The sequence below is a fragment of the Bos indicus x Bos taurus genome, unplaced genomic scaffold, assembly GCF_003369695.1.
Source record: "Bos indicus x Bos taurus breed Angus x Brahman F1 hybrid unplaced genomic scaffold, Bos_hybrid_MaternalHap_v2.0 tig00002862_arrow_arrow_obj, whole genome shotgun sequence".
NCBI classification, from domain to species: Eukaryota; Metazoa; Chordata; class Mammalia; order Artiodactyla; family Bovidae; genus Bos; species Bos indicus x Bos taurus.
The window spans coordinates 36,388-105,349 of record NW_020867579.1 but is presented as its reverse complement, the minus strand read 5'-3'; the positions used below and the strand labels follow the sequence as shown (position 1 = coordinate 105,349).

General features: G+C 53.3%; 4 protein-coding genes, 1 long non-coding RNA gene and 1 pseudogene across 9 annotated transcripts; all 6 read left to right on the top strand.

Moving 5' to 3' along the window:
• Positions 1 to 12,020: 12,020 nt before the first annotated feature.
• Positions 12,021 to 33,954, top strand: LOC113888885 (leukocyte immunoglobulin-like receptor subfamily B member 3). 4 transcript variants are annotated; one of them, XM_027535852.1, is made up of 11 exons: positions 12,021 to 12,190; positions 12,344 to 12,379; positions 12,556 to 12,840; positions 12,981 to 13,283; positions 13,501 to 13,812; positions 14,022 to 14,324; positions 15,598 to 15,714; positions 31,204 to 31,246; positions 31,326 to 31,363; positions 31,642 to 31,694; positions 32,585 to 33,954. In XM_027535852.1, the coding sequence occupies exons 1-11, from the start codon at positions 12,157 to 12,159 to the stop codon at positions 32,729 to 32,731; spliced, it is 1,671 nt and encodes a 556-aa protein (XP_027391653.1). In that variant the 5' UTR covers positions 12,021 to 12,156; the 3' UTR covers positions 32,732 to 33,954. The 4 variants fall into 4 exon arrangements, with proteins under 4 accessions (XP_027391653.1, XP_027391652.1, XP_027391651.1 ...); XM_027535851.1 differs by lacking the exon at positions 15,598 to 15,714 and adding an exon at positions 28,782 to 28,898 and having other exon boundaries at positions 12,023 to 12,190; XM_027535850.1 differs by lacking the exons at positions 31,204 to 31,246; positions 31,326 to 31,363; positions 31,642 to 31,694; positions 32,585 to 33,954 and adding exons at positions 16,707 to 16,749; positions 16,831 to 16,868; positions 17,148 to 17,200; positions 18,090 to 18,699 and having other exon boundaries at positions 12,040 to 12,190.
• LOC113888892 (leukocyte immunoglobulin-like receptor subfamily A member 5) lies at positions 25,301 to 26,486 on the top strand. Its single transcript, XM_027535859.1, is given in 5 exon segments — positions 25,301 to 25,388; positions 25,540 to 25,575; positions 25,749 to 26,033; positions 26,165 to 26,431; positions 26,434 to 26,486. Coding segments are annotated over 5 exon segments (675 nt in total). The 5' UTR covers positions 25,301 to 25,354.
• Positions 33,955 to 38,744: 4,790 nt separating the features above from the next.
• On the top strand, positions 38,745 to 43,151 carry LOC113888888 (leukocyte immunoglobulin-like receptor subfamily A member 6). The gene is given in 9 exon segments (XM_027535856.1): positions 38,745 to 38,932; positions 39,083 to 39,118; positions 39,291 to 39,575; positions 39,720 to 40,022; positions 40,239 to 40,535; positions 40,763 to 40,813; positions 40,816 to 40,890; positions 40,893 to 41,063; positions 42,154 to 43,151. Coding segments are annotated over 9 exon segments (1,374 nt in total). The 5' UTR covers positions 38,745 to 38,898; the 3' UTR covers positions 42,276 to 43,151.
• Positions 43,152 to 54,548: 11,397 nt separating this feature from the next.
• LOC113888887 (leukocyte immunoglobulin-like receptor subfamily B member 3) lies at positions 54,549 to 58,755 on the top strand. Of its 2 annotated transcripts, none has more exons than XM_027535854.1 (7): positions 54,549 to 54,658; positions 54,808 to 54,843; positions 55,016 to 55,300; positions 55,440 to 55,742; positions 55,959 to 56,255; positions 56,480 to 56,782; positions 58,054 to 58,755. In XM_027535854.1, the coding sequence occupies exons 1-7, from the start codon at positions 54,625 to 54,627 to the stop codon at positions 58,176 to 58,178; spliced, it is 1,383 nt and encodes a 460-aa protein (XP_027391655.1). In that variant the 5' UTR covers positions 54,549 to 54,624; the 3' UTR covers positions 58,179 to 58,755. The 2 variants fall into 2 exon arrangements, with proteins under 2 accessions (XP_027391655.1, XP_027391654.1); XM_027535853.1 differs by having other exon boundaries at positions 55,959 to 56,270.
• Positions 58,756 to 58,787: 32 nt separating this feature from the next.
• Positions 58,788 to 61,179, top strand: LOC113888891. Its single transcript, XR_003510085.1, has 4 exons — positions 58,788 to 59,209; positions 59,289 to 59,326; positions 59,605 to 59,657; positions 60,586 to 61,179. It is a non-coding gene; the product is annotated as an uncharacterized LOC113888891 (long non-coding RNA).
• Positions 61,180 to 66,794: 5,615 nt separating this feature from the next.
• The window catches only part of LOC113888886, a 4,284-nt pseudogene continuing 2,116 nt past the window's right edge, over positions 66,795 to 68,962 (top strand).

Genomic DNA, 68,962 nt, shown 5'->3' with positions numbered 1-68,962 from the left:
GGATACTGTTTTATGGCCTAGTCCAGTAACAGCACATTGAGTGGCCTGTCAACAAAATCTTTGCCAAACCTGAGAATGGACATTCTCAGCACCATGGGATAAAATGGTCATGAAATGCCCCCCTGAAAATCATGGTCAAGTTTATGAGTAAAAGGGGGCTCTGCCAACTGAAAACTGACACTTGCCATCTACATCTACAAAGATTAAATCATGGCCGCTGCAACTGCTGACTTTCAACGCCCCTGAAAGGAGTTCAGGGTGAAAACCAGGAATGAGGCACTCTGTGCTCTGGGAAAAACTGGCAGAACAGGCCTTCAGATAGTTAGGTCTTTTCAGGATGAGATTTTATGAGTTCCAATTCTTGCATCTTCTCATACCTAGAGAAACACTGACATCATTAACTGTGAAATCTGCTCTGGCTATTAGGAAAAGTTTACAATTAAAAGTCAAAATAGAGTAGCTATGGCTCAGATATCCTGGGAAATACCTAGGTGATGCTATGGGTGTGCTTTCAGATTAGACCTTGTATTGCTAAACACTTGAGTTTTCTGAGTCGTGTCAGGCTTGGATGCCACCATTCTCAAAACAGTGTCTGCTGGAAGCTAGTAACTGCGTCCTTACTTTTTATAAAACTAGGCAACTGGCTACCTGTCTCCCTGAAGTGCCAGGTCCAGACTGGGTTTTAGGCCTATTCTTCTAAAAAGAAATGAGATTTATTTTGTCTTCTAAATTCCAGTTATCACTCCTCCAACTACTTCTAACTGCGTCTGTTACACCAAAATGGCAGACCAAGGGATTGAGATTTTAATCATACAAGACTCAGATCTAGAACTTGGAACTCAGAAATACTTCCAATTCAGTGTCTATACTCCAAGCTGAGGCAGTCCTATGCTCCATTTGGACAGGAAATTATCCCAGTCATAGCTGCCTAGTTCCCTAAATTAAAACTGAGTAGAACTCAGTAGGGCTCTGGAGTAGAGATCTGTTCTGTGTTCTCCATTTCTTGTCTGTAGGATATAGGCTTCATTCAGCCTCCTTGACCTTCCCTGAGTTCCAAAGGGTGGATCCAAACAACTGCTAATTAGGGAAGGAAGGGGATACAGAAACAGGAGAAACAATCAAAGGTTGGTACAGCCTGCAGACAGGGTCCTGGTTCCTACTCAAAGAAATATGCATAACAGTGTCTTTGAGCCCCCACCCAGGTGGAGGGTGGTAACTTCAGACTGAACACAAGATTCCTGGAACACAGTTCTGTTGCCCCACCACCAACCAATCAAAAAGGATCACACACCCTTCAACCCTCACCCCAAATGTTGCCTTCTGTTTCCAGGACCAGAGATGACCATCCTGTTAGGTCTCCTGTTTGGCCCTGTCTATTTCATCTCTGAGAGGAGCCAACAGTTTCACACTAAATTGCTGTTACTAAAAGGGTGGAAGCTGGTTTCAGATGTGGAACACCCCAACTTAGATCAGGGACAGAGAGACAGACTTCTGCTCTGCTAGGCAGGCCTATGCCCATGCACAGCAGGAAGAAGTTACAGAAGAAAGAGACCTCCGCCCCAATTCCCAACAAGTATCTTGAGTATGAAGTCTCTCAGCGGGGAGTTGTTAGGGGAAGCACACTGATTGAAACCGCCCACCCTGACCAGGCACCACAGTAACCATTTGCATGAGTTGTTTTATGACAGGAGATCCTGATAAGGAACACGGAACTAATAAGCCACCACCAACTGGAAGAGTTCAGGAAAGGTCTAAAGGAAACACCGCGTGTCCCTCCACTTCCCATAATCCCTCTCGCTAGCATCCATCTTGGCTGAGCGATGCGTGTGCCACCAGGAAAGACTCTGAATTAGAGTGATTGGCCAAAGACCACCTGGAAACTAATCCCATCACCATAAAACCCCACACTGTGAGCCACGTGGCAGAGCAGTTCTCCTGGGTTCCCTTACCCTACTGCTCTCCACCCGGGTGCCCTTTCCCAATAAAATCTCTTGCTTTTTCAGCACATGTGTCTCCTTGGACAATTCATTTCTGAATGTTAGACAAGAGCCCAGTTCTGGGCCCTGGAAGGGGTCCGCCTTCCTGCAACACATTCATCATAAAAAGTCTAGCCAAAGTGAGACATCCTATTTATGACAAGCACACAGTCAACACAGTACTCAAAGGTAAAAAGCTGAAAGCCTTTTTAGAGCTCTGGGACAAGGTAAGGATGCCCACTCTCACCATTTGTGTTCAACATACCACTGGAAGTCCTAGTCAGAGCAATCAGGCAAAAAACAAAAAACGATTCAACTTGGCGGCAGGGAGGAGGCAAAACTGTCCGTGTATGCAGATGACGTGATACTGCATTTACAAAACCCTGAAGACTACACACACAAACTGCAGAACCGAGAGAGGGGGCACCCTGGTCTGGGGAGTGGGCAGGCGGTGTTGTCTGGGTCTGTAGTCTCTTCGTGTGTGTGTGTGTGTGTGTGTGTGTGTGTGTGCGTGCGCGCTCAGTCGTATCCAACTCTTTGTGATTCCACAGACAGTAGCCTGCCAGGCTCCTCTGTCCATGGATTCTCTAGGCAAGAATATGTAGGTGGGCTGCCATGTCCTTCTCCAGGGAATCTTCCCCACCCAGGGATCGAACGTGAGTCTCTGCACCTCCTGCGCTGGCAGGCAGGTTCTTTACCCCTGAGCCGCCTGGGGAGCCCAAGAGCAGCCTACCATCACTCCGTTTCTCTCATTCCAAAACGGCGCCCGATACCTGCTTACTCTTCTCGGTTTTCCGTGTATGTGGACTATCAGGGCTTCCCAGGGGGCACTAGTGGTGAAGAGCCCCCTGCCAGTGCAGGAGACATAAGAGACTTGGGTTCAGTCCCTGGTTGGGGAAGATCCCCTGGAGGAGGGCATGGCCACCCCCTCCAGTATTCCTGCCTAGAGAATCCCATGCACAGAGGAGCATGGCAGGCTACAGGCCGTGGGGTCGCAAAGAGTCAGACACGGCTGTAGTGACTGAGCACGCACACTAGTTACCTATCATTTCTATTTCCCATTTCTGGCCTCACTGTGACACATTTCAGAAATTTTAATCAGCACTTTATGCAAGATGGCCGATTGGGAACTCCCAGCCCTCATCTCACTCAGAAACACTGATAAACCGGGATTATCTGGGCCTCATGACATTTATGCAAACTGCAGAATCCAGCTAGTGAGCTGCAACACCTCAGATGAGCAGAAAACCGACAAGAACTGTTGCAAGGAGGACCCCTTTCAGGGCCCGGAACTGGGCTCTTGTCTAACATTCAGAAATGAATTGTCCGAGGAGACACATGTGCTGAAAAAGCAAGAGATTTTATTGGGAAAGGGCACCCGGGTGGAGAGCAGTAGGGTAAGGGAACCCAGGAGAACTGCTCTGCCACGTGGCTCACAGTGTGGGGTTTTATGGTGATGGGATTAGTTTCCAGGTGGTCTTTGACCAATCACTCTAATTCAGAGTCTTTCCTGGTGGCACACGCATCGCTCAGCCAAGCTGGATGCTAGCGAGAGGGATTATGGGAAGTGGAGGGACACGCGGTGTCTCCTTTAGACCTTTCCCGAGCTCTTCAGGTTGGTGGCGGCTTATTAGTTCCGTGTTCCTTATCAGGATCTCCTGTCATAATACAACTCATGGAAATGGTTACTGTGGTGCCTGGCCAGGGTGGGCGGTTTCAATCAGTGTGCTTCCCCTAACAACTCCCCGCTGAGAGACTTCATACTCAAGATACTTGTTGGGAATTGGGGCGGAGGTCTCTTTCTTCTGTAACTTCTTCCTGCTGTGCATGGGCATAGGCCTGCCTAGCAGAGCAGAAGTCTGTCTCTCTGTCCCTGATCTAAGTTGGGGTGTTCCACATCTGAAACCAGCTTCCACCCTTTTAGTAACAGCAATTTAGTGTGAAACTGTTGGCTCCTCTCAGAGATGAAATAGACAGGGCCAAACAGGAGACCTAACAGGATGGTCATCTCTGGTCCTGGAAACAGAAGGCAACATTTGGGGTGAGGGTTGAAGGGTGTGTGATCCTTTTTGATTGGTTGGTGGTGAGGCAACAGAGCTGTGTTCCAGGAATCTTGTGTTCAGTCTGAAGTTAACATCCTCCACCTGGGTGGGGGCTCCAGTTCTGTAGAAGAACTAAAAAAGACATTGTTATGCATATTTCTTTGAGTAGGAACCAGGACCCTGTCTGCAGGCTGTACCAACCTTTGATTGTTTCTCCTGTTTCTGTATCCCCTTCCTTCCCTAATTAGCAGTTGTTTGGATCCACCCTTTGGAACTCAGGGAAGGTCAAGGAGGCTGAATGAAGCCTATATCCTACAGACAAGAAATGGAGAACACAGAACAGATCTCTACTCCAGAGCCCTACTGAGTTCTACTCAGTTTTAATTTAGGGAACTAGGCAGCTATGACTGGGATAATTTCCTGTCCAAATGGAGCATAGGACTGCCTCAGCTTGGAGTATAGACACTGAATTGGAAGTATTTCTGAGTTCCAAGTTCTAGATCTGAGTCTTGTATGATTAAAATCTCAATCCCTTGGTCTGCCATTTTGGTGTAACAGACGCAGTTAGAAGTAGTTGGAGGAGTGATAACTGGAATTTAGAAGACAAAATAAATCTCATTTCTTTTTAGAAGAATAGGCCTAAAACCCAGTCTGGACCTGGCACTTCAGGGAGACAGGTAGCCAGTTGCCTAGTTTTATAAAAAGTAAGGTCGCAGTTACTAGCTTCCAGCAGACACTGTTTTGAGAATGGTGGCATCCAAGCCTGACACGACTCAGAAAACTCAAGTGTTTAGCAATACAAGGTCTAATCTGAAAGTACACCCATAGCATCACCTAGGTATTTCCCAGGATATCTGAACCATAGCTACTCTATTTTGACTTTTAATTGTAAACTTTTCCTAATAGCCAGAGCAGATTTCACAGTTAATGATGTCAGTGTTTCTCTAGGTATGAGAAGATGCAAGAATTGGAACTCATAAAATCTTCTCCTGAAAAGATTTAACTATCTGAAGTCCTGTTCTCCTAGTTTGTCCCAGAGCACAGAGTGCCTCATTCCTGGTTTTCACCCTGAACTCCTTTCAGGGGCGTTGAGAGTTGGCAGTTGCAGCGGCCATGATTTAGTCTTTGTAGATGGCAAGTGTCAGTCTTCAGTTGGCAGAGCCTCTTTTTGCTCATAAACTTGACCATGATTTTCAGGGGGGGCATTTCATGACCATTTTGACCCATGGTGCTGAGAGTGTCCGTTCTCAGGTTTGGCAAAGATTTTGTTGACAGGCCACTCAATGTGCTGTTACTGGACTAGGCCATAAAACAGTATCCAAAATGCTCTGGACCACCTGTCTGGCTAGCCTCTTGGTCCAGGAAAATATTCCCTCTTGTTGCTTCTTCCCATATCTAGAGTTACACTGTTACCATCATCGATCTCATATGGCACTATATATTATTCTATTAGAGGCCTCACACACCCATTTGACAGTGCAAGAAACAGCAATTTTATAAAACAGGTGAAATACAAATAACATAGCCAGCACTATTAGTAAAGTCACAAGTAAGACTTAAGAGCTTCCATTAGATGTAGCCCAGTATATCTCAGGTCACCTGACTTAGTCTGCTCTGTAGAATCTTTATCTTCCAGGGAAATTATATATTGGCACCATCTATAAGGCACATAGCCCCACTTTCTAGTGTTACTAGACTGATTGTCCGTAGTATGATTTAATTGTTTCCAACACAGAGGAGACTTTAAACCTAAATTACCATAGCCTGGTGTTATCTATATAAATCCATCCCATAATTATGGGTGATTTTTCCTCCTTTGCTGGAACTTTTCTTGATGCTCTGATTGAGCTTGAGTAATAGAAAAAAGCTCAAATTTATGGCCAGAATCAGAGCAGACATTATTAATTGGCCCGGTGAGGTGCCGGGAGCCAGCAAGGGAGTTCCCATCCATGACAAGTTCATGCGGGAGAGCCCTGACAGGCAAAGCGAGTCAGGGCTCGAGGGGTCCCCTAGACCTGCCTGAGCGTCTACCCCAAAACCAGAATCTGTCTGTTTTACTATTTTATGACTTTTACCAACTCCTCTGACATTCACAGGGGGCTATCCCCGACCACCATACTCTGTAAGGAAATCAACCCGACTACCTCTCTATGAAGAAAATCCACTTACAGCTCTAGTTTATAAGTCTCCTGGGCATAATAGGAGTGTTTCAATTCAAACCCCTCTGATGACTTTCTAGCTTGCCTGACAGGTTTGTTCAGACTCCTGTGCTACGCATGTGATTGTTCATAGCCTCCCAACCAGGAGAGGCAGGTGAAGCTTCAGTTCAGTTCAGTTCAGTTGCTCAGTCGTTTCCAACTCTTTGTGACCCCATGAATCCCAGCATGCCAGGCCTCCCTGTCCATCACCTACTCCCGGAGTTCACCCAGACTCACGTCCATCGAGTCAGTGATGCCATCTAGCCATCTCATCCTCTGTCGTCCCCTTCTTCTCCTGCTCCCAATCTCTCCCAGCATCAGAGTCTTTTTCAATGAGTCAACTCTTCACATGAGGTGGACAAAGTACTGGAGTTTCAGCTTTAGCATCAGTCCTTCCAAAAAATTCCAGGGCTGATCTCCTTCAGAATGGACTGGTTGGGTCTCCTTGCAGCCCAAGGGACTCTCAAGAGTCTTCTCCAACACCACAGTTCAAAAGCATCAATTCTTCGGCGCTCAGCCTTCTTCACAGTCCAACTCTCACATCCATACATGACCACTGGAAAAACCATAGCCTTGACTAGACGAACCTTTGTTGGCAAAGTAATGTCTCTGCTTTTGAATATGCTATCTAGGTTGGTCATAACTTTCCTTCCAAGGAGTAAGCGTCTTTTAATTTCGTGGCTGCAATCACCATCTGCAGTGATTTTGGAGCCCCAAAAAATAAAGCCTGACACTGTTTCCCCTGTTTCCCCATCTATTTCCCATGAAGTGATGGGACCAGATACCATGATCTTCGTTTTATGAATGTTGAGCTTCAAGCCAACTTTTCACTCTCCTCTTTCACTTTCATCAAGAGGCTTTTTAGTTCCTCTTCACTTTCTGCCATAAAGGTGGTGTCATCTGCATATCTGAGGTTATTGATATTTCTCCCAGCGATCTTGATTCCAGCTTGTGCTTCTTCCAGTCCAGGGTTTCTCATGATGTACTCTGCATATAAGTTAAATAAGCACGGTGACAATATACAGCCTTGACCTACTCTTTTGCTATTTGGAACCAGTCTGTTGTTCCATGTCCAGTTCGAACTGTTGCTTCCTGACCTGCATACAAATTTCTCAAGAGGCTGAGCAGGTGGTCTGGTATTCCCATCTCTTTCAGAATTTTCCACAGTTTACTGTGATCCACACAGTCAAAGGCTTTGGCATAGTCAATAAAGCAGAAATAGATGTTTTTCTCGAAATCTCGCTTTTTCCATGATCCAGCGGATGTTGGTAATTTGATCTCTGGTTCCTCTGCCTTTTCTAAAACCAGCTTGAACATCAGGAAGCTCACGGTTCACATATTGCTGAAGCCTGGCTTGGAGAATTTTGAGCATTACTTTACTAGCGTGTGAGATGAGGGCACTTGTGCGGTAGTCTGAGCATTCTTTGGCATTGCCTTTCTTTGGGATTGGAATGAAAACTGACCTTTTCCAGTCCTGTGGCCACTGCTGAGTTTTCCAACTTTGCTGGCATATTGAGTGCAGCACTTTCACAGCATCATCTTTCAGGATTTGAAATAGCTCAACTGGAGTTCCATCACCTCCACTAGCTTTGTTCATAGTGATGCTTCCTAAGGCCCACTTGACTTCACATTCCAGGATATGGGGGTCTAGGTGAGTGATGAGACCATTATGATTATCTGGGTCATGAAGATCTGTTTTGTACAATTCTTCTATATATTCTTGCCACCTCTTCTTAATATCTTCTGCTTCTGTTACGTCCATACCATTTCTGTCCTTTATTGTGCCCATCTTTGCATGAAATGTTCCCTTGGTATCTCTAATTTTCTTGAAGAGATCTCTAGTCTTTCCCATTCTGTTGTTTTCCTCTATTTGTTTGCATTGATTGCTGATGGAGGCTTTTTTTAGCTCTCCTTGCTATTTTTTCGAACTTTGCATTCAGATGGGAATATCTTTCCTTTTGTCCTTTGCTTTTCACTTCTCTTTTTTCACAACTATTTGTAAGGCCTTCTCAGACAGCCATTTTTTGCATTTCTTTTCCATGGGGATGGTCTTAATCCCTGCTCCCGTACAAAGTCACAAACCTCCATCCAGAGTTCATCAGGCACTCTGTCAGATCTAGTCCCTTGAATCTATTTCTCACTTCCACTGTATAGTCATAAGGGATTTGATTTAGGTCATACCTGAATGGTCTAGTGGTTTTCCCTACTTTCTTCAATATCAGTCTGAATTTGGCAATAAGCAGTTCATCATCTGAGCCACAGTCAGCTCCTGGTCTTGTTTTTGCTGACTGTATAGAGCTTCTCCATCTTTGGCTGCAAAGAATATAATCCATCTGATTTCGGTGTTGACCATCTGGTGATGTCCATGTGTAGAGTCTTCTCTTGCGTTGTTGGAGGAGGGTGTTTGCTATGATCAGTGCGTTCTCTCGGCAAAACTCTATTAACCTTTGCCCTGCTTCACTCTGGACTCCAAGGCCAAATTTGCCTGTGACTGCAGGTGTTTCTTGACTTCCTACTTTTGCATTCCAGTCCCCTATAATGAAAGGACATATTTTGGGGGGTGTTAGTTCTAAAAGGTCTTATAGATCTTCATAGCATCGTTCAGCTTCTTCAGCATTACTGGTTGGGGCATAGGCTTCAATTACCATGCTATTGAATGGTTTGCCTTGGAAATGAACAGCGATCATTCTGTCATTTTTGAGATTGCATCCGAGTACTGCATTTCGGACTCTCTTGTTGACCATGATGGCTACTTTATTTCTTCTAAGGGATTCCTGCCCATAGTAGTAGATATAATGATCATCTGAGTTAAATTCACCCACTCCAGTCCCTTTTAGTTCGCTGATTCCTAGAATGTTAACGTTCACTCTTGCCATCTCCTGTTTGACCACTTCCAATTTGCCTTGATTCATGGACCTGACATTCCAGGTTCCTAGGCAATATTGCTCTTTACAGCATCAATTTTGTCAATTATACCTCACTAAAACTGAAAAGGTTTTCTTTCATTTAATTACAGCAGGCACATTTGGAGTTATTCCACTTCTCATTTTAGGCACTTGCTCTCGTGCTTAAAATACATATTTACATTTTTATTTCTGAAAATGTATGCATTCTCCCCCTTCTTTAGAAAAGACAAAGTTCTAACCGTGCTTTACTGAACTCTGGGTACTCATATACACATGTGTGGGCATGCGCACGTCTCTCTCCATGCACACGTGTGGGTGTGTTTATGCGTGCAAGTGTTTGTCTGTGTACTTTTCCAAAGCTCATTTTCAGCCACACGTTCCTCTCTGTTGCATCTCACTGTCTCTCTGTCATCTCTTAGTATTCCTTTCTGTGTGAAAACCGTCAATATCCAAGAACTTGCACCTCTGGAAATGCCTTCTTTCATGTTCATTCTCTTTTTATCAAGTTGCTTGAGAACACTTCCTATTTGGAATCCAGTGTGTGACTCAAGTACTAGCAGAGGAAAACGCTTGTCAAGGTTAAGGGCCCCATGCCCCCAGAGCCCACCTCCTCTCTCAGGACCTGGTGGGTTGTGGCTGAGGCACAGCCCACAGCAGGAGGCGGTGCCGAACCTCCTGGAAGCTGGGGATGTGCTCTGCATGAAGCTCTCACTTCTGCCCCTTGCAAGTATTCTGACTCAGGGGGAACTCTTCCCGGTTAATTCCCTGACGGCATGGCTCCAGTATCCTTTAGCACCCCCTTTTGGTAGGGGCAGTCTGCTCCCAGTGGGCTGGTCATTCTCTTGGTAATCTGCGTTTTCCACAAGAAGTATTTCAAGACATTTTTAGGGCCTCAGTCCAGTCCACCTTGATTTTTTTTTTTTTTCAGTTGAAATCTACTTAGAATTAACTGTTTCAAATTCTGTAATTCAGTGCAATATACTTTTTAAAATTAACCTTCAGTTTCTCAGTTTACTATGAAAGGTCAAAATACGGATGTTACTTTTTTTACCATGTAGTTAATTAACCTATTTGTTGACGTTGCTGCCCCACACAGGCTCTCCGTTGCAGGGTGTGGGGTCTTTAGCTCAAGTGTGCCGTGTCTGGATCCCTGGCTGGTGATCCCACCCGGGCCCCTAAGTAAGGAGCGCCGAGTCTCAGTCAGGGGCCAGCAGGGCGGCCCTCGGGTGTCACGTGCAGAGGCATGAGTCCCAGCCCTTCGCAGGTCGGTCTCATCAGTAAAGGAGGCTCCGTTATTTGCTTCCTCAGCCGTTGCTGTCTGTCATGAGCGTCTTCCCGTCTGACACTTACAACAGATACCACACTGGCCCTCAGCACAGGCCCGCCTCTCCTGAATCTCCCTGTCTGCTCTCTATGCTGCACTCTGGACCATTTCCTCAATGCTGTGCTCCGACTTCATACGGGGCCACTCGGCTGCCTTCTTGGCTGCATGACTTTTTAACGTGTTGAATCTACTGGATTGTTCACGTTGAAAATTTTCACCTCTTTTCAGTAACCACCTGTTCTACAAAATTATCCACATACTTGCCTCCCTTTATTTTTCTGTGACCATGGTTCCCTCTGTGTGTCCACATGGGTGGAACCTTCCTCTGACCTCCAGATGATCCCCAAGCCAGGGCCACACCGCCTACCTCCCCTGCTTTGCTGTGGTTCCCCTCCATTTGGGGAACTTTCTTTCTGCCCTTGTCTGTGGTGTTTCAGAAACACTCTCCAAGCACATCTCAGAGTTAGGAGCAGAGGAGGCTCTGGGTGGGCACCACACTCACCCCCTTCGGTGCAGTCTCATTCCGCAGCCCTTCACGTCCACCCTCTCCTGCCGTCACCTCGTCTGTAAATTGACCATGATGACGGCAGCAAGAGCCCGCAGCCCCTCTGAGGGCTGGGGTCTGGACAACAGGCAAGGGAGGAACCTCAGGCACTGAGAAACGGCACCGCCACCCCAGGTTACATGAGCAGCGGGCACACGTTTACAGGAGTATCTGTTCTCCATCAGAGTGAGAGCTCTGACCACAATCAATACCCTCTAAAGCTTTCAGGTGATGACAAGACTGGGAGGAGACTGAGCCCCAGGACCCCGGGGCCCCAAGGAGGCAGGAAGCACCCAGGGGCTTGTTCCCAGGAAGGCAGGCTGGACGGTGATGCGATAAAGAGAGACACCCCGAAGGGGGCTGTGACAGGGAAAACCCACACTCCGGGGCAGGGGAGGAGTCAGTTTCCTTCCTTATTCCCTGAGCATCTCCTCTGGGCTCTCGGCCACATGGACTCCACTGAGCCCAGGGTGACGCTGACCGTGTGTCCCTCATAAAGAGCAGACTTGTGGACACAGAGGGGAGGGAGAGTGTGGGACGAATGGAGAGAGTAGCATGGAAACGTGCACACCAGCACGTGTAAAATACACCATGGAGGAATGTGCCGTGAGACTCAGGGAGCTCACAGAGGGGCTCTGTGACAACCTAGAGGGGAGGGAGGTTCTACAGGGAGGGCATGTGACACACACAGCCGATCCATGCTGCTGTATGGCAGAAACCAGCACCTTATTGTAAAGTAACGATCCTCCAATTTAAAAAAAAAAAAAAGTTTCTCTGGGAATCTGAGTCCTGTGGGCCGCAGGGGCTGGCATCCTCCCCGAAGCATCTCCAGGGCCTGGTGACCCCATTCAGGGTGAAGACCCCTCAGGGACCTGCTGACAGGCGGGCAGAGGAGGAAGCAGACCCCGAGGCGAGGCTGACAAAGAGAAGGCCGCGTCCTGGATGACTTCAACTGGAAAGGGCGTCTCAGGAACACACTGGGACTGTCACGGGGACGAAGCCAGGCTTTCAAGAAGAGGCTGTTCCCCTTCCTGCGGGGACGCTGATGTGACAGCCGTGTGACAGGAAGCCCAAGCCCCAGAGAGGACACACCCTGTGGTCTGTCTGTCCGGAGGGCACCCAGTTTTCCTCCATCCTCACAGCCTGGACCGCAGGGAGGAGACGCCATGGCCCCTGCGCTCTCTGCCCTGCTCTGCCTCGGTGAGATGAGGAGGGGCAGGGGGACCCTGGTCTGGAGGGACCCCCCCCAGCCAGCCTGCTCCATCAGGGGACCCCAGGGCCCAGGAGGCTCCCGGGGTGGAGAGGCGCTGCTCAGGGCTGAGGGCACACCTCTCACAGGGCGCTCTCTTCCAGGGCTGAGTGTGGGCCTGAGGACCCAGGTGCAGGCCGGTGAGTCTGTCCCAGGGCCCAGCTCCCTCCTCTCGTGGGGACAAGGTCACCCCCAGGCTGTGGGCAGGGGGAGGGCAGCTCAGGGCTCACGGACGGACGGGGAGTCTGGGAGGTCTGGGCTGAGAGCCGGGGCATGGGGGGGACTCCTGGTGAGCCCGCCTCTGATTTCCTTCCAGGGACCCTCCCCAAACCCACCATCTGGGCTGAGCCCGGCTCTGTGGTCCCCTGGGGGAGCCCCGTGACCATCTGGTGTCGGGGGACCCTGGGGGCCCAGGAGTTCCATCTGGATAAAGAGGGAAGCCTGGTTCTCTGGGACAGACAGAAACCCCTGGAGCCCCGGGACAAGGCCAGGTTCTCCATCCAACACATGGGACAGGACCACGCAGGGAGCTATCGGTGCTACCACAGCACCCGCACTGGCTGGTCAGAGCCCAGTGACCCCCTGGAGCTGGTGGTGACAGGTGAGGGACTCTCGGGGGCTACGGGCTCTGCCCTCAGGAGGGGGTCTGCTCTCAGGGGGTGTCCCTCTCACAGCCCAGCCCTGGGCGGGGGGGGGGGGAAGGGGGAGCCCCACAGATCCAGCTGCCTCCTTCTCTCCTAGGATCCTACAGCAAACCCAGCCTCTCAGCCCTACCGAGCCCTGTGGTGATGTCGGGAGGGAACGTGACCCTCCAGTGTGGCCCCAGTCAGGGATTTAACAGATTCCTTCTGACTAAGGAAGGAGAAGACAAGTCCTCTTGGACCCTGGATGGAGAGCAACGAACTGACGGGCAGACCCAGGCCCTGCTCCCCGTGGGCCCTGTGACCCCCGGGCACAGGTGGATGTTCAAATGCTACAGCTTTTACAGGCACAACCCCCGGGTGTGGTCAGCCCCCAGCGACCCCCTGGAGCTCCTGGTCTCAGGTGAGGAATCCCATCCTCACCCCATACATTTGTGCAGACAAGACAACGTACTGGGGTCTCTGCTCCCAGGGGAGCCCCTGTGAGAGGGTGGGGAGAGGAGCGTGGGGCTCACAGGACAGACACACAGACTGAGACACGGTGAGGCCTGGGGCCAGGCTGGGAGAGGGGCATTCATGGGGGAAGCAGTCCCTACAACCCAGTGCGTGTCTTTCCCCAGGGCAGTCTGGGAAGCCCTCCCTCCTGACCCCACAGGGCCCTGTCATCACCTCTGGACAGAACCTGACCCTCCAGTGTCGCTCTGATGTCAGCTACACCAGATTCGCTCTGTCCAAGGAGGGGGGACAGGACCTCCCCCAGCGCCCTGCCCAGAGGTCCCAGGGGAGGCTTGCTCAGGCCGACTTCCCCCTGGGCCCGGTGGGCACAGTCCACGGGGGCCGGTACATTTGCTACGGTGGACACGGCCTCTCCTCCGAGTGGTCGGCCCCCAGTGAGCCCCTGGAGCTGCTGGTGGCAGGAGAAGAGCCAGCAGGTCAGTCGGGGGCCAGACTCTGCACAGGCCCCACCAGGGAGCCCCAGGGGTGATGCTGGGACCAGGGGGAGGGGTCCCAGGGAGGGACACAGACGGGGTAGGGGGAGGGGAGAGACTCGGAGAAACAGAGACAGCGCTGATGGGCCAGAGAGGCCCGCGAAGTCTCGCCAGAACCAGGCCCAGCGCCCGCACCCCCTTCCTCTCTGCAGGACGGCTCAGAGACAGACCCTCCCTCTCTGTGCGGCCGGGCCCCTCGGTGGCCCTGGGGGAGACCGTGACCCTGCTGTGTCAGTCAGGAGAGAGGACGGACACTTTCCTTCTGTTCAAGGAGGGGGCAGCCCATCGCCCCCTGCGTCTGCGCTCCCAGGACCAAGACGGGCGGTACCAGGCCGAGTTCTCCTTGAGCCCTGTGACCTCAGCCCACGGGGGCACCTACAGGTGCTACCGCTCACTCAGCACAGACCCCTACCTGCTGTCACAGCCCAGTGAGCCCCTGGCGCTCGTGGTCTCAGGTGAGGCCCAGTCTGTCCGTCAACTCAGCAGCTCCAGGCTCTGCCCTGAGAGCGCAGGACGGTGGTGGAGGAGGGGGCGCTGAGGGAGGGCCTCCTGGGGGAGGAGCCTCAGAGCCCGCGCCCCGCCCCTTCCTCCCGCACTGGGGTCCCGGAGGGGCAGGTGGGCAGTGCGAGGGTCTCGGGGAGGCCACAGGGCCGTGCAGGGCAGAGGGGAGTGAGGTGGGGACCCCGGGTCAGCCCAGGGCACCCCTTCCTGGGCTCAACCTCCCAAGATCCCATTCTCCCTGCCACAGACCCAGATCCGAACCTATGGCGTCTCGGGGCTCTGTGCTCAGGGGAGACAGCCCAGCCCAGGGCGGTGTGGGAGCCGGAAGATCTAATACCCCCTCAGGTCATCAACGGGAAACACAGGCTGCAGGGGCTCTGGGCTGCCGGGTGAAGGGCCAGGGGTCGGGGGGCCCAGGCTGGGGGAGCAGGGCTGCAGAGAGGGAAAGCGGCTCCGCCCCCGCCCCCTTCCTGACCCCCAGGGGCCTCTTGGCATCAGTTCCATCAGCTCCACCCCTCAGTGGAGTCAGACACTGCAGAGAGGGGAGCAGGCTCGTGGGGAGGTGATGGCGGGTCCGGGGCCGAGCAGGGCTGAATATGCCGCCGGTTCAGGCGCCTCTGGAGACACTGATGTGGACTCCCTCACTGTCACCACCCCCCGTGCGGGCCTCAGCTTCTCCCGGTGTAAAAGGAGAGACCCGTGCCCCAGATCTTAGATTTCCTCAGTTCTGACCTGGGTGTGACCCCACATCGGGCGAGGAGCACAGGGAGCCCCCGAGGAGGTGACTGTGGGGATCTGTGCCCTCCACTGCAGCGTGTGGGGAGGGAGGGGAGGACCCAGAGGCCCCTCCACGCAGCCCGCCCCTCCCCCCGCCCCCGCTGCGGTGGGGGAGGGGAGGGGACAAGGGAGGACCCTCAGCTCCAGGTGAGACCCTCGGACAGCCCCCTGCAGGTGAGGGCCCCAGAGCAGAAAGCTGGTTTCCTCCTGGGGGCCAGCTCAGGAGGAGCTCAGGGTGCCCACGGCCCTGGTTCCAGTCCCGGCTCTGCCACCTCCAGGCTGGGTCACCAGGGCCCCTGAGTGATCTCCCTCTCTGGGCCTCAGTCTCCTCGTCTATAAATGGGTCGGGTGGGCTGGAGATGGATGCACAGACCCCAGCACGAGTCTGCACACAGCAGGTGCCCAGTTAAATGGCACCCCTGGCTCACTCAGGCGTCTCTGGTGCCCCAGGCCTCACGTGGTACCTGAGTGCCCTCATCGGGGTCTCGGTGACCTTCGTCCTGCTGCTCCTCGTCCTCCTCTTCCTCTTCCTCCACCACCGGGGTCAGGACAGACGCAGGAAGTCACGTGAGTAGGGAACGGGGTGACTCGGACCCCTGGAGGCCTTAGGGCATCAGACAGAGGGAAACCAAGGACATGGGAACAGTCAGTTTAAAAAATGTTTTCCCACCATATGGAGGTTCCTTAAAAAGTAAAAGCAGAATTACCATATGATCCAGCAAATCCACTGCTGCCTATATGTTTCAATAAAATGAAAACTAATTTGAAAAGACACAAACATTCCAATATTCATGTAGGCAATTTACAATAGCCAAGATATGTCAGCAACCCAACTGTCCAGCAAGAAATGAACAGAGAAAATGTGGTGTGTGTGTGTGTGTGTGTATCCACAGATACATACAATGGAATATTACTCAGCCATAAAAAAGAAGGAAACTCTGCCATTTGCAACAGCACACATGAACCTAGAGAGTATTACGCTTACTGAAATAACTCAGAGGAACATAAACACTTTATGATAGCATTGGTACATACTGAATCTGGAAAATAATACAAAGGAACATATATGAAAAACAGAAACAGAGTCCTTGATACGGAAAAATAACTAATGGTTACTGGGGGCTCGGGCAGATGAGGGGTGTGGACTGAGAGACACAGACTACTGTGTATGAAATAAACAAGAAGGATATACTGGATAGCACAGGGAATGTAGCAATTATTTCATAATAACTTTAAATGGAGTATAACCTATAAAAACATTGATTCATATGTTGTATGCCTGAAACTAATATGTTACAAGTCAACGGTATTTCATTTAAAAATTTTTCCATAATCTCAAATCTGAAAATCTAGTGGAAAAAAACACCCACTGTCACCCACGTGCACTCATTTAAGCCATTCCCCTCCTTTTCAATGTCACGAACTGACACGCACCACGAGCCCAGGCTGCCTTCTCTCCTCCTGAATCCCACGTGGAGGGCGTGGGCACCACGTCCCCGGGGCCGAGCCTCTGTCCCGGGTCCCAGCCCAGGCCGAGGCTGATTTCCGACCTCCCACAGGGGCCGCAGACCCAGGGCCCGAGGACAGGGGCCCGCAGAGCAGGTAACCCCCGCCCGTACACCCCCAGAGCCCCCCACCCACAGCACCCCACCTTCTCCCCCTGACACAGTGTCTCCTCCTCAGCTCCAGCCCAGCCACAGACTCCCAGGACCAGGCCATCTGTGAGCAGGAGAGGCGGCGGCCCACGGGAGGGCACAGAGACTTCTGGAGGCAGTGGGGGGGGTGCTCAGAAGGATGGGGGACCGGGGCTGGGGACTGAAACCCCACACAGCACTTTCGGGTGCAGGGTCGGGGGGGCACAGAGACCTCTGGAGGCCGTGGGGGGGATGCTCAGAAGGGTGGGAGACTACACAGCAGCCCCCCACCCAGGCTGCAGGGCGGGGGCTCCAGCCCTGAGGCTCTCTGAACCCTACCTAGCGGTGCCCTCTGCTCTGCTGCAGATGCTGCCGTGAGCGACACACACTCTGAGGTGGGGCTACAGCTGGACCATCGGGTGAGACCCTTGCTCCCGTCTGGCCACCACAGACCTCCTGTTGCCAAACTCAGCCCAGCGCACGTGTTGCTGTGCTCACACCCCAGCTCCAGCCACGCCCACCCCACCCCTCCTTCCCGGCTCCCTGGGTCCTGATGTGACCCCACCCTCCCCTTGCCCTGTGACCTCACGGCCCCTCCTTCAGGGCGCCATGTCCTCTGGCTGACCTTATGGTGTAGGGGTGCAGCCCCAGGTCTCATGAGGATGCGTGCATCAGTGGATGGCCCACATGGCCCAGGCTCCTCTCCTTCACCCCCAGCAAAGGGTGCGGGAGAGCGGGCGCCACCCCCCAGGCCCTGCAGGTACGGCAGGCGCTCAGCTCGTGGTGAGAGGGGCCCCACGCCAACAAGCTGGCGGAGTCCCAGAATGCAAGGTGCTGATGAGGAAAGTAAATCAAGAGACGGCACTGGGCGCTTGGGGCAGGCAGACTCGGGAGGAAGGTCCTGAGGCAGGAGGGACGCGCTTTAGCAGGAAGACAGCTGTGTGCCAGGCCAGATGAGCAAGAGGTCCGGGCTCAGACAGAAACCAGGGCTGCACAAAGCTCCCAGAGGCTCCTGGGCATCAGGAGGCCCCTGGAGTTTCCACCAGGAGAGAGAGCTGACCTGACCCGAGGGCGGCGGACCCAGGAGGCACCTGTCCTGCCTCACTGCCTCCCTCCAGCACAACAGGCGGGAGGCAGGCCCCCAGGAGGGGACGGGCGCCCTGTGAGCCCCCGAGATCACTAAGGCGGGAGGCACCCCCTGTCCTCCCGGTCGGGGGGATTCCGGGAAGGATGGACAGATGCACAGCAGATGGGTGCCTCCTCTCCAGGCCCCCAGGCACCCCATCTCACACAACTTCCCCCCCGCAGTCTGCCACATCTGAAGCCCCCCAGGACGTGACCTACGCCCAGCTGAACCACTCGATCGTCAGAAGGGGGATGGCCGCACCCCCGGCTCCCCCGTCAGGGGAGCCCCCAGCAGAGCCCAGTGAGTACGCTGCTCTCGCCGTCCGCTAGCCCAGGAAGGACCCAACCCCAGGCTCCCGGGACCAGATCTCAGACCCCAGGAGGCACGGGAGCTGCCAGCAATGGACACCACCTAACCACCAGCAGCCAGTACCTGGGCTCCTAACAGACCACCAGGAGCCCCGGGGACCCTTTCGGGTCAACTGGTTCTACCCTCAGAAACAGCATCCTGGACCCCCGGTGGCCCAGTGGTTAAGAGTCTGCCAGCCAATGCACAGGACATGGGTCTGATCCACTTGCTGCCGGACAGCTGAGCCTAGGGGCGCTGTAGCTGCCGAAGCCCTGGTGCCCAGAGCTTCCTCTGAAGCTCTAGTCTTCCTCGAGAGAAGCCCGAGTGTGAGCAGTCCGTGCACAGCCAGGCAGCAGCCTCCACTCGCTGCAATCAGAGAGGGCCCACACGAAGCAGGGAAGACCCAGCACAGCCACAAATAAACAGATTACTAAAAAACTGAAAGGCATGTTTCAGTTTCCTTAAAAAAGATAATTAATATCCTCATTTTATAAAGAAGACAACAGACTCTCAATTATCAGTGATTTTGAAAAATATCAGCACATTACTCCAAACGAAGGGAGGGACAGGGAAACAACAATGACAGGGGTAGCTACCACTGAGGACAAACAAGGAGAGGAAAATCAGAAAAGCCAGAAAGCTTCGTCCCTGAGGGCGTGGATCACACTCACACATGCTAGGCACAAGGACCAAGTCAGAAAGAGAGAAGGTGTTGCTTTACCGCCATCAGGACATGACGGCAGGTCCTTCAGACTTTAGAATGGTAAAAGCTTCATCGAAGGGCACTTTTATGCTATTATAGTAGAAAATGTAGATGACACAGACCAAAAGCCTCAAAAATAAAATTTATCAAAATTATGGACATAAGGATAAACAGAAAATCTGAATTGTCCTATATGTTAAAGTGAACTCTGAGTCCAGAGAGTTTCACAGGTGAATGCATCTGAACATGCGGGCACTCATGAAACACACACACTCGTACACACACCTACCGAGCTTACACAGCTTATGCAGAGAGGGGAGAAGGAAGGAAGGGCACACTCCACAAAACATTTCACTGCACCAGAAAAACCTGAGACCAAACGGTGACATGGAAACTACAAAACGGGAAAATCTCAGGAAGCTCTTTTTCCCTGGTTTGTTTTCCTAAACAAACATTCACAAAGAGGATTCATCAGTAAATAAATGGACCACATATCACGCATATGCACCTATTTTTGTCACAATGTGTGGTTGGTTTCATCCACAAAAATCCATCAATACAATTCAAATATTAAAAGAAGAAATTTTAAAACATCATGATAACAGATCAAAAGTTTTCTGATAAAATACACCACCAATTTATAATGAAAAAGTCGTAAGTAGAAGGGAATTTCCTATCATTTATCAAAGCATCTTTTAAAACCTGCACTAGAAATCTATTTTTTATGTTTGTTTATTTATTCATTGTTGCTGTGTGGGCTTTTCTCCAGTTGCAGCGATTTGATCTCTGGTTTCTCTGCCTTTTCTAAAACCAGCTTGAACATCTGGAAGTTCACAGTTCATGTACTTTGAAGCCTGGCTTGGAGAATTTGGAGGACTACTTTACTAGCGTGTGAGATGAGTGCAACCGTGTGGTAGTTTGAGCATTCTTTGGCATTGCCTTTCTTTGGGATTGGAATGAAACTGACCTTTTCCAGTCCTGTGGCCACTGCTGAGTTTTCCAACTTTGCTGGCATATTGAGTGCAGCACTTTCACAGCATCATCTTTCATCTTTCAGAATTTGAAATAGCTCAACTGGAATTCCATCATCTCCACTAGCTTTATTCAAAGTGATGCTTCCTAAGGCCCACTTGACTTCACATTCCAGGATGTGTGGCTCTAGGTGAGTGATCACACCATTGTGATTATCTGGGTCATGAAGATCTGTTTTTGTACAGTTCTTCTGTGTATTCTTGCCACCTCTTAATATCTTCTGCTTCTGTTAGATCCATACCATTTCTGTCCTTTATTGTGCCCATCTTTGCATGAAGTGTTCCCTTGGTATCTCTCATTTTCTTGAAGAGATCTCTAGTCTTTCCCATTCTGTTGTTTTCCTCTATTTGTTTGCATTGATTGCTGAGGGAAGCTTTTTACGATTCCAGCTTGTGTTTCATCCAGTCCAGGGTTTCTCATGATGTACTCTGCATATCAGTTAATTAAGCAGGGTGACAATATACAGCCTTGACATACTCCTTTTCCTATTTGGAACCAGTCTGTTGTTCCATGTCCCAGTTCTAACTGTTGCTTCCTGACCTGCATACAGGTTCTCAAGAGACAGGTCAGATGATATGGTATTCTCATCTCTTTCAGAATTTTCCACATTTTATTGTGATCCACACAGTCAAAGGCTTTGCATAGTCAATAAAGCAGAAATAGATGGTTTTTCTGGAACTCTCTTGCTTTTCAATGATCCAGCAAAATGCTGGCAACTTGATCTCTGGTTCTCTGCCTTTTCTAAAATCAGCTTGAACATCTGGAAGTTCATGTTCACGTACTTTGAAGCCTGCTTGGAGAATTTGGAGCACTTCTTTACTAGTGTGTGAGATGACTGCAATTGTGCGGAGTTTGAGCATTCTTTGGCATTGCCTTTCTTTGGGATTGGAATGAAAACTGACCTTTTCCAGTCCTGTGGCCACTGCTGAGTTTTCCAACTTTGCTGGCATATTGAGTGCAGCACTTTCACAGCATCACTCTTTCAGGATTTGAAATAGCTGAACTGGAATTCTCATCACCTCCACTAGCTTTGTTCAAAGTGATGCTTCCTAAGGCCCACTTGACTTCACATTCCAGGATGTGTGGCTCTAGGTGAGTGATCACACCATTATGATATCTGGGTCATGAAGATCTGTTTTGTACAGTTCTTCTGTATATTCTTGCCACCTCTTAATATCTTTCTGCTTCTGTTAGGTCCATACCATTTCTGTCCTTTATTGTGCCCATCTTGCATGAATGTCCCTTGGTATCTCTAATTTTCTTAAGAGATCTCTAGTCTTTCCCATTATGTTGTTTTCCTCTATTGTTTGCATGATTGCTGAGGAAGGCTTTTTTAGCTCTCCTTGCTATTTTTGGAACTTTGCATTCAGATGGGAATATCTTTCCTTTTCTCCTTTGCTTTTCACTTCTCTTCTTTTCACAGCTATATGTAAGGCCTCCTCAGACAGCCATTTTTTGCATTTCTTTTCCATGGGGATAGTCTTGATCCCTGTTCCTGTACAAAGTCACAAACCTCAGTCCAGAATTCATCAGGCACTCTATCAGATCTAGTCCCTTAAATCTATTTCTCACTTCCACTGTATAATCATAAGGGATTTGATTTAGGTCATACCTGAATGGTCTAGTGGTTTTCCCTACTTTCTTCAATTTAAGTCTGAATTTGGTAATAAGGAGTTCATGATCTGAGCCACAGTCAGCTCCTGGTCATGTTTTTACTGACTGTATAGAGCTTCTCCATCTTTGGCTGTGAAGAATATCATCAATCTGATTTTGGTGTTGACCATCTGGTGATGTCCATGTGTAGAGTCTTCTCTTGTGTTGTTGGAAGAGGGTGTTTGCTAGACCAGTGCGTTCTCTTGGCAACACTCTATTAGCTGTTGCCCTGCTTCATTCTGTACTCCAAGGCCAAATTTGCCTGTTACTCCAGGAGTTTCTTGACTTCCTACTATTGCATTCCAGTCCCCTATAATGAAAAGGACATATTTGGGGGGTGTTAGTTCTAAAAGGTCTTGTAGGGCTTCATACAATCATTCAGCTTCTTCAGCATTACTGGTTTGGACATAGACTTGGATTACCTGTGATACTGAATGGTTTGCCTTGGAAATGAACAGAGATCATTCTGTCATTTTTGAGATTGCATCCAAGTACTGCATTTCGGACTCTCTTGTTGACCATGATGGCTACTCCATTTCTTCTAGGGATTCCTGCCCATAGTAGTAGGATATAATGGTCATCTGAGTTAAATTCACCCATTCAGTCCCTTTTAGTTCGCTGATTCCTAGAATGTCGACGTTCACTCTTGCCATCTCCTGTTTGACCACTTCCAATTTGCCTTGATTCATGGACCTAACATTCCAGGTTCCTATGCAATATTGCTCTTTACAGCATCAGTTTTGTCAATTATACCTCAGTAAAGCTGAAAAGCTTTTCTTTCATTTAATTACACCAGGCACATTGGGAGTTATTCCATTTCTCATTTTAGCACTTGCTCTCATGCTTAAAATACGTATTTACATTTTTATTTCTGAACACGTACACGTTCTCCTCCTCCTTTAGAAAAGACAAAGTTCTAACGGTACTTCACCTGAACTCTGGGTACTCATATACACGTGTGTGGGCATGCGCACGTCTCTCTCCATGCACACGTGTGGGTGTGTTTATGCGTGCAAGTGTGTGTCTGTGTACTTTTCCAAAGCTCATTTTCAGACATGCGTTCCTCTCTGTTGTATCTCACTGTCTCTCTGCCATCTCTTAGCATTCCTTTCTGTGTGAAAACCGTCAATATCCAAGAACTTGCACCTCTGGAAATGCCTTCTTTCACGCTCATTCTCTTTTTATCAAGTTGCTTGAGAACACTTCCTATTTGGAATCCAGCGTGTGACTCAAGTACTAGGAGAGGAAAACGCTTGTGAAGGTTAAGGGCCCCATGCCCCCAGAGCCCACCTCCTCTCTCAGACCTGGCGGGTTGAGGCTGAGGCACGGCCCACACCGGGAGGCTGAACCTCCTGGAAGCTGGGGATGTGCTCTGCATGAAGCTCTCACTTCTGCCCCTTGCAAGTGCTCCGACTCAGGGGAACTCCTCCTGGTTAATTCCCTGACGGCATGACTCCAGTATCCCTTAGCGCCCCCTTTTGGTAGGGGGCAGTCTGCTCCCTGTGGGCTGGTCATTCTCTTGATAATCTGCGTTTTCCACAGGAAGTAGTTTCAGGACATTCTTAGGGCCTCGGTCCAGTCGGCCTTGATTTTTTTTTTTCCAGTTGAAATTTACTTAGAATTAACTGTTTCAAATTGTATAATTCAGTGCGAAATACTTTTTAAATTTAACCTGCAGTCTCTCAGTTTACTATGAAAGGTCAAGATACAGATGTTACTTCCATTTATTTTTAAAAATATGACGTTAAGTAACCTATTTGTTGAGGTCACTGTGGCACACAGGCTCTCCGTTGCAGGGTGTGGGGTCTTTAGCTCAAGTGTGCCGTGTCTGGATCCGTGGCCGCTGATCCCGCCCAGGCCCCTAAGTATGAGCACCGAGTCTCAGTCAGGAGCCCAGCAGGGCGGCCCTCAGGTGTCACGTGCACACACATGAGTCCCAGCCCTTCGCAGGTCGGTTCTCCTCAGTAAAGGAGGTTCTGTTACTTGCTTCCTCAGCCGTTGCTCTCTGTCGTGAGCGTCTTCCCGTCTGACACTTAGGACAGATACCACACTGGCCCTCAGCACAGGCCCGCCTCTCCTGAATCTCCCTGTCTGCACTCTGTGCTGCACTCTGGACCATTTCCTCAATGCTATACTCCAACTTCATACGTGGCCGCTCAGCTGTCTTCTTGGCTGCATCACTTTTTAATGTGTTGAATCTACTGTATTGTTCATGTTGAAAATTTTCACCTCTTTTCAGTGGTGAAAATTTTGTAGTTCTTCTACAAAATAATCCATGTGCTTGCCTCCCTTTATTTTTCTGTGACCATGGTTCCCTCTATATGTCCACATGAGTGGAAACCTTCCTCTGACCTCGAGATGATCCCCACCCCCTACACAGCCTACCTCCTGTACTTTGCTGTGGTTCCCCTCCATTTGGGGAACTTTCTTTTTGCTCTTGTCTGTGGCTATGTGTTTCAGAAACACTCTCCAAGCACGTCTCAGCGTTAGGAGCAGAGGAGGCTCCGGGTGGGCACCACACTCACCCTCTTCGTGCAGTCTCAGCCTGCCTGCCCTTCACGTCCACCCTCTCCTGTGATCACCTTGTCTGCAAATTGACCATGATGACGGTAGCAAGAGCCCACAGCCCCTCTGAGGGCTGGGGTCGGGACAAAAGGCAGAGGAGGAACCTCAGGCACCGAGAAAGGGCACCGCCGCCCCAGGTCACATGAGCAGCGGGCACACGTTTACAGGAGCATCTGTTCTCCAACAGAGTAAAATCTCTGACCACGATCAATACTCCCTAAAGCTTGCAGGCAATGACAAGCCCGGGAGGAGACTGTGCCCAAGGACCCCGGGGCCCCGAGGAGGCAGGAAGCACCCAGGGGCTTGTTCCCAGGAAGGCGGGCTGGACAGTGATGCGATACAGAGAGACGCCCTGAAGGGGGCTGTGACGGGGGAGCCCACACTCCGGGGCAGGGGAGGAGTCAATTTTCTTCCTTATTCCCTGAGCATCTCCTCTGGGCTCTCGGCCACATGGACTCCACTGAGCCCAGGGAGATAAAGAGCAGACTTGTGGACACAGAGGGGAGGGAGAGGGTGAGACGAGTGGAGAGAGTAGCATGGAAACGCGCACACCAGCACGTGTTAAACAGACCACGGGGGAATGTGCTGTGTGACTCAGGGAGCTCACACAGGGGCTCTGTGACAACCTAGAGGGGAGGGAGGTTCTAGAGGGAGGGCATGTGACACACACGGCCGATCCATGTTGATGTATGAATGAAACCAGCACCATATTGTAAAGTAACGATCCTCCAATTAAAAAAAAAAAAATGTGTCTCTGGGGATCAGAGTCTCGTGAGCATCAGGGGCTGGCATTCTCTCCAAAGCATCTCCAGGGCCTGGTGACCCCATTCACGGTGAGGACCCCACAGGGACCTGCTGACAGGCGGGCAGAGGATCAAGCAGACCCCGAGGCGAGGCTCGCAAAGAGAAGGCCACGTCCTGGATGATTTCAATTGGAAGGGGCGTCTCAGGAACACACTGGGACTGTCATGGAGATGATGCCAGGCTTTTAAGAAGATGCTGTTCACCTTCCTGTAGGGACGCTGATGTGACAGCAGCGTGACAGGAAGCACCAGCCTCTGAGAGGACACACGCTGTGGTCCATCTGTCCGGAGGACACCCAGGCCTCCTCCACGCTCACAGCCTGGACCGCAGGGAGGAGACGCCATGGCCCCCGCACTCCCCGCCCTGCTCTGCCTTGGTGAGATGGGAGGGGCAGGGGGAGCCCAGGTCTGGAGGGAACCCCCAGCCAACCTGCTCCATCAGGGGACCCCAGGGCCCAGGAGACTCGCGGAGTGGAGAGGCGCTGCTCAGAGCTGAGGGCACACCTCTCACAGGGCGCTCTCTTCCAGGGCTGAGTGTGGGCCTGAGGACCCAGGTGCAGGCCGGTGAGTCTGTCCCAGGGCCCAGCTCCCTCCTCTTGTGGGGACAAGGGTCACTCCCAGGCTGCGGGGAGGGGAAGGGAAGTTCAGGGTTCACAGACAGATGGGAAGTCTGGAGGTCTGGGCTGAGAATTGGGCCTGGGGGGCGCCTGGTGAGCCTGCCTCTGATTTCCTTCCAGGGACCCTCCCCAAACCTACCATCTGGGCTGAGCCGGGCTCTGTGGTCCTCTGGGGGAGCCCCATGACCATCTGGTGCTGGGGGACTCTGGGGGCCCAGGAGTTCCATCTGGATAAAGAGGGAAGCCCGGTTCTCTGGGACAGACAGAAACCCCTGGAGCCCCTGGACAAGGCCAAGTTCTCCATCCAACACATGGGAGAGGACCACGCAGGGAGCTATCGGTGCTACCACAGCACCCCCACTGGCTGGTCAGAGCCCAGTGACCCCCTGGAGCTGGTGGTGACAGGTGAGGGACACTCGGGGGCCTCGGGCTCTGCCCTCGGGAGGGGGTCTGCTCTCAGGGGCTGTCCCTCTCACAGTTCAGCCCTGGGCGGGAGGGGGGAGCCCCACAGAACCAGCTGCCTCCTTCTCTCCTAGGATCCTACAGCAAACCCAGCCTCTCAGCCCTGCCGAGCCCTGTGGTGACCTCAGGAGGGAACGTGATCCTCCAATGTGGCTCCCGTCAGGGATTTAACAGATTCCTTCTGACGAAGGAAGGAGAAGACAAGTCCTCTTGGACCCTTGATGGAGAGCAACGGCCTGACGGGCAGACTCAGGCCCTGTTCCCCATTGGCCCTGTGACTCCCGGGCACAGGTGGACGTTCAGATGCTACGGCTTTTACAGGGACACCCCCAGGGTGTGGTCGGCCCCAGCGACCCCCTGGAGTTCCTGGTCTCAGGTGAGGAAGTCCTGTCCTGACCCCATACAATTGTGCAGGCAAGACAACGTACTGGGGTCTCTGCTCCCAGGGGAGCCCCTGTGAGAGGGTGGGGAGACGAGCAGGGGGCTCACAGGACAGACACACAGACTGAGACACGACGAGGCTTGAGTCCGGTTTGGGAAAGGGCAGTCCACGGGGGAAGCGGTCGCAACAGCCCAGCGCGTGTCTCTCCCCAGGGCAGTCTGGGAAGCCCTCCCTCCTGACCCCGCAGGGCCCTGTCATCACCTCTGGACAGAACCTGACCCTCCAGTGTCACTCTGATGTCAGCTACACCAGATTCGCTCTGTCCGAGGAGGGGGGACAGGACCTCCCCCAGCGCCCTGCCCAGAGGCCCCAGGGGGGGCTCTCTCAGGCCGACTTCCCCCTGGGCCCGGTGGGCACCATCCACAGGGGCCAGTACAGATGCTACGGTGGACACGGCCTCTCCTCCGAGTGGTCGGCCCCCAGTGAGACCCTGGAGCTGCTGGTGGCAGGTGAGGAGCCAGCGGGTCAGTCGGGGACCAGACTCTGCACAGGCCCCACTGGGGAGCCCCAGGGGAGATGCTGGGACCAGGGGGAGTGGTCTCAGGGAGGAGACAGACAGGGTCAGGGTGGAGCGAGACTCAGAGAAACAGAGACAGTGCTGAGGGGCCAGAGAGGCCCGCGGAGTCTCGCTCAGAACCAGGCCCGGCACCCGCACCCCCTTCCTCTCTGCAGGACGGCTCAGAGACAGATCCTCCCTCTCTGTGAGACCAGGGCCCTCGGTGGCCCCGGGGGAGACCGTGACCCTGCTGTGTCAGTCAGGAGAGAGGACGGACACTTTCCTTCTGTCCAAGGAGGGGGAAGCCGATCGCCCCCTGCGTCTGCGCTCCCAGGACCAAGACGGTCGGTACCAGGCCGAGTTCTCCTTGAGCCCTGTGACCTCAGCCCACGGGGGCACCTACAGGTGCTACGGCTCACTCAGCACAGACCCCTACCTGCTGTCACAGCCCAGTGAGCCCCTGGTGCTCGTGGTCTCAGGTGAGGCAAGGTCTGTCCGTCTCACTCAGCAGCTCGGGGCTCTGCCCTGGGAGCCCAGTGCGGTGGTGGAGGAGGGGGCGTTGAGGGAGGGGCCCCCTGAGGGATGGGCCTCGGAGCCTGCGCCCCGCCCCTTCCTCCCGCACTGGGGTCCCGGAAGGGCAGGTGGGCAGTGCGAGGGTCTCGCGGAGGCCACAGGGCCATGCAGGGCAGAGGGGAGTGAGGTGGGGACCCCAGGTCGGCCCGGTGCACTCCTTCCTGGGCTCAACCTCCCAAGGTCCCATTCTCCCAGCCACACCCCAGATTCGAACCTATGGAGTCTCGGGGCTCTATGCTCAGGGGAGACAGCCCAGCCCAGGGCAGTGTGGGAGCCGGAAGATCTAATACCCCCTCAGGTCATCAACGGGAAACACAGGCTTCAGGGGCTCTGAGCTGCTGGGTGAAGGGGCAGGGGTCCGGGGGCCCAGGCAGGGGGAGCACGGCTGCGGAGGGGGAAAGCGGCCCCGCCCCTACCCTCTTCCTGACCCCCAGGGGCCTCCAGGCATCAGTTCCATCAGCTCCACCCCTCAGTGGAGTCAGAAACTGCAGAAAGGGGAGCAGGCTCTTGGGGACGTGGTGGCGGTTCTGGGGAGGAGCAGGGCTGAGTTATGCCCCCGGTTCAGGCGCCTCTGGAGACACTGATGTGGACTCCCTCACCGTCACGACACCCCCGTGCGGGCCTCAGCTTCTCCCAGTGTAAAAGGAGAGACCCGTGCCCCAGATCTTAGATTTCCTCAGTTCTGACCTGGGTGTAACTCCGCATCGGACGAGGAGCACAGGGAGCCCCCGAGGAGCTGACTGTGGGGATCTGTGCACTCCACTGCAGCGTGTGGGGAGGGAGGGGAGGACACAGAGGCCACTCCTTGCAGCCTGCCCCTCCCCCCGCCCCCGCTGCGGTGGGGGAGGGGAGGGGACAAGGGAGGACCCTCAGCTCCAGGTGAGACCCTTGGACAGCCCCCTGCAGGTGAGGGGCCCCCAGAGTAGAAAGCTGGTGTCCTCCTGGGGGCCAGCTCAGGAGGAGCTCAGGGTGCCCACGGCCCTGGTTCCAGTCCCGGCTCTGCCACCTCCAGGCTGGGTCACCAGGGCCCGTGATCTCCCTCTCTGGGCCTCAGTCTCCTCGTCTATAAATGGGTGGGATGGGCTGGAGATGGACGCACAGACCCCAGCACGAGTCTGCACACAGCAGGTGCCCAGTTAAACGGCACCCCTGGCTCACTCAGGCATCTCTGATGCCCCAGGCCTCACGTGGTACCTGAGTGTCCTCATCGGGGTCTCGGTGACCTTCGTCCTGCTGCTCCTCGTCCTCCTCTTCCTCTTCCTCCGACACCGGGGTCAGGACAGACGCAGGAAGTTGCGTGAGTAGGGAACGGGGTGACTCGGACCCCTGGAGGCCTTAGGGCATCAGAAAGAGGGAAAACAAGGACATGGGAACAGTCAGCTTAAAAATTTTTTTCCCACCATGTGGAGGTTCCTTAAAAACGAAAAGCAGAATTATCATATGATCCAGCAAATCCACTGCTGGGTATATGTTTCAATAAAATGAAAACACTAATTTGAAAAGATACAAACATTCCAATATTCATGTAGCCAATTTACAATAGCCAAGATATGTGACCAACCCAACTGTCCAGCAACAGATGAATGAACAGAGAAAATGTGGTGTGTGTTGCCGAGGACCAGCCCCGGCTGATCCAGGGTATTCGAAGGGGAGACGGCGTCAGCGACTATTTATATGCTAATTAGAGATATAGAGAACAATAGAATGAGGATAGCTCAGTAGGAAAATTCAGTGGAGAAAAGAAGCTGAGTAGCTTGGTTTACGCGGGAGACCAATAAAACTTCAAGACAAGAAGTTTGCACCACTTACGTAGGCCGCAGGCGCCCTCTCGAATAGCGGAAGGTGCCTCACCCTAGACACCTTCTCGAGTGGGTCTTAGAAGCCCAGGCATAATTAGTAAGCGTGGTGGGTTCCGCGCTCCAGATGGAGACTCAGCTGGAAGTTAAAGGGAAGAATGACATGGGGAGACCAAGCGCTGGTGAACAAGGCCCGTAGCTTTATTTTTAACAGGGGCTTTTATACCCTAAGTTACACATAGAGGATAATAGGGGATGCAAAGTCAGCAGTCTTTGATTCTTATCAAAAACCAAGGTTTCTTTCCTGCAAATTTATCGTATACAAATGGTTTAGGTGATTTACATCATCTTCTGGCCAGAAGGCCTACTAACATTTTATGACTCTTGACAAGGACTTATCAACAAAGACTTATTTTCTCTAAGAGTAATTATTTTAAGGTTTGGCACCATCTTCCAAAGATAAAATTGCATTCCTATAGGGCGGATGTGTAATGGGTTTACAACAAAGAAAGAATTTATTACCTTAAGGGTCTAAAGTTACTAACACCAAGGCCACTACTTATTTTTTCTACATACCCACTATTAATTGATACATATTCAAGGATACAATTCAGGGGATGTGAAAACTTGGCAACAAGCATTGACTCATCAATGAAATCCTTTACTAGTTTATTCTGACAGTTTCTAACTCTCTGAGAGGCTCTAAGCTATTTGAATATCTTAAGCTTCCCATGCCTCTCGAGGCTGGGAGACTGTAAACAATCGTATGCATAGCTGCAGGAGTCCGGGTAAACTTGTCAGGCGAGTTAGAGAGCCATCAGAAGGGTTTGGATTTAAACACTCCTAATTGCCCAGGAACTTTATTAATTGGAGTTGTAAGTTAACTCTTTGACAGAGAGAGAGAGATGGTGGTAGGGGACAGCCCCCAGTAAAGTCAGAGGTGAGAGCACAAAGCAATAAAGTAGGCAGACTCTGGTTTTTTGGGGGAAAATGCTCGAGAATATCCGGGGGGACTCCTGACGCTCGATCCCGCCTTTGCGTATGCCGAGCCTCCTTCCTCATGACCTTTGTCATGAGCAGAATGCCTCACCGGCTCCCCGCAGTGTGTGTGTGTGTGTGTGTGTGTGTGTATGCCCACATATACATACAATGGAATATTACTCAGCCATAAAAAAGAAGGAAACTCTGCCATTTGCAACAGCATACATGAACCTAGAGAGTATTACGCTTACTGAAATAACTCGGAGGAACATAAGCGCTTTATGATAGCATTGGTACATACTGAATCTGGAAAATAATACAAAGGAACATATATGAAAAACAGAAACAGAGTCCTTGATACAGAAAAATAACTAATGGTTACCGGGGGGTTGGGCAGATGAGGGGTGTGGACTAGAGACACAGACTACTGTGTATGAAATAAGCAAGAAGGATATACTGGATAGCACAGGGAATGTAGCAATTATTTCGTAATAACTTTAAATGGAGTATAACCTATAAAAACATTGAATCATATGTTGTATGCCTGAAACTAATATATTACAAATCAACGATATTTCATTTAAAAATTTTTCCAGAATCTCAAATCTGAAAATCCAGTGGAAAGAAACACCCACTGTCAGCCCACATGCACTCATTTAAGCCATTCCCCTCCTTCTCAATGTCACGAACTGACATGCACCACGAACCCAGGCTGCCTTCTCTCCTCCTGAATCCCACGTGGAGGGCGGGGGCACCATGTCCCCGGGGCCGAGCCTCTGTCCCGAGACCCAGCCCAGGCTGAGGCTGATTTCCAACCTCCGACAGGGGCGGCAGACCCAGGGCCTGAGGACAGGGGCCCGCAGAGCAGGTAACTCCCGCCCCAACACCCCCAGAGCCCCACCCACACCACCCCACCTTCTCCCCCTGACACAGTGTCTCCTCCTCAGCTCCAGCCCAGCCACAGGCGCCCAGGACCAGGCCATCTGTGAGCAGGAGAGGCAGCGGCCCGCGGGGGGGCACAGAGACTTCTAGAGACAGTGGGGGGAGACACTCAGAAGGGTGGGGAACCGGGGCTGAGGACTGAAACCCCACACAGCACTTTCGGGTGCAGGGTGGGGGGCACAGAGACCTCTGGAGGCCGTGGGGGGGATGCTCAGAAGGGTGGGAGACTACACAGCACCTCCCCCCCCAGGGTGCAGGGCGGGGGCTCCAGCCCTGAGGCTCTCCGAACCCTACCTAGCGGTGCCCCCTGCTCTGCTGCAGATGCTGCCGTGAGCGACACACACTCTGAGGTGGGGCTGCAGCTGGACCATCGGGTGAGACCCTTGCTCCCGTCTGGCCACCACAGACCTCCTTTTGCCAAACTCAGCCCAGCGCACGCGTTGCTGTGCTCACACCCCAGCTCCAGCCACGCCCACCCCACCCCTCCTTCCCGGCTCCCTGGGTCCTGATGTGACCCCACCCTCCCCTTGCCCTGTGACCTCATGGCCCGTCCTTCAGGGCGCTATGTCCTCTGGCTGACCTTCTGGTGTGGGTGTGCAGCCCCAGGTTTCATGAGGACGCATGCATCAGTGGATGGCCCACATGGCCCAGGCCCCCCTATGTCACCCCCCAGCAAAGGGCGCAGGAGAGCGGGCGCCACCCCCCAGGCCCTGCAGGTACGGCAGGCGCTCAGCTCGTGGTGAGAGGGGCCCCACGCCAACAAGCTGGCGGAGTCCCAGAATGCAAGGTGCTGACGAGGAAAGTAAATCAAGAGACGGGACTGGGCGCTCGGGGCAGGCAGACTCGGGAGGAAGGTCCTGAGGCAGGAGGGACGCGCTTTAGCAGGAAGACGGCCGTGTGCCGGGCCAGATGAGCAAGAGGTCCGGGCTCAGACAGAAACCAGGGCTGCACAAAGCACCCCGAGGCTCCCGGGTGACAGGAGGCCCCTGGAGCTTCCATCAGGAGAGAGAGCTGACCTGACCCGAGGGCGGCGGACCCAGAAGGCGCCTGTCCTGCCTCACTGCCTCCCTCCAGCACAACAGGCAGGAGGCAGGCCCCCAGGAGGGGATGGGCGCCCTGTGAGCCCCCGAGATCACGAAGGTGGGAGGCACCCCCTGTCCTCCCGGTCGGGGGGATTCCGGGAAGGATGGACAGATGCACAGCAGATGGGTCCCTCCTCTCCGGGGCCCCAGGCGCTCCATCTCACACACCTTCCCCCCCGCAGGCTGCCACATCTGAAGCCCCCCAGGACGTGACCTACGCCCAGCTGAACCACTCGATCGTCAGAAGGGGGATGGCCGCACCCCCGGCTCCCCCGTCAGGGGAGCCCCCAGCAGAGCCCAGTGAGTACGCTGCTCTCGCCGTTCGCTAGCCCAGGAAGGACCCGACCCCAGGCTCCCGGGACAGATCTCAGACCCCAGGAGGCACGGGAGCTGCCAGCAATGGACACCACCTAACCACCAGCAGCCAGTACCTGGGCTCCTAACAGACCACCAAGAGCCCCAGGGACCCTTTCGGGTCAACTGGTTCTACCCTCAGAAACAGCATCCTGGACCCCCGGTGGCCCAGCGGTTAAGAGTCTGCCAACCAATGCATGGGACATGGGTCTGATCCACTTGCTGCCGGACAGCTGAGCCTAGGGGCGCTGCAGCTGCCGAAGCCCTGGTGCCCAGAGCTTCCTCTGAAGCTCTGGTGTTCCTCGAGAGAAGCCCGAGTGTGAGCAGTCCGTGCACAGCCAGGCAGCAGCCTCCACTCGCTGCAACCAGAGAGAGCCCACACGAAGCAGGGAAGACCCAGCACAGCCACAAATAAACAGATTACTAAAACACTGAAAGGCATGTTTCAGTTTCCTGAAAAAAGATGATTAATATCCTCATTTTATAAAGAAGGCAACAGACTCTCAATTATCAGTGATTTTGAAAAAGATCAGCACATTACTCCAAACGAAGGGAGGAAGAGGGAAACAACAATGACAAGGGTAGCTACCACTGAGGACAAACAAGGAGAGGAAAATCAGAAAAGCCAGAAAGCTTCGTCCCTGAGGGCGTGGACCACACTCACACATGCTAGGCACAAGGACCAAGTCAGAAAGAGAGAAGGTGTTGCTTTACCGCCATCAGGACACGACGGCAGGTCCTTCAGACTTTAGAAAGGTAAAAGCTTCATCGAAGGGCACTTTTATGCTATTATAGTAGAAAATGTAGATGACACAGACCAAAAGCCTCAAAAATAAAATTTATCAAAATTATGGACATAAGGATAAACAGAAAATCTGAATTGTCCTATATGTTAAAGTGAACTCTGAGTCCAGAGAGTTTCACAGGTGAATGCATCTGAACATGCGGGCACTCATGAAACACACACACTCGTACACACACCTACCGAGCTTACACAGCTTATGCAGAGAGGGGAGAAGGAAGGAAGGGCACACTCCACAAAACATTTCACTGCACCAGAAAAACCTGAGACCAAACGGTGACATGGAAACTACAAAACGGGAAAATCTCAGGAAGCTCTTTTTCCCTGGTTTGTTTTCCTAAACAAACATTCACAAAGAGGATTCATCAGTAAATAAAATGGACCACATATCACGCATATGCACCTATTTTTGTCAACAATGTGTGGTTGGTTTCATCCACAAAAATCCATCAATACAATTCAAATATTAAAAGAAGAAATTTTAAAACATCATGATAACAGATCAAAAGTTTTCTGATAAAATACACCACCAATTTATAATGAAAAAGTCGTAAGTAGAAGGGAATTTCCTATCATTTATCAAAGCATCTTTTAAAACCTGCACTAGAAATCTATTTTTTATGTTTGTTTATTTATTCATTGTTGCTGTGTGGGCTTTTCTCCAGTTGCAGCGATTTGATCTCTGGTTTCTCTGCCTTTTCTAAAACCAGCTTGAACATCTGGAAGTTCACAGTTCATGTACTTTGAAGCCTGGCTTGGAGAATTTGGAGGACTACTTTACTAGCGTGTGAGATGAGTGCAATTGTGCGGTAGTTTGAGCATTCTTTGGCATTGCCTTTCTTTGGGATTGGAATGAAAACTGACCTTTTCCAGTCCTGTGGCCACTGCTGAGTTTTCCAACTTTGCTGGCATATCGAGTGCAGCACTTTCACAGCATCATCTTTCATCTTTCAGAATTTGAAATAGCTCAACTGGAATTCCATCATCTCCACTAGCTTTATTCAAAGTGATGCTTCCTAAGGCCCACTTGACTTCACATTCCAGGATGTGTGGCTCTAGGTGAGTGATCACACCATTGTGATTATCTGGGTCATGAAGATCTGTTTTGTACAGTTCTTCTGTGTATTCTTGCCACCTCTTAATATCTTCTGCTTCTGTTAGGTCCATACCATTTCTGTCCTTTATCGTGCCCATCTTTGCATGAAGTGTTCCCTTGGTATCTCTCATTTTCTTGAAGAGATCTCTAGTCTTTCCCATTCTGTTGTTTTCCTCTATTTGTTTGCATTGATTGCTGAGGGAAGCTTTTTTAGATCTCCTTGCTATTCTTGGAACTTTGCATTCAGATGGGAATATCTTTCCTTTTCTCCTTTGCTTTTCACTTCTCTTCTTTTCACAGCTATATGTAAGGCCTCCTCAGACAGCCATTTTTTGCATTTCTTTTCCATGGGGATAGTCTTGATCCCTGCTCCTGTACAAAGTCACAAACCTCAGTCCAGAATTCATCAGGCACTCTATCAGATCTAGTCCCTTAAATCTATTTCTCACTTCCACTGTATAATCATAAGGGATTTGATTTAGGTCATACCTGAATGGTCTAGTGGTTTTCCCTACTTTCTTCAATTTAAGTCTGAATTTGGTAATAAGGAGTTCATGATCTGAGCCACAGTCAGCTCCTGGTCATGTTTTTACTGACTGTATAGAGCTTCTCCATCTTTGGCTGTGAAGAATATAATCAATCTGATTTCGGTGTTGACCATCTGGTGATGTCCATGTGTAGAGTCTTCTCTTGTGTTGTTGGAAGAGGGTGTTTGCTAGACCAGTGCGTTCTCTTGGCAACACTCTATTAGCCTTTGCCCTGCTTCATTCTGTACTCCAAGGCCAAATTTGCCTGTTACTCCAGGAGTTTCTTGACATCCTATATTTGCATTCCAGTCCCCTATAATGAAAAGGACATATTTTGGGGGGTGTTAGTTCTAAAAGATCTTGTAGGTCTTCATAGAATCGTTCAGCTTCTTCAGCGTTACTGGTTGGAACATAGACTTGGATTCCTGTGATACTGAATGGTTTGCCTTGGAAACGAACAGAGATTATTCTGTCAATTTTGAGATTGCATCCAAGTACTGCATTTCGGACTCTCTTGTTGATCATGATGGCTACTCCATTTCTTCTAAGGGATTCCTGCCCATAGTAGTAGATATAATGGTCATCTGAGTTAGATGACCAGTCCCCTTTAGTTCGCTGATTCCCAGAATGTCGACGTTCACTCTTGCCATCTCCTATTTGACCACTTCCAATTTGCCTTGATTCATGGACCTAACATTCCAGGTTCCTATGCAATATTGCTCTTTACAGCATCAATTTTGTCAATTATACCACAGTAAAGTTGAAAAGGTTTTCTTTCATTTAATTACACCAGGCACATTGGGAGTTATTCCATTGCTCATTTTAGGCACTTGATCTCGTGCTTAAAATACGTATTTACATTTTTATTTCTGAACCCGTACACATTCTCCTCCTCCTTTACAAAAGACAAAGTTCTAACGGTGCTTCACCTGAACTCTGGGTACTCATATACACGTGTGTGGGCATGTGCACGGCTCTGTCCATGCACACGTGCGGGTGTGTTTGTGCGTGCAAGTGTGTGTCTGTGTACTTTTCCAAAGCTCATTTTTGGCCATGCGTTCCTCTCTGTTGCATCTCACTGTCTCTCTGCCATCTCTTAGTATCCCTTTCTGTGTGAAAACAGTCAGTATCTAAGAACTTGCACCTCTGGAAATGCCTTCTCTCACCGTCATTCTCTTTTTAACAAGTTGCTTGAGAACACTCTATTTGGAATCCAGCGTGTGACTCAAGTACTAGGAGAGGAAAACGCTTGTGAAGGTTAAGGGCCCCATGCCCCCAGAGCCCACCTCCTGTCTCAGGACCTGGCGGGTTGAGGCTGAGGCACGGCCCACACCGGGAGGCTGAACCTCCTGGAAGCTGGGGATGTGCTCTGCGTGAAGCTCTCACTTCTGCCCCTTGCAAGTACTCCGACTCAGGGGAACTCCTCCTGGTTAATTCCCTGACGGCATGGCTCCAGTATCCATAGCGCCCCCTTTTGGTAGGGGGCAGTCTGCTCCCTGTGGGCTGGTCATTCTCTTGATAATCTGCGTTTTCCACAGGAAGTAGTTTCAGGACATTTTTAGGGCCTCAGTCCAGTCCGCCTTGATTTTCCTTTTTTTATTTGAAATTTACTTAAAAGAGAATTAACTGTTTCAAATTGTATAATTCAGCGCGAAATAATTTTTAAATTTAACCTGCAGTTTCTCAGTTTACTATGAAAGGTCAAGATACAGATGTTACTTCCATTTATTTTTACAAATATGTAGTTAATTAACCTATTGTTGACGTCGCTGCGCCACACAGGCTCTCCGTTGCAGGGTGTGGGGTCTTTAGCTCGAGTGTGCCGTGTCTGGATCCCTGGCCGCTGATCCCGCCCAGGCCCCTAAGTATGAGCACCGAGTCTCAGTCAGGAGCCCAGCAGGGCGGCCCTCAGGTGTCACGTGCACATGCATGAGTCCCAGCCCTTCGCAGGTCGGTTCTCATCAGTAAAGGAGGCTCCGTTATTTGCTTCCTCAGCCGTTGCTGTCTGTCGTGAGCGTCTTCCCGTCTGACACTTAGGACAGATACCACACTGGCCCTCAGCACAGGCCCGCCTCTCCTGAATCTCCCTGTCTGCACTCTGTGCTGCACTCTGGACCATTTCCTCAATGCTATGCTCCGACTTCATACGTGGTCGCTTAGCTGCCTTCTTGGCTGCATGACTTTTTAACGTGTTGAATCTACTGTATTGTTCACGTCTAAAATTTTCACCTCTTTTCAGTGACCACCTGTTCTACAAAATAATCCACATGCTTGCCTCCCTTTATTTTTCTGTGACCATGGTTCCCTCTGTGTGTCCACATGGGTGGAAACCTTACTCTGACCCCGAGATGATCCCTGCCGCCGGGGCCACACCGCCAACCTCTCATGCTTTGCTGTGGTTCCCCTCCATTTGGGGAACTTTCTGTCTGCCCTTGTCTGTGGCTACATGTTTCAGAAACACTCTCCAAGCACGTCTCAGTGTTAGAAGGAGAGGAGGCTCTGGGTGGGTACCACACTCACCCACTTTGGTGCAGTCTCAGCCCGCAGCCCTTCACGTCCACCCTCTCCTGCTGTCACCTCGTCTGGAAATTGACCATGACGACAGCAGCAAGAGCCTGCAGCCCCTCTGAGGGCTGGGGTCGGGACAACAGGCAGAGAAGGAACCTCAGGCGCAGAGAAAGGGCACCACTGCCCCAGGTACATGAGCAGCAGGCACACATTTACTAGGAGCATCTGTTTTCCAACAGAGTGAGAGCTCTGACCCCAATCAATACCCCCTAAAGCTTGCAGGTGACGACAAGACTGGGAGGACACTGTGCCCAAGGACCCCGGGCCCTGAGGAGGCAGGAAGCACCCAGGGGCTTGTTCCAAGGAAGGCGGGCTGGACGGTGATGCGATACAGAGAGATGCCCTGAAGGGGGCTGCCATGGGGGAAACCCACACCCCGGGGCAGTGGAGGAGTCAGTTTCCTTCCTTATTCCCTGAAGCCTCCTCTGGGCTCTCGGCCACATGGACTCCACTGAGCCCAGAGACACTCTGATCGTTTGTCCCTCATAAAGAGCAGATTTGTGGACACAGAGGGGAAGGAGAGGGTGGGACGAATGGAGAGAGTAGCATGGAAATGCGCACACCAGCACGTGTAAAACAGACCACGCGGGAATGTGCCCTGTGACTCAGCGAGCTCACACAGGGCTCTGTACAACCCAGAGGGGAGGGAGGTTCTAGAGGGAGGGCATGTGACACACACGGCCGATCCATGCTGATGTATGGCAGAACCAGCACCATATTGTAAAGTAATGATCCAGCATTTAAAAAAAAGTGTGTCTCTGGGTATCTGAGCCCTATGGGCAGCAAGAGACAGCATCCTCCCCAAAGCATCTCCAGCACCTGCTGACCCCGTGCACGGAGAGGACCCCCAGGGACCTGCTGATGGGCGGGCAGAGGAGGAAGCAGACCCCGAGGGGAGGCTGTCAGAGGGAAGGACATGCCCTGCTTGACCACACCTGAAACGGGTGTCTCAGGAACACACTGGGACTGTCACAGGAACAACGCCTGGCTTTCAAGAAGAGGCTGTTCCCCTTCCTGTGGGGACACTGATGTGACAGCCACGTGACAGGAAGCCCCAGTCCCGGAGAGGACACACCCTGTGGTCCGTCTGTCCGGAGGACACCCAGGTCTCTTCCATCCTCACAGCCTGGACTGCAGGGAAGAGACACCATGGCCCCCGCGCTCCCTGCCCTGCTCTGCCTTGGTGAGATGGGAGGGGCAGGGGGAGCCCTGGTCTAGAGGGACCTCCAGCCAGCCTGCTCCATCAGGGGACCCCAGGGCCCAGGAGACTCCCGGGGTGGAGAGGCGCTGCTCAGGGCTGAGGGCACACCTCTCACAGGGCGCTCTCTTCCAGGGCTGAGTGTGGGCCTGAGGAACCAGGTGCAGGCCGGTGAGTCTGTCCCAGGGCCCAGCTCCCTCCTCTCGTGGGGACAAGGTCACCCCCAGGCCGTGGGCATGGGGAGGGCAGCTCGGGGGTCACGGAGGGGGAGTCTGGGAGGGCTGGGCTGAGAGCCGGCACCTGGGGGAGATGCCTGGTGAGCCCGCCTCTGATTTCCTTCCAGGGACCCTCCCCAAACCCACCATCTGGGCTGAGCCAGGCTCTGTGGTCTCCTGGGGGAGCCCCGTGACCATCTGGTGTCAGGGTCCCCCGGGGGCCCAGGAGTTCCATCTGGATAAAGAGGGAAACCCAGTTTTCTGGGACAGAGAGAAACCCCCGGGTCCCGGGGACAAGGCCAGGTTCTCCATCCACTACATGAGAGACGACCACGCAGGGAGCTATCAGTGCTACTACGGAACCCGCACTGGCTGGTCAGAGCGCAGTGACCCCCTGCAGCTGGTGGTGACAGGTGAGGGACTCTCGCGGGCCTCGGGCTCTGCCCTCGGGAGGGCACCTGCTCTCAGGGGCTGTCCGTCTCACAGCCCAGCCCTGGGGAGGGGAGGGGAGGCGAGGGTGGGGGCCCCACGGAACCAGCTGCCTCCTTCTCTCCTAGGACCCTACGGCAAACCCAGCCTCTCAGCCCTGCCGAGCCCTGTAGTGATGTCGGGAGGGAATGTGACCCTCCAGTGTGGCTCCCGTTGGGGATTTAACAGATTCCTTCTAACCAAGGAAGGAGAAGACGAGTCCTCTCGGGCCCTGGATGGACAGCGAATGCTCGACGGGCAGACCCAGGCCCTGTTCCCCGTGGGCCCCGTGACCCCCGGGCACAGGTGGACGTTCAGATGCTACAGCTTTTACAGGCACAGCCCCCGGGTGTGGTCAGCCCCCAGCGACCCCCTGGAGCTCCTGGTCTCAGGTGAGGAATCCCGTCCTGACCCCATACATTTGTGCAGACAAGACAACGTACTGGGGTCTCTGCTCCCAGGGGAGCCCCTGTGAGAGGGTGGGGAGAGGAGCGTGGGGCTCACAGGACAGACACAGAGACTGAGACACGGCGAGGCCTGGGGCCGGGCCGGGAGAGGGGGTCCACAGGGGAAGCGGTCCCTACAACCCAGCGCGTGTCTCTCCCCAGGGCTGTCTGGGAAGCCCTCCCTCCTGACCCCGCAGGGCCCTGTCGTCACCTCTGGACAGAACCTGACCCTCCAGTGTCGCTCTGACGTTGGCTACACCAGATTCGCTCTGTCCAAGGTGGGGGGACAGGACCTCCCCCAGCGCCCTGCCCAGAGGCCCCAGGGGGGGCTCTCTCAGGCCGACTTCCCCCTGGGCCCGGTGGGCACCGTCCACAGGGGCCAGTACAGATGCTACGGTGGACACGGCCTCTCCTCCGAGTGGTCGGCCCCCAGTGAGACCCTGGAGCTGCTGGTGGCAGGTGAGGAGCCAGCGGGTCAGTCGGGGACCAGACTCTGCACAGGCCCCACTGGGGAGCCCCAGGGATGATGCTGGGACCAGGGGGAGGGGTCCCGGGGAGGGACAGAGAGACAGGGGTTGGGGAGGGGAGAGACTCTGAGAAACAGAGACAGCGCTGAGGGGCCAGAGAGGCCCGCGGAGTCTCGCTCAGAACCAGGCCCGGCGCCCGCACCCCCTTCCTCTCTGCAGGACGGCTCAGAGACAGACCCTCCCTCTCGGTGCGGCCGGGCCCCTCGGTGGCCCCGGGGAGAATGTGACCCTGCTGTGTCAGTCAGGAGAGAGGACGGACACCTTCCTTCTGTCCAAGGAGGGGGCAGCCATCGCCCCCTGCGTCTGCGCTCCCAGGACCAAGACGGTCGGTACCAGGCCGAGTTCTCCTTGAGCCCTGTGACCTCAGCCCACGGGGGCACCTACAGGTGCTACGGCTCACTCAGCACAGACCCCTACCTGCTGTCACAGCCCAGTGAGCCCCTGGCGCTCGTGGTCGCAGGTGAGGCCCAGTCTGTCCGTCTCACTCAGCAGCTCGGGGCTCTGCCCTGGGAGCGCAGGGCGGTGGTGGAGGAGGGGGCGCTGAAGGAGGGGCCCCTGAGGGAGGGGCCTCGGAGCCCGCGCCCCGCCCCTTCCTCCCGCACTGGGGTCCCGGAGGGGCAGGTGGGCAGTGGGAGGGTCTCGGGGAGGCCACAGGGCCGTGCAGGGCAGAGGTGGGTGAGGTGGGGTCCTCCGGTCAGCCCAGCGTACGCCTTCCTGGGCTCATTCCCAGGACCCAGTCTCCCAGCCACAGACCCAGATCCGAACCTGGGGAGTCTCGGGGCTCTCTGCTCAGGGGAGACAGCTCACCCCAGGGCATTTTAACATTCTCTGAGAGGACAAGGCCCCTCAGATCGTCAAGGGGTGGCAGGGGAGTCAGGCAGAGATGGCGCCAGAGCCACAGGCTGCAGGGGCCTGAGGCTGCTGGATGGGGTTCAGTCTGTGGAGAAGCAGGTCCGCCCCCACCACATCCTGCCCCCGGAGGCTGCAGGGATCACTTCCTCCCGCGGGCAGATTCCAGCTGGCAGACACAGAGGGCTGAGCGAGCGTCTGTAGGGGGAGGTGGATCCGTGGGAGCCACGGTTGGGTCCCACCCCGGGACCCCACAGACCACTGATCAGGGGCGGGGTCCCACCCCAGGACCCTGCAAACACCACTCAGGGGCGGGCCGCACCCTGGGACCCCACAGACCACCGCTCATAGGGGTCCACCCCGGGACCCCACAGACCACTGCTCAGGGGAGGGCTCCACCCCACCCTGTGCTGTCGGAGCTCCTTCAGCTCAGGGTCCTGACAGGAACGTCTGAGACAGTAAGATAGAGAGACCCCAGGAGTCTCCCGAGGAGGACACGGCCCACCCACAGCCTCCCTTCACGACACTCGGGCTCGGCTGATACCCTCCCCCAGCACCGCTGTCAGACCAGCGAGTGTGAACAAGGACAGCGTCCCTGTCAGGAGTTGGGCTCGGGGCTGCGTCTTCTCACGGGAGGCAGGTGCCCTGGGCACACACAGTGAGTAACGGGGCCGGCGCTGACCTGTGTGCCCTCACCCCAGACTACACGGTGCAGAATCTCACCCGGATGGGCCTCGCGGCTTCGGTCCTGCTGCTCCTCGGGATCCTTCTCTGCCAGGCTTGGCACGACCACGGAGGAGCCCGAGATGCAGCCCGGAGCTGAGCACCGGGACCCCGCACCGCCCAGAGCGCAGGAGCCCGGGACGCGAGCTTCTGGTGTAGGAGCTTCTGGATGAGCCTCTGACCCTGGGGGAGAGATGAGCCGCAGGGTGGGAGGAGGCCCAGGCGTCCCCAGGGGGCTCGGCCTCTGCTCACAGGGCCCCCTCCCTCCTGGGGAGGATGCCCCGGCTCCCGGCTGCTCTCACCCCTGGCCCGAGGCGCATCCCACATGGCAGGGGTGGGTCCTCACCCTGCATGCCCGCAGGCTCTGTCCACTCGCATGGAGGACGTGAGCCTCATTGTTCATGCCCGCCGTCTCTGGTGTGCGCAATGACCTCCATCTCTTCTCAGAAACAGAATGCTGTTAAAGTAACTGAATAAATGGGTTAAATGGGGCCCTGTTTGGAACAGTTGGATCCTAAACTCTTCCCTGAGCCCCCTCTGGACCCTGCATGCCCCTCCTCCTTGTCCGAGGACACCCGCTGTAGTCTCTCCAGAAACACTGTCAGTGTGAAGGGACACCCTGGCGTTTGAAGTGACCGTCAGGGCTACACTGGTAAATGAGCTCAGGAATATATCGTTTTGTAAAGAGCCCCGATATGGGGTTTCCCTGGTGGTGAAGAATCTGCCAGCCAATGCAAGAGACACGGGTTCAATCCGTGATCCTGAAGACCCCACACGCCAGGGAGCAACTGAATCCATGAGCCGCAGCAACAGAGGCCGGCACGTCCTGGAGCCCGCGCACTGCCAGAGAGGCCAGTGCTGCAGAAGCCCAGACACCAAAGCGAGGGAACAGCCCCACTCACATAACCAGACACACCCCCGCAGCAACACAGACCTGGCACAGACAAAATCATCAGGCAATAAATGCTTAAAGGGCCCAGTGTGAACTGTGTGTCTCTTTGGGGCCAACGCACTCTGTGGCCAACCTCAAGGAGCCTGGGTGAACGCGCTGAAGGCCGGGTGGGAAGGAAGGAGCAGGTGGACTTTCCTACAGGCTGAGTCTGGTGCAGCCAGCCCCCACTGATGGCCCCATGGGCACAGATGTGTCCTTCTCATTACAATCACATAGGATCATCTCCACCTCAGTTTTATGCCCCAGGGACCCTGAAATGAGATGCCCACCTCCTAGTTCATCTGTAAGAGAGGGAAAGAGAAAACCATGGAGGAGACAAGGCTGACTCTGACGAATCCCAGCACATCATGGGTAGGGGTACTCATCAGCCCGGTCAATCTGGAGAGTCGACAGCAACTCTCAGTTAAAGGGAAGAGACACAGCGCTGGCCCACAGTTGTATAACCCAGAGGAAGATGCGTGCACAGCCACGCGTGTACAAGGAGAAAAAGGACACGTGGGTTGTTCACAGTAGAAAAAGTTACAGAAATCACTTTCACCAAAATGAATGGTTTGGTGTGTATATATGCGACAGAATTTTATACAAAAAATGCACAAAGCTGGACTGCTACAGGAACACAGGTCAGTTTTCAAGCATGATGGTGAATAAGTGAAACACGACCGTAGGAGTCCAGTGCATCACATCAAATTCAAAAGGGAACAACGTGGGACTCAAATACACAAAATAAGAACTGAGACGGGAGGAACAAGAGCTGCTACCGGGTTTCCCTGGTGGCTTGGCGGATAAGAATCCAGCCGCCAACGCAGGGGATGCGGGTTCCATCCCTGCTGCGAGAAGATCCCCGCTCAGGCTGCAAATGCTGAGCCCGCGGGCCCAAAGCCGTGCCCTGCGACAAGACACACCATCAAAGTGAGGAGCCCAGGCACCGCAGAGAAGGGAAAACCCTCCTGTGCTCAGCTAAATGGGAGGAAAGCCCCTGGGCAGCGAGGAAGACCCAGCACCATCCTCTGTCGCTCAGGCCTGTCTGACTCTTTGAGACACCATAGACAGTAGTAGCCCACCAGGCTCCTCTTGGCAGCAAGGAAGACCCAGCACCATCCTCTGTCCCTCAGGCATGTCCGACTCTGTGACCGCATGGACTGTAGCCCACCAGGCTCCTCTAGGCAGCGAGGAAGACCCAGCACCGTCTGTCCCTCAGGCGTGGTCTGACTCTGTGCGACCACATGGACTGAGGCCACCAGGCTCCTGTGTCCATGAGATTCTCTAGGTGAGATACTGGAGTGGGTTGCATTGCCCTCCTCCAGGGGATCTTCCCCACCAAGGGATCAAACTCAGGTTTCCCAAGTAGCAGGCAGATTCTTTACCATCTGAGCCACCAGGGAAGTCCAGCACAGCCAAAACTAATAAATTTTTAAAAAATGATACCTCAGAGATACAAAAGTTTATAAGAGAGTACTAAGAACCACTGTGTGCTCAGCCATCCGACAGCAAACCTGGAAGACATGCACGAGTCTCTAGAGACACACAGCCCACCAGAACGGAGGCAAGAAGACCCAGACAGCCTGAACAGACCGGCCAATGGAAGCGACACAGAATCTGTAATAACACCAATTGAAACTCCATGCAAACCAGAGGCCAGAACTGGATGGCTTCACGGAGGACTTCTACCAAACTGACAAAGAGGAACTTATATGACCCTCTTCACACTCTCCCAGGAGACTGAAGAGGACGAAACACTCCCAAAGTCCTTCTATGAGCCACCGTCACGCCGATACCTAAACCAGACAAAGACACAATCAAAAAAGAAGTTACAGAACAGAGCGCTTTATGAACATAAACGCAAAATGGGCAACAAAATATTAGCTAACCGAATTCAACAACACACAAAAAGAATCACACGCCATGATCAACTTGGATTCATACCAGAGTCACAAGGATAATTCAACATGTGCAAATCGATCAATGTAAGTCACCACATCAACAAGAGAAAAGACAAAACAACATGCTCGTCTTAATAGGTTCAGAGAAAGCACTGATAAAATGCAACATCCATTCATCATAAAAGGTCTCGCCAAAGTGAGTACAGAGGGAAGACATCTCAACGTAATAAAACCGATTTATGACAAGCACACAGTCAACACAGTCCTCAAAGGTAACAAGCGGAAAGCCTTTCTAGAACTCTGGGACAAGGTAAGGATGCCCACTCTCACCATTTGTGTTCAACACACCACTGGAAGTCCTAGTCATAGCAATCAGGCAAGAAAAAAAAAAAGGATTCAACTTGGGGCAGGAAGGAGGCAAAACTGTCCCTGTATGCAGATGACGTGATACTGCATTTACAAAACCCTGAAGACTGCACACACAAACTGCAGAACCGAGGGAGGGGGCACCTGGTCTGGGGAGTGGGCAGGTGGGTTGTCTGGGTCTGCAGTCTGTTCGTGTGTGTGTGTGTGTGTGTGTGTCTGTGTGTGTGTCTGTGTGCCCGCGCTTGTGCTCAGTCATGTCCAACTCTTTGTGACTCCACAGACAGTAGCCTGCCAGGCTCGTCTGGGCATGGATTCTCCAGGTAAGAATACTGAGGTGGGCTTCCATGTCCTTCTCCAGGGGATCTTCCCCACCCAGGGATCGAACGTGAGTCTCTGCACGTCCTGTGCTGGCAGGCAGATTCTTTACCACTGAGCCACCTGGGGAGCCCGAGTGCAGCCTACCATCACTCCGTTTCTCTCATTCAAAAACAGCGCAAGATACCTGCTTACTCTTCTCGGTTTTCCCTGTGTATGTGGACTATCAGGGCTTCCCAGGGGGCACTAGGGGTGAAGAGCCCCCTGCCAGTGCAGGAGACGTAAGAGACTTGGGTTCAATCCCCGGGTGGGGAAGATCCCCTGGAGGAGGGCATGGCCACCCCCTCCAGTATTCCTGCCTGGAGAATCCCGTGCACAGAGGGGCGTGGCAGGCTACAGGCCGTGGGGTCGCAAAGAGTCAGACATGGCTGTAGTGACTGAGCATGCACACTAGTTAACTATCGTTTCTGTTTTCCATTTCTGGCCTCACTGTGACACATTTCAGAAATTTTAATCAGCGCTTTAAGCAAGATGGCAGATCGGGAAGTCCCAGCCCTCATCTCGCACAGAAACACTGATAAACCGGGATTATTTGGGCCTAATGACCTTTAAGCAAACTGAAGAATCCAGCTAGTGAGCTGCAACACCTTGGATGAGCAAAAAAAGCAACAAGAACCACTTCAAAAGGATAAACGGAGGAGGTTCTGTTTCCCTGTCTCCCCTCCCACAAGCTGGCAGAGCTCAGCGCTGAGAGGACCCTCCTTGGGCCCAGGCCCCTCCTCCTCAGGAGGACAGTGGATGCAGCCGCGCCACGTCCCCAGGCTCCAGTCCGCTGCCTCAGAGACCGCCTCGCTGCTCAGCTCATGAGAGCACCAGGCCACAGACACACTTGGGGCCACAAAGCAGGAAGAGAAGGGATCGGGGCTCTGTGCGGCCGGCTCGGCCTCGGGGCTTAGAGGAGCATGGGGTCCTCAGACTTCTCCTTCAGGGCAGGGGCACAACGGGGCGGGGGCACAGCATCGTTCCCCGGACGGGAGGGCGGGGGAGCCTCATGTCCACAGAGCACGTCTCTGAGGCTCCAGAATCTCTAACTGGGCTGGGGGCAAAATCCCACCATATATCCGAGAGGAGGCGGCTGCTTCTCCCAGCGCACAGACAGCAAAGCAGAGCCACAAGAAACACTGAGAATCGGGAACCATGACTCTGCCCAGGGAAGCAGAGAAATGGCAAGAAAACGGGAGATCTATGAGCTCCCTTATCACGGAAAACAGTTGTCCCGAAGCAGCTCAGTGAATTGATCTTCCACAAGGTGCCAAGAACAGAGAATGGTAAAGGACACTGCCTTCAATAAACGGTGCTGGAAGAGCTGCTTCTGCTGTTGCTGCGGCTAAGTCGCTTCAGTTGTGTCCGACTCTGTGCAACCCCATAGACGGCAGCCTGCCAGGCTCCCCCGTCGCTGGGATTCTCCAGGCAAGAACACTGGAAGGGGTTGCCATTTCCTTCTTCAATGCATGAAAGTGAAATGTGAAAGTGAAGTCGCTCAGTCGTGTCTGACTCTATGCGACCCCATGGACTGCAGCCTACCAGGCTCCTCCGTCCATCGGGATTCTCCAGGCAAGAGTACTGGAGTGGGGTGCCGTGGCCTTCTCCTGCTGGAAGAGGTAGATAACAGTAATTGTCTTAAAGAGCTTCAGTGAACTGATCTTCCACTGGGGTGCCCAGAACACAATGGGAAAATCCCTTCAATAAACGGTGCTGGAAGAGCCAGATGACAGCAGGCAGGAGGGTGAAGCTGGACCCTCAGCTCAAACTATAAGTGAAATCATCTCAAAACGCAGCAGAGACACAGGGCCGGAAACGATGAAAGAACAAGAGGAAGACACAGGGGGCGCGTCGTGACATGGTGTGGACAAGGGTTCTTTGGATACGACACCAAAAGCACAGGCAGCAAAGACAGAACCAGACCAGGGGGGTCCGGTAAATAAAACCCACACAACAAAGGAAACAGTCCCAGGAAAGGCAATGGGTGCAACGGGAGAAGATGCGTGCAAACCACACATCTGATAAGGAGCTACTTCTCAAATATACAAGGAGCTCACACAACTCAACGCAAAGTAACACCAACCCGGTTTTTAAATGGGCACAGGACCTGAACAGGTATCTCTCAAAAGACGACGTCCAAATGACCAAACAGACATGGAAAGGCGCTCAACATCCACCAGTCCTCAGGGGAGCACACGCCGGAGCCAGTGAGATGTCACTGCACGTGTTACACACACTCGACTCCCAGGAAAAAGACAGGTGCTGCCAAAATGCGGAGGGAAGAGAACCTTGTGCATGGTGGTTGGGAAGGCGTCGGTGCAGCCACCGTGGAAAGCAGTGTGGAGTTTCCTTAAGAAACTAAAAGCAGAACTACCACATGACCCAGCAATTCCACTCCGGGGTATGTATCCAAAGAAGAGGAAGCAAGGACCTCACAGATGTATCTGCACTCCTGTGTTCTGCAGTGTTGTTCCCAGTAGCAGGATGCGGCCACAACCTGGATGTCTGTCGATAGATAAATGCACAAAGAAAATGCCAGACACACACACACACACACACACACACACACACACACACAGTGGAGTCTCACTCAGCCTTTTAACTAAGGAAATCCTCCTTTTGAGACAACATGGGTGAAACCGGAGGACATTAAGCCGAGTAAAGTAAGCCAGACACAGACAGGCAAATGCAGCAGGAGCTCACTAACCTGTGGAATCTAAAACAGATTCGGAGAGACGGAGGAGAACGTAGTCCCCAGAGGCTGGGAAGGGGATAACGGGGAGGTGCTGGTCACGGGGAACAAAGTTTCAGGGATGCCGACCATAAGTTCTGGACACCTGATGTGCAGCGATGTGACTAGAGCTGACAGAACTCTACTGTAGACTCAATCCCGCTCAGAGGGTAGCCCGGAAGTGTCCTCAGCAGACCCGCAGACCAAGGTGAACTACGGGAGCTGATGGACACACTAACTATAATTGGCATGACGGCTGTACTTATTTCACAGCATAGACAGAAGTCACAACGTCAAGCTGTGCATGTGGAACAGATACAATTTTTGTCAATTCAGTGCAGTTCAGTTCAGTCACTCAGTCGTGTCTGACTCTTTGTGACCCCATGGATCGCAGCAGGCCAGTCCTCCCTGTCCATCAGCACTCCCGGAGTTTACCCAAACTCATGTCCATTGAGTCCGTGATGCCATCCAACCATCTCATCCTCTGTAGTCCCCTTCTCCTCCTGCCTGCAATCTTTCCCAGCATCAGGATCTTTTCCAATGAGTCAGCTCTTTGCATTACGTGGCCAAACTATTGGAGTTTCAGCTTTAGCATCAGTTCTTCCAATGAACACCCAGGACTGATCTCCTTCAGAATGGACTGGTTGGACCTCCTTGCAGTCCAAGGGACTCTCAAGAGTCTTCTCCAACACCACAGTTCAAAAGCATCAATTCTTCGGCACTCAGCTTTCTTCACAGTCCAACTGTCACATCCATACATGACCACTGGAAAAACCATAGCCTTGACTAGACGGACCTTTGTTGGCAAAGTAATGTCTCTGCTTTTGAATATGCTACCTAGGTTGGTCATAACTTTGCTTCCAATGAGTAAGCGTCTTTTAATTTCATGGCTTCAGTCACCATCTGCAGTGATTTTGGAGCCCAAAAAATAAAGTCTGACACAGTTTCCACTGTTTCCCCATCTATTCCCCATGAAGTGATGGGACCAGATGCCATGATCTTAGTTTTCTGAATGTTGACCTTAAAGCCAACTGTTTCACTCTCCTCTTTCACTTTCATCAAGAGGCTTTTTAGTTCCTCTTTACTTTCTGCCATAAGGGTGGTGTCGTCTGCATATCTGAGATCATTGATATTTCTCCCAGCAATCACGATTCCAGCTTGTGTTTCATCCAGTCCAGGGTTTCTCATGATGTACTCTGCATATAAGTTAATTAAGCAGGGTGACAATATACAGCCTTGACATACTCCTTTTCCTATTTGGAACCAGTCTGTTGTTCCATGTCCAGTTCTAACTGTTGCTTCCTGACCTGCATACAGGTTTCTCAAGAGACAGGTCAGATGATATGGTATTCTCATCTCTTTCAGAATTTTCCACATTTTATTGTGATCCACACAGTCAAAGGCTTTGGCATAGTCAATAAAGCAGAAATAGATGGTTTTTCTGGAACTCTCTTGCTTTTTCAATGATCCAGCAAATGCTGGCAACTTGATCTCTGGTTTCTCTGCCTTTTCTAAAATCAGCTTGAACATCTGGAAGTTCATTGTTCACGTACTTTGAAGCCTGGCTTGGAGAATTTGGAGCACTTCTTTACTAGTGTGTGAGATGACTGCAATTGTGCGGGAGTTTGAGCATTCTTTGGCATTGCCTTTCTTTGGGATTGGAATGAAAACTGACCTTTTCCAGTCCTGTGGCCACTGCCGAGTTTTCCAACTTTGCTGGCATATTGAGTGCAGCACTTTCACAGCATCATCTTTCAGGATTTGGAATAGCTGAACTGGAATTCTATCACCTCCACTAGCTTTGTTTGTAGTGATGCTTCCTAAGGCCCACTTGACTTCACATTCCAGGATGTGTGGCTCTAGGTGAGTGATCACACCATCATGAATATCTGGGTCATGAAGATCTGTTTTGTACAGTTCTTCTGTATATTCTTGCCACCTCTTAATATCTTCTGCTTCTGTTAGGTCCATACCATTTCTGTCCTTTATTGTGCCCATCTTTGCATGAAATGTCCCTTGGTATCTCTAATTTTCTTGAAGAGATCTCTAGTCTTTCCATTATGTTGTTTTCCTCTATTTGTTTGCACTGATTGCTGAGGAAGGCTTTTTTAGCTCTCCTTGCTATTTTTCGGAACTTTGCATTCAGATGGGAATATCTTTCCTTTTCTCCTTTGCTTTTCACTTCTCTTTTCACAGCTATTTGTAAGGCCTCCTCAGACAGCCATTTTGCTTTTTTGCATTTCTTTTCCATGGGGATGGTCTTAATCTCTGCTCCTGTACAAAGTCACGAACCTCTGTCCAGAGTTCATCACGCACTCTGTCTGTCAGATCTAGTCCCTTAAATCTATTTTCTCACTTCCACTGTATAATCATAAGGGATTTGATTTAGGTCATACCTGAATGGTCTAGTGGTTTTCCCTACTTTCTTCAATTTAAGTCTGAATTTGGCAATAAGGAGTTCATGATCTGAGCCACAGTCAGCTCCTGATCTTGTTTTTGCTGACTGTATAGAGCTTCTCCATCTTTGGCTGCAAAGAATATAATCAATCTGATTTTGGTGTTGACCATCTGGTGATGTCCATGTGTAGAGTCTTCTCTTGTGTTGTTGGAAGAGGGCGTTTGCTATGATCAATGCTTTCTCTTGGCAAAACTCTATTTGCTGTTGCCCTGCTTCATTCTGTACTCCAAGGCCAAATTTGCCTGTTACTCCAGGAGTTTCTTGACTTCCTACTATTGCATTCCAGTCCCCTATAATGAAAAGGACATAATTTGGGGGGTGTTAGTTCTAAAAGGTCTTGTAGGGCTTCATACAATCATTCAGCTTCTTCAGCATTACTGGTTTTGACATAGACTTGGATTACTGTGATACTGAATGGTTTGCCTTGGAAATGAACAGAAATCATTCTGTCGTTTTTGAGATTGCATCCAAGTACTGCATTTCAGACTCTCTTGTTGACCATGATGGCTACTCCATTTCTTCTGCGGGATTCCTGCCCACAGTAGTGGATATAATGGTCATCTGAGTTAAATTCACCCATTTCAGTCCCTTTTAGTTCGCTGATTCCTAGAATGTCGACGTTCACTCTTGCCATCTCCTGTTTGACCACTTCCAATTTGCCTTGATTCATGGACCTAACATTCCAGGTTCCTATGCAATATAGCTCTTTACAGCATCAGTTTTGTCAATTATACCTCAGTAAAGCTGAAAAGGTTTTCTTTCATTTAATTATACCAGGCACATTGGGAGTTATTCCATTTCTGATTTTCGCACTTGCTCTCATGCTTAAAATACGTATTTACATTTTTATTTCTGAACACGTACACATTCTCCTCCTCCTTTAGAAAAGACAAAGTTCTAACGGTACTTCACCTGAACTCTGGGTACTCATATACACGTGTGTGGGCATGCGCACGTCTCTCTCCATGCACACGTGTGGGTGTGTTTATGCGTGCAAGTGTGTGTCTGTGTACTTTTCCAAAGCTCATTTTCAGACATGCGTTCCTCTCTGTTGTATCTCACTGTCTCTCTGCCATCTCTTAGCATTCCTTTCTGTGTGAAAACCGTCAATATCCAAGAACTTGCACCTCTGGAAATGCCTTCTTTCACGCTCATTCTCTTTTTATCAAGTTGCTTGAGAACACTTCCTATTTGGAATCCAGCGTGTGACTCAAGTACTAGGAGAGGAAAACGCTTGTGAAGGTTAAGGGCCCCATGCCCCCAGAGCCCACCTCCTCTCTCAGGACCTGGCGGGTTGAGGCTAAGGCACGGCCCACACCGGGAGGCGTGCAACCTCCTGGAAGCTGGGGATGTGCTCTGCATGAAGCTCTCACTTCTGCCCCTTGCAAGTGCTCCAACTCAGGGGGAACTCTTCCTGGTTAATTCCCTGACGGCATGACTCCAGTATCCCATAGCGCCCCCTTTTGGTAGGGGGCAGTCTGCTCCCTGTGGGCTGGTCATTCTCTTGATAATCTGCGTTTTCCACAGGAAGTAGTTTCAGGACATTCTTAGGGCCTCGGTCCAGTCGGCCTTGATTTTTTTTTTTTCCAGTTGAAATTTACTTAGAATTAACTGTTTCAAATTGTATAATTCAGTGCGAAATACTTTTTAAATTTAACCTGCAGTCTCTCAGTTTACTATGAAAGGTCAAGATACAGATGTTACTTCCATTTATTTTTAAAAATATGACGTTAAGTAACCTATTTGTTGAGGTCACTGTGGCACACAGGCTCTCCGTTGCAGGGTGTGGGGTCTTTAGCTCAAGTGTGCCGTGTCTGGATCCGTGGCCGCTGATCCCGCCCAGGCCCCTAAGTATGAGCACCGAGTCTCAGTCAGGAGCCCAGCAGGGCGGCCCTCAGGTGTCACGTGCACACACATGAGTCCCAGCCCTTCGCAGGTCGGTTCTCATCAGTAAAGGAGGCTCCGTTATTTGCTTCCTCAGCCCTAGCCGTCTGTCGTGAGCGTCTTCCCGTCTGACACTTACGACAGATACCACACTGGCCCTCAGCAGAGGCCCGCCTCTCCTGAATCTCCCTGTCTGCCCTCTGTGCTGCACTCTGGACCATTTCCTCAATGCTATGCTCCGACTTCATACGGGGCCGCTCAGCTGCCTTCTTGGCTGCATGACTTTTTAACGTGTTCAATCTACTGGATTGTTCACCTTGAAAAATTTCACCTCTTTTCAGTGACCACCTGTTCCTCTGCAAAATAATCCACATGCTTGCCTCCCTTTATTTTTCTGTAACCATGGTTCCCTCTGTGTGTCCACATGGGTGGAAACCTTTCTCCGACCCCGAGATGATCCCTGCCGCCAGGGCCACACCGCCTACCTCTCCTGCTTTGCTGTGGTTTCCCTCCATTTGGGGAACTTTCTTTTTGCCCTTGTCTGTGGCTACGTGTTTCTAAAACACTCTCCAGAGCACATCTCAGTGTTAGGAGCAGAGGAGGCTCTGGGTGGGCACCACACTCACCCCCTTCGGTGCAGTCTCAGCCTGCAGCCCTTCACGTCCACCCTCTCCTGCTGTCCCGTCGTCTGGAAATTGACCATGATGACGGCACCAAGAGCCTGCAGCCCCTCTCAGAGCTCGGGTCAGGACAACAGGCAGAGGAGGAACCTCAGGCGCAGAGAAAGGGCACCGTCGCCCCAGGTACATGAGAAGCAGGCACACATTTACAGGACCATCTGTTTTCCAACAGAGTGAGAGCTCTGACCCTAATCAATACCCACTAAAGCTTGCAGGTGACGACAAGATCGGGAGGAGAATGTGCCCAAGGACCCCGGGGCCCTGAGGAGGCAGGAAGCACCCAGGGGCTTGTTCCCAGGAAGGCGGGCTGGACGGTCATGCGATACAGAGAGACGCCCTGAAGGGGGCTTCGATGGGGGAAACCCACACTCCGGGGCAGTGGAGGAGTCAATTTCCTTCCTTATTCCCTGAAGCCTCCTCTGGGCTCTTGGCCACATGGACTCCACTGAGCCCAGGGACACTCTGATCGTTTGTCCCTCATAAAGAGCAGACTTGTGGACACAGAGGGGAAGGAGAGGGTGGGACGAATGGTGAGAGTAGCATGGAAATGCACACACTAGCACGTGTAAAACAGACCACGGGGGAATGTGCCCTGTGACTCAGTGAGCTCACACAGGGCTCTGTACAACCTAGAGGGGAGGGAGGTTCTAGAGGGAGGGCATGTGACACACATGGCTGATTCATGCTGATGTATGGCAGAACCAGCACCATATTGTAAAGTAATGATCCTCCAATTTAAAAAAAAGTGTGTCTCTGGGGATGAGTCCTGCGGGCAGCAGGGGTTGGCATCCTCTCTGAAGCATCTCCAGGGCCTGGTGACCCTTCCACGGTGAGGACCCCACAGGGACCTCCTGATGGGTGGGCAGAGGAGGAAGCAGAGCCTGAGGCGAGGCCTTCAGAGGGAAGGACGTGCCCTGCTTGCCCACACCTGAAACAGGCGTCTCAGGAACACCCTGGGACTGTCACGGGAACAACGCCCGCTTTCAAGAAGAGGCTGTTCCCCTTCCTGCAGGGACGCTGAAGTGACAGCTGCGTGACAGGAAGCCCCAGCCCCGGAGAGGACACACCCTGTGGTCGGTCTGTCCGGAGGACACCCAGGTCTCCTCCATCCTCACAGCCTGGACCGCAGGGAGGAGACGCCATGGCCCCTGTGCTCCCCGCCCTGCTCTGCCTTGGTGAGATGGGAGGGGCAGGGGGAGCCCTGGTCTGGAGGGACCCCCCAGCCAGCCTGCTCCATCAGGGGACCCCAGGGCCCAGGAGACTCCGGGGTGGAGAGGCACTGCTCAGGGCTGAGGGCAACCTCTCACCGGGTGCTCTCTTCCAGGGCTGAGTGTGGGCCTGAGGACCCAGGTGCAGGCCGGTGAGTCTGTCCCAGGGCCCAGCTCCCTCCTCTCGTGGGGACAAGGTCACCCCCAGGCCGTGGGTACAGGGAGGGCATCTCGGGGCTCACGGAGGGGGAGTCTGGGAGGGCTGGGCTGAGAGCCGGGGCCTGGGGGGGACGCCTGGTGAGCCCGCCTCTGATTTCCTTCCAGGGACCCTCCCCAAACCCATCATCTGGGCTGAGCCGGGCTCTGTGGTCCCCTGGGGGAGCCCCGTGACCATCTGGTGTCGGGGGACCCTGGGGGCCCAGGAGTTCCATCTGGATAAAGAGGGAAGCCTGGTTCTCTGGGACAGACAGAAACCCCTGGAGCCCCGGGACAAGGCCAGGTTCTCCATCCAACACATGGGACAGGACCACGCAGGGAGCTATCGGTGCTACCACAGCACCCGCACTGGCTGGTCAGAGCCCAGTGACCCCCTGGAGCTGGTGGTGACAGGTGAGGGACTCTCGGGGGCTACGGGCTCTGCCCTCAGGAGGGGGTCTGCTCTCAGGGGGTGTCCCTCTCACAGCCCAGCCCTGGGCGGGGGGGGGGGAAGGGGGAGCCCCACAGATCCAGCTGCCTCCTTCTCTCCTAGGATCCTACAGCAAACCCAGCCTCTCAGCCCTACCAAGCCCTGTGGTGATGTCGGGAGGGAACGTGACCCTCCAGTGTGGCCCCAGTCAGGGATTTAACAGATTCCTTCTGACTAAGGAAGGAGAAGACAAGTCCTCTTGGACCCTGGATGGAGAGCAACGAACTGACGGGCAGACCCAGGCCCTGTTCCCTGTGGGCCCTTTGACTCCCGGGCACGGGTGGACGTTCAGATGCTACAGCTTTTACAGGGATACCCCCAGGGTGTGGTCAGCCCCCAGCGACCCCATGGAGCTCCTGGTCTCAGGTGACGAATCCCGTCCTCACCCCATACATTTGTGCAGACAAGACAACGTACTGGGGTCTCTGCTCCCAGGGGAGCCCTGTGAGAGGGTGGGGAGAGGAGTGTGGGGCTCACAGGACAGACACACAGACTGAGACACGGCAAGGCCTGGGGCCAGGCTGGGAGAGGGGCATTCATGGGGGAAGCAGTCCCTACAACCCAGTGCGTGTCTTTCCCCAGGGCAGTCTGGGAAGCCCTCCCTCCTGACCCCACAGGGCCCTGTCATCACATCTGGACAGAACCTGACCCTCCAGTGTCGCTCTGATGTCAGCTACACCAGATTCGCTCTGTCCAAGGAGGGGGGACAGGACCTCCCCCAGCGCCCTGCCCAGAGGTCCCAGGGGAGGCTCGCTCAGGCCGACTTCCCCCTGGGCCCGGTGGGCACAGTCCACGGGGGCCGGTACAGATGCTACGGTGGACACGGCCTCTCCTCCGAGTGGTCGGCCCCCAGTGAGCCCCTGGAGCTGCTGGTGGCAGGTGAGGAGACAGCGGGTCAGTCGGGGACCAGACTGTGCACAGGCCCCACGGGGGAGCCCCAGGGATGATGCTGGGACCAGGGGGAGGGCTCCCAGGGAGGGACACAGATGGGGTAGGGGGAGCGGAGAGACTCGGAGAAACAGAGACAGCGCTGATGGGCCAGAGAGGCCCGCGAAGTCTCTCCAGAACCAGGCCCAGCGCCCGCACCCCCTTCCTCTCTGCAGGACGGCTCAGAGACAGACCCTCCCTCTCGGTGCGGCCGGGCCCCTCGGTGGCCCCGGGGGAGACTGTGACCCTGCTGTGTCAGTCAGGAGAGAGGACGGACACTTTCCTTCTGTTCAAGGAGGGGGCAGCCCGTCGCCCCCTGCGTCTGCGCTCCCAGGACCAAGACGGGCGGTACCAGGCCGAGTTCTCCTTGAGCCCTGTGACTTCAGCTCACAGGGGCACCTACAGGTGCTACCGCTCACTCAGCACAGACCCCTACCTGCTGTCACAGCCCAGTGAGCCCCTGGCGCTCGTGGTCTCAGGTGAGGCCCAGTCTGTCCGTCAACTCAGCAGCTCCAGGCTCTGCCCTGAGAGCCCAGGACGGTGGTGGAGGAGGGGGCGCTGAGCGAGGGCCTCCTGGGGGAGGGGCCTCGGAGCCCGCGCCCCGCCCCTTCCTCCCGCACTGCAGTCCCGGAGGGGCAGGTGGGCAGTGCGAGGGTCTTGGGGAGGCCACAGGGCCGTGCAGGGCAGAGGGGAGTGAGGTGGGGACCCCGGGTCAGCCCAGGGCACCCCTTCCTGGGCTCAACCTCCCAAGATCCCATTCTCCCTGCCACAGACCCAGATCCGAACCTATGGCTTCTCGGGGCTCTGTGCTCAGGGGAGACAGCCCAGCCCAGGGCGGTGTGGGAGCCGGAAGATCTAATGCCCCCTCAGGTCATCAACGGGAAACACAGGCTGCAGGGGCTCTGGGCTGCCAGGCGAAGGGCCAGGGGTCGGGGGGCCCAGGCTGGGGTAGCAGGGCTGCAGAGAGGGAAAGCGGCTCCACCCCCGCCCCCTTCCTGACCCCCAGGGGCCTCTTGGCATCAGTTCCATCAGCTCCACCCCTCAGTGGAGTCTGACACTGCAGAGAGGGGAGCAGGCTCTTGGGACGTGGTGGCGGGTCTGGGGAGGAGCAGGGCTGAGTTATGCCCCCGGTTCAGGCGCCTCTGGAGACACTGATGTGGACTCCCTCACCGTCACCACACCCCCGTGCGGGCCTCAGCTTCTCCCGGTGTAAAAGGAGAGACCCGTGCCCCAGATCTTAGATTTCCTCAGTTCTGACCTGGGTGTGACCCCACATCGGACGAGGAGCACAGGGAGCCCCCGAGGAGGTGACTGTGGGGGCCTGTTCCCTCTACTGCAGCGTGTGGGGAGGGAGGGGAGGACCCAGAGGCCCCTCCACTGCAGCCCGCCCCTCCCCCCGCCCCCGCTGCGGTGGGGGAGGGGAGGGGACAAGGGAGGACCCTCAGCTCCAGGTGAGACCCTCGGACAGCCCCCTGCAGGTGAGGGCCCCCAGAGCAGAAAGCTGGTGTCCTCCTGGGGGCCAGCTCAGAGGAGCTCAGGGTGCCCACGGCCCTGGTTCCAGTCCCGGCTCTGCCACCTCCAGGCTGGGTCACCAGGGCCCGTGATCTCCCTCTCTGGGCCTCAGTCTCCTCGTCTATAAATGGGTCGGGTGGGCTGGAGATGGACGCACAGACCCCAGCACGAGTCTGCACACAGCAGGTGCCCAGTTAAACGGCACCCCTGGCTCACTCAGGCGTCTCTGGTGCCCCAGGCCTCACGTGGTACCTGAGTGCCCTCATCGGGGTCTTGGTGACCTTCGTCCTGCTGCTCCTCGTCCTCCTCTTTCTCTTCCTCCACCACCGGGGTCAGGACAGACGCAGGAAGTTGGGTGAGTAGGGAACGGGGTGACTCGGACCCCTGGAGGCCTTAGGGCATCAGACAGAGGGAAACCAAGGACATGGGAACAGTCAGCTTAAAAAATTTTTCCCACCATATGGAGGTTCCTTAAAAAGTAAAAGCAGAATTACCATATGATCCAGCAAATCCACTGCTGCCTATATGTTTCAATAAACTAAAAACTAATTTGAAAAGACACAAACATTCCAATATCCATATAGGCAATTTACAATAGCCAAGATATGTCAGCAACCCAACTGTCCAGCAAGAAATGAATAGAGAAAATGTGGTGTGTGTGTGTGTGTGTGTGTGTGTATCCACATATACATACAATGGAATATTACTCAGCCATAAAAAGGAAGGAAACTCTGCCATTTGCAACAGCACACATGAACCTAGAGAGTACTACGCTTACTGAAATAACTCAGAGGAACATAAACGCTTTATGATAGCATTGGTACATACTGAATCTGGAAAATAATACAAAGGAACATATATGAAAAACAGAAACAGAGTCCTTGATACGGAAAAATAACTAATGGTTACTGGGGGGTCGGGCAGATGAGGGGTGTGGACTAGAGACACAGACTACTGTGTGTGAAATAAGCAAGAAGGATATACTGGATAGCACAGGGAATGTAGCAATTATTTTGTAATAACTTTAAATGGAGTATCACCTATAAAAACATTGATTCATATGTTGTATGCCTGAAACTAATATGTTACAAGTCAACGGTATTTCATTTAAAAATTTTTCCAGAATCTCAAATCTGAAAATCTAGTGGAAAAAAACACCCACTGTCACCCACGTGCACTCATTTAAGCCATTCCCCTCCTTCTCAATGTCACGAACTGACACGCACCACGAGCCCAGGCTGCCTTCTCTCCTCCTGAATCCCACGTGGAGGGCGTGGGCACCACGTCCCCGGGGCCGAGCCTCTGTCCCGGGTCCCAGCCCAGGCCGAGGCTGATTTCCGACCTCCCACAGGGGCCGCAGACCCAGGGCCCGAGGACAGGGGCCCGCAGAGCAGGTAACCCCCGCCCTGACGCCCCCAGAGCCCCACCCACAGCACCCCACCTTCTCCCCCTGACACAGTGTCTCCTCCTCAGCTCCAGCCCAGCCACAGACTCCCAGGACCAGGCCATCTGTGAGCAGGAGAGGCGGTGCCCCCGGGGGTCACTGAGACTTCTGGAGGCAGTGGGGGGGGACACTCAGAAGGGTGGGGTACCGGGGCTGGGGACTGAAACCCCACACAGCACTCCCCCAGGTGCAGGGTAGGGAGGGTGCAGAGAGACCTCTGGAGGCCATGGAGGGGGATGCTCAGAAGGGTGGGGGAGCACACAGCACCCACCGGGATGCAGGGCGGGGGCTCCAGCCCTGAGGCTCTCGGAACCCCGCCCAGCAGTGCCCTCTGCTCTGCTGCAGATGCTGCCGTGAGCGACACACACTCTGAGGTGGGGCTGCAGCTGGACCATCGGGTGAGACCCTTGCTCCCATTTGGCCACCACAGACCTCCTGTTGCCAAACTCAGCCAAGCGCACGAGCGGCCGCTGCTGTGCTCACACCCCAGCTCCAGCCTCGCCCACCCACCCCTCCTTCCCGGATCCCTGGGTCCTGCTGTGACCCCACCCTCCCCTTGCCCTATGACTTCATGGCCCCTCCTTCGGGGCGCCTTTCTCAGCTCCGTGTCCTCTGGCTGACCTTCTGGTGTAGGGGTGCAGCCCCAGGTCTCATGAGGATGCGTGCATCAGTGGATGGCCCACACGGCCCAGCCCCCCTCCTTCACCCCCCAGCAAAGGGCGCGGGATAGCGGGCGCCACCCCCCAGGTCCTGCAGGTACGGCAGGCGCTCAGCTCGTGGTGAGAGGGGCCCCACGCCAACAAGCTGGCGGAGTCCCAGAATGCAAGGTGCTGACAAGGAAAGTAAATCAAGAGATGGGATTGGGCGCTCCGGGCGGGCACACTCGGTAGGAAGGTCCTGAGGTGGAAGGGACGTGCTTTAGCAGGAAGATGGCTGTGTGCCAGGCCAGATGAGCAAGAGGTCCGGGCTCAGACAGAAACCAGGGCTGCACAGAGCACCCAAGGCTCCCGGGTGACAGGAGGCCCCTGGAGTTTCCATCAGGAGAGAGAGCTGACCTGGCCCGAGGTTCCAAACCTCCTCTGGGCACAGCAGGGAGCTGGCTGGAGGAGGGCGGCGGACCCAGGAGGCACCTGTCCTACCTCACTGTCTCCCTCCAGTACAACAGGAGGCAGGCCCCCAGGAGGCCCCAAGATCACTAAGGCAGGAGGCGCCCCCCCTGTCCTCCCGGTCGGGGGGATTCCGGGAAGGATGGACAGATGCACAGCAGATGGGTCCCTCCTCTCCAGGCCCCCAGGCGCCCCATCTCACACACCTTCCCCTCCGCAGGCTGCCACATCTGAAGCCCCCCAGGACGTGACCTACGCCTAAGTAAACCACTCAACCGTCAGAAGGGGGACGACCACACCCCTGGCTCCCCCGTCAGGGGAGCCCCCAGCAGAGCCCAGTGAGTACGCTACTCTCGCCATTCGCTAGCCAAGGAAGGACCCGACCCCAGGCTCCCGGGACAGATATCAGACCCCAGGAGGCACGTGAGTTGCCAGGAGTGGACACCACCTAACCAAAAGCAGCAGTACCTGGGCTCCTAACAGACCACCAGGAGCCCCAGGGACCCTTTCAGGTCAACTGGTTCTACCCTCAGAAACAGCATCCTGGACCCCCGGTGGCCCAGCGGTTAAGAGTCTGCCAGCCAATGCAGGGGACATGGGTCTGGTCCACTTGCTGCCAGACAGCTGAGCCTAGGGGCGCTGCAGCTGCCGAAGCCCTGGTGCCCAGAGCCGGTGTTCCTCGAGGGGAGCCAGTGGGTGAGCAGGCCGTGCACAGCCAGGCAGCAGCCTCCACTCGCTGCAATCAGAGAGAGCCCACTCGCAGCAGGGAAGACCCAGCACAGCCACAAATAAACAGATTACTAAAAAACTGAAAGGCATGTTTCAGTTTCCTTAAAAAAGATAATTAATATCCTCATTTTATAAAGAAGACAACAGACTCTCAATTATCAGTGATTTTGAAAAAGATCAGCACATTACTCCAAACAAAGGGAGGGACAGGGAAACCACAATGACAGGGGTAGCTACCACTGAGGACAAACAAGGAGAGGAAAATCAGAAAAGCCAGAAAGCTTTGTCCCTGAGGGCGTGGATCACACTCAACATGCTAGGCACAAGGACCAAGTCAGAAAGAGAGAAGGAGTTGCTTTACCGCCATCAGGACACGACGGCAGGTCCTTCAGACTTTAGAAAGGTAAACACCTCATAGAAGGACAGCTTCATGCTATTATAGTAGAAAATGTAGATGACACAGACCAAAAGCCTCAAAAATAAAATTTATCAAAATTATGGACATAAGGATAAACAGAAAATCTGAATTCTCCTATATGTTAAAGTGAACTCTGAGTCCAGAGAGTTTCACAGGTGAATGCATCTGAACACGTGGGCACTCATGAAACACACACTCGTACACACACCTACCAAGCTCACACCAGCTTACACAGAGAGGGGAGAAGGAAGGAAGGGCACACTCCACTAAACATTTCACTGCGCCAGAGAAACCTGAGACCAAACGGTGACACGGAAACTACAAAATGGGAAAATCTCAGGAAGCTCTTTTTCCCTGGTTTGTTTTCCTAAACAAACATTCACAAAGAGGATTCATCAGTAAATAAAATGGACCACATATCACGCATATGCACGTATTTTTTTCAAGAATGTGTGGTTGGTTTCATCCACAAAAATCCATCAATACAATTCAAATATTAAAAGAAGAAATTTTAAAACATCATGATAACAGATGAAAAGTTTTCTGATAAAATACACCACCAATTTATAATGAAAAAGTCGTAAGTAGAAGGGAATTTCCTATCATTTATCAAAGCATCTTTTAAAACCTGCACTAGAAATCTATTTTTTATGTTTGTTTATTTATTCATTGTTGCTGTGTGGGCTTTTCTCCAGTTGCAGCGATTTGATCTCTGGTTTCTCTGCCTTTTCTAAAACCAGCTTGAACATCTGGAAGTTCACAGTTCATGTACTTTGAAGCCTGGCTTGGAGAATTTGGAGGACTACTTTACTAGCGTGTGAGATGAGTGCAACTTGTGTGGTAGTTTGAGCATTCTTTGGCATTGCCTTTCTTTGGGATTGGAATGAAAACTGACCTTTTCCAGTCCTGTGGCCACTGCTGAGTTTTCCAACTTTGCTGGCATATTGAGTGCAGCACTTTCACAGCATCATCTTTCATCTTTCAGAATTTGAAATAGCTCAACTGGAATTCCATCATCTCCACTAGCTTTATTCAAAGTGATGCTTCCTAAGGCCCACTTGACTTCACATTCCAGGATGTCTGGCTCTAGGTGAGTGATCACACCATTGTGATTATCTGGGTCATGAAGATCTGTTTTGTACAGTTCTTCTGTGTATTCTTGCCACCTCTTAATATCTTCTGCTTCTGTTAGGTCCATACCATTTCTGTCCTTTATTGTGCCCATCTTTGCATGAAGTGTTCCCTTGGTATCTCTCATTTTCTTGAAGAGATCTCTAGTCTTTCCCATTCTGTTGTTTTCCTCTATTTGTTTGCACTGATTGCTGAGGGAAGCTTTTTTAGATCTCCTTGCTATTCTTGGAACTTTGCATTCAGATGGGAATATCTTTCCTTTTCTCCTTTGCTTTTCACTTCTCTTCTTTTCACAGCTATATGTAAGGCCTCCTCAGACAGCCATTTTTGCATTTCTTTTCCATGGGGATAGTCTTGATCCCTGCTCCTGTACAAAGTCACAAACCTCAGTCCAGAATTCATCAGGCACTCTATCAGATCTAGTCCCTTAAATCTATTTCTCACTTCCACTGTATAATCATAAGGGATTTGATTTAGGTCATACCTGAATGGTCTAGTGGTTTTCCCTACTTTCTTCAATTTAAGTCTGAATTTGGTAATAAGGAGTTCATGATCTGAGCCACAGTCAGCTCCTGGTCATGTTTTTACTGACTGTATAGAGCTTCTCCATCTTTGGCTGTGAAGAATATAATCAATCTGATTTTGGTGTTGACCATCTGGTGATGTCCATGTGTAGAGTCTTCTCTTGTGTTGTTGGAAGAGGGTGTTTGCTAGACCAGTGCGTTCTCTTGGCAACACTCTATTAGCCTTTGCCCTGCTTCATTCTGTACTCCAAGGCCAAATTTGCCTGTTACTCCAGGAGTTTCTTGACATCCTATATTTGCATTCCAGTCCCCTATAATGAAAAGGACATATTTTGGGGGGTGTTAGTTCTAAAAGATCTTGTAGGTCTTCATAGAATCGTTCAGCTTCTTCAGCGTTACTGGTTGGGACATAGACTTGGATTCCTGTGATACTGAATGGTTTGCCTTGGAAACGAACAGAGATTATTCTGTCAATTTTGAGATTGCATCCAAGTACTGCATTTCGGACTCTCTTATTGATCATGATGGCTACTCCATTTCTTCTAAGGGATTCCTGCCCATAGTAGTAGATATAATGGTCATCTGAGTTAGATGACCAGTCCCCTTTAGTTCGCTGATTCCCAGAATGTCGACGTTCACTCTTGCCATCTCCTATTTGACCACTTCCAATTTGCCTTGATTCATGGACCTAACATTCCAGGTTCCTATGCAATATTGCTCTTTACAGCATCAATTTTGTCAATTATACCACAGTAAAGTTGAAAAGGTTTTCTTTCATTTAATTACACCAGGCACATTGGGAGTTATTCCATTGCTCATTTTAGGCACTTGATCTCGTGCTTAAAATACGTATTTACATTTTTATTTCTGAACCCGTACACATTCTCCTCCTCCTTTACAAAAGACAAAGTTCTAACGGTGCTTCACCTGAACTCTGGGTACTCATATACACGTGTGTGGGCATGTGCACGTCTCTGTCCATGCATACGTGCGGGTGTGTTTGTGCGTGCAAGTGTGTGTCTGTGTACTTTTCCAAAGCTCATTTTTGGCCATGCGTTCCTCTCTATTGCATCTCACTGTCTCTCTGCCATCTCTTAGTATCCCTTTCTGTGTGAAAACAGTCAGTATCTAAGAACTTGCACCTCTGGAAATGCCTTCTCTCACCGTCATTCTCTTTTTATCAAGTTGCTTGAGAACACTCTATTTGGAATCCAGCGTGTGACTCAAGTACTAGGAGAGGAAAACGCTTGTGAAGGTTAAGGGCCCCATGCCCCCAGAGCCCACCTCCTCTCTCAGGACCTGGCGGGTTGAGGCTGAGGCACGGCCCACACCGGGAGGCTGAACCTCCTGGAAGCTGGGGATGTGCTCTGCGTGAAGCTCTCACTTCTGCCCCTTGCAAGTACTCCGACTCAGGGGAACTCCTCCTGGTTAATTCCCTGACGGCATGGCTCCAGTATCCATAGCGCCCCCTTTTGGTAGGGGGCAGTCTGCTCCCTGTGGGCTGGTCATTCTCTTGATAATCTGCGTTTTCCACAGGAAGTAGTTTCAGGACATTTTTAGGGCCTCAGTCCAGTCCGCCTTGATTTTCCTTTTTTTATTTGAAATTTACTTAAAAGAGAATTAACTGTTTCAAATTGTATAATTCAGCGCGAAATAATTTTTAAATTTAACCTGCAGTTTCTCAGTTTACTATGAAAGGTCAAGATACAGATGTTACTTCCATTTATTTTTACAAATATGTACTTAATTAACCTATTGTTGACGTCGCTGCCCACACAGGCTCTCCGTTGCAGGGTGTGGGGTCTTTAGCTCAAGTGTGCCGTGTCTGGATCCCTGGCCGCTGATCCCGCCCAGGCCCCTAAGTATGAGCACCGAGTCTCAGTCAGGAGCCCAGCAGGGCGGCCCTCAGGTGTCACGTGCACATGCATGAGTCCCAGCCCTTCGCAGGTCGGTTCTCGTCAGTAAAGGAGGCTCCGTTATTTGCTTCCTCAACCGTTGCTGTCTGTCGTGAGCGTCTTCCCGTCTGACACTTACGACAGATACCACACTGGCCCTCAGCACAGGCCCGCCTCTCCTGAATCTCCCTGTCTGCTCTCTGTGCTGCACTCTGGACCATTTCCTCAATGCTATGCTCCGACTTCATATGTGGCCGCTCAGCTGTCTTCTTGGCTGCATGACTTTTTAACGTGTTCAATCTACTGTATTGTTCACGTCGAAAATTTTCACCTCTTTTTAGTGACCACCTGTTCTACAAAATAATCCACATGCTTGCCTCCCTTTATTTTTCTGTGACCATGGTTCCCTCTGTGTGTCCACATGGGTGGAAACCTTACTCTGACCCCGAGATGATCCCTGCCGCTGGGGCCACACCGCCGACCTCTCATGCTTTGCTGTGGTTCCCCTCCATTTGGGAAACTTTCTTTCTGCCCTTGTCTGTGGCTACATGTTGAGAAACACTCTCCAAGCACGTCTCAGTGTTAGAAGGAGAGGAGGCTCTGGGTGGGTACCACACTCACCCACTTTGGTGCAGTCTCAGCCCGCAGCCCTTCATGTCCACCCTCTCCTGCTGTCACCTTGTCTGGAAATTGACCATGATGACGGCAGCAAGAGCCTGCAGCCCCTCTGAGGGCTGGGGTCGGGACAACAGGCAGAGAAGGAACCTCAGGCGCAGAGAAAGGGCACCACCGCCCCAGGTACATGAGAAGCAGGCACACATTTACAGGAGCATCTGTTTTCCAACAGAGTGAGAGCTCTGACCCCAATCAATACCCCCTAAAGCTTGCAGGTGAGGACAAGACCGGGAGGACACTGTGCCCAAGGACCCCGGGGCCCTGAGGAGGCAGGAAGCGCCCAGGGGCTTGTTCCAAGGAAGGCGGGCTGGACGGTGATGCGATACAGAGAGACGCCCCGAAGGGGCTGCGATGGAGGAAACCCACACTCCAGGGCAGTGGAGGAGTCAATTTTCTTCCTTATTCCCTGAAGCCTCCTCTGGGCTCTCGGCCACATGGACTCCACTGAGCCCAGGGACACTCTGATCGTTTGTCCCTCATAAAGAGCAGACTTGTGGACACAGAGGGGAAGGAGAGGGTGGGACGAATGGAGAGAGTAGCATGGAAACGCGCACACCAGCACGTGTAAAACAGACCACGCGGGAATGTGCCCTGTGACTCAGTGAGCTCACACAGGTCTCTGTACAACCTAGAAGGGAGGGAGGTTCTAGAGGGAGGGATGTGACACACACGGCCGATCCATGCTGATGTGTTGCAGAACCAGCACCATATTGTAAAGTAATGATCCTCCAATTTAAAAAAAAGTGTGTCTCTGGGTATCTGAGCCCTGTGGGCAGCAAGAGACAGCATCCTCCCCAAAGCATCTCCAGCGCCTGCTGACCCCGTCCACGGAGAGGACCGTGGGTCCTCTCACGGGCAGGCAGAGGAGGAAGCAGACCCCGAGGGGAGGCTCTCAGAGGGAAGGACATGCCCTGCTTGCCCACACCTCAAACGGGTGTCTCAGGAACACACTGGGACTGTCACAGGAACAATGCCTGGCTTTCAAGAAGAGGCTGTTCCCCTTCCTTTGGGGACACTGATGTGACAGCCGCGTGACAGGAAGCCCCAGCCCCAGAGAGGACACACCCTGTGGTCCGCCTGTCCGGAGGACACCCAGGTCTCCTCCATCCTCACAGCCTGGACCGCAGGGAAGAGAGGCCATGGCCCCCGCGCTCCCCGCCCTGCTCTGCCTTGGTGAGATGGGAGGGGCAGGGGGAGCCCTGGTCTGGAGGGACCTCCAGCCAGCCTGCTCCATCAGGGGACCCCAGGGCCCAGGAGACTCCCAGGGTGGAGAGGCACTGCTCAGGGCTGAGGGCACACCTCTCACAGGGCGCTCTCTTCCAGGGCTGAGTGTGGGCCTGAGGACCCAGGTGCAGGCCGGTGAGTCTGTCCCAGGGCCCAGCTCCCTCCTCTCGTGGGGACAAGGTCACCCCCAGGCCGTGGGCATGGGGAGGGCACCTCGGGGGTCACGGAGGGGGAGTCTGGGAGGTCTGGGCTGAGAGCCGGGACCTGGGGGGACGCCTGGTGAGCCCCCCTTTGATTTCCTTCCAGGGACCCTCCCCAAGCCCACCATCTGGGCTGAGCCGGGCTCTGTGATTTCCTGGGGGAGCCCCGTGACCATCTGGTGTCAGGGTCCCCCGGGGGCCCAGGAGTTCCATCTGGATAAAGAGGGAAACCGAGTTTTCTGGGACAGAGAGAAACCCCCAGGTCCCAGGGACAAGGCCAGGTTCTCCATCCACTACATGAGAGCAGGACCACGCAGGGAGCTATCAGTGCTACTACAGAACCCGCACTGGCTGGTCAGAGCGCAGTGACCCCCTGCAGCTGGTGGTGACAGGTGAGGGATCTCGGGGGCCTCGGGCTCTGCCCTCGGGAGGGGTCTGCTCTCAGGGGCTGTCCCTCTCACAGCCCAGCCCTGGGGAGGGGAGGGGAGGGAGGGTGGGGGCCCCACGGAACCAGCTGCCTCCTTCTCTCCTAGGACCCTACGGCAAACCCAGCCTCTCAGCCCTGCCGAGCCCTGTAGTGATGTCGGGAGGGAATGTGACCCTCCAGTGTGGCTCCCATCAGGGATTTAACAGATTCCTTCTAACCAAGGAAGGAGAAGACGAGTCCTCTCGGGCCCTGGATGGACAGCAAATGCTCGACGGGCAGACCCAGGCCCTGTTCCCCGTGGGCCCCGTGACCCCCGGGCACAGGTGGACGTTCAGATGCTATGGTTTTAACAGGGACACCCCCCAGGTGTGGTCAGCCCCCAGCGACCCCGTGGGGCTCCTGGTCTCAGGTGAGGAATCCCGTCCTGACCCCATACATTTGTGCAGACAAGACAACGCACTGGGGTCTCTGATCCCAGGGGAGCCCCTGTGAGAGGGTGGGGAGTGGAGCGTGGGGCTCACAGGACAGACACACAGACTGAGACACGACGAGGCCTGGGGCCGTGCCTGGAGAGGGGGGTCCACAGGGGAAGCGGTCCCTACAACCCAGCGTGTGTCTCTCCCCAGGGCTGTCTGGGAAGCCCTCCCTCCTGACCCCGCAGGGCACTGTCGTCACCTCTGGACAGAACCTGACCCTCCAGTGTCGCTCTGACATCGGCTACACCAGATTCGCTCTGTCCAAGGTGGGGGGACAGGACCTCCCCCAGCGCCCTGCCCAGAGACCACAGCAGGGGCTCTCTCAGGCCGACTTCCCCCTGGGCCCAGTTGGCACCTTCCACAGGGGCCGGTACAGATGCTACGGTGGACACGGCCTCTCCTCCGAGTGGTCGGCCCCCAGTGAGACCCTGGAGCTGCTGGTGGCAGGTGAGGAGCCAGCGGGTCAGTCGGGGACCAGACTCTGCACAGGCCCCACCGGGGAGCCCCAGGGGTGAGGCTGGGACCAGGGGGAGGGGTCCCAGGGAGGGACAGAGAGACGGGGGTTGGGGAGGGGAGAGACTCTGAGAAACAGAGACAGCGCTGAGGGGCCAGAGAGGCCTGCGGAGTCTCACTCAGAACCAGGCCCGGCGGCCGCACCCCCTTCCTCTCTGCAGGAAGGCTCAGAGACAGACCCTCCCTCTCGGTGAGACCAGGGCCCTCGGTGGCCCCGGGGGAGACCGTGACCCTGCTGTGTCAGTGAGGAGACAGGACGGACACCTTCCTTCTGTCCAAGGAGGGGGCAGCCCATCGCCCCCTGCGTCTGCACTCCCAGGACCAAGACGGGCGGTACCAGGCCGAGTTCTCCTTGAGCCCTGTGACCTCAGCCCACGGGGGCACC

Bases quoted from the DNA above. Each gene is read 5' to 3' on its own strand.
- LOC113888887 (XM_027535853.1), top strand. From the start codon at position 54,625: ATGGCCCCTGTGCTCCCCGCCCTGCTCTGCCTTG. The intron at 56,271-56,479 runs GTCAGTCGGGGA...TCCTCTCTGCAG, and splicing joins GGCAGGTGAGGAGACAGCGG to GACGGCTCAGAGACAGACCC. The intron at 56,783-58,053 runs GTGAGGCCCAGT...CTGGTGCCCCAG, and splicing joins CCTGGCGCTCGTGGTCTCAG to GCCTCACGTGGTACCTGAGT.
- LOC113888885 (XM_027535852.1), top strand. From the start codon at position 12,157: ATGGCCCCTGCGCTCTCTGCCCTGCTCTGCCTCG. The intron at 13,813-14,021 runs GTCAGTCGGGGG...TCCTCTCTGCAG, and splicing joins GGCAGGAGAAGAGCCAGCAG to GACGGCTCAGAGACAGACCC. The intron at 15,715-31,203 runs GTGAGTAGGGAA...AACCTCCGACAG, and splicing joins GGACAGACGCAGGAAGTCAC to GGGCGGCAGACCCAGGGCCT.